This window comes from Urocampus carinirostris, chromosome 10 (assembly GCF_059441175.1).
Source record: "Urocampus carinirostris isolate Australia breed hairy pipefish chromosome 10, RoL_Ucar_1.0, whole genome shotgun sequence".
Classification (NCBI taxonomy): Eukaryota; Metazoa; Chordata; class Actinopteri; order Syngnathiformes; family Syngnathidae; genus Urocampus; species Urocampus carinirostris.
Window position 1 is genome coordinate 12,897,121 of NC_142358.1, and position 72,089 is coordinate 12,969,209.

The 72,089-nt window shown below is 39.0% G+C and overlaps 4 protein-coding genes across 8 annotated transcripts; all 4 read right to left on the minus strand.

Moving 5' to 3' along the window:
- Positions 1–11,787: 11,787 nt before the first annotated feature.
- Positions 11,788–15,689, minus strand: dynll2a (dynein, light chain, LC8-type 2a). The gene is made up of 3 exons (XM_088344914.1): positions 15,521–15,689; positions 14,973–15,149; positions 11,788–12,864 (listed from the first exon to the last, which is right to left on the minus strand). The coding sequence occupies exons 2-3, from the start codon at positions 15,102–15,104 to the stop codon at positions 12,727–12,729; spliced, it is 270 nt and encodes an 89-aa protein (XP_088201040.1). The 5' UTR covers positions 15,105–15,149; positions 15,521–15,689; the 3' UTR covers positions 11,788–12,726.
- Positions 15,690–16,016: 327 nt separating this feature from the next.
- srsf1a (serine and arginine rich splicing factor 1a) lies at positions 16,017–24,047 on the minus strand. Of its 4 annotated transcripts, XR_015851456.1 has the most exons (6): positions 23,633–24,047; positions 21,599–21,789; positions 18,271–18,443; positions 17,862–18,093; positions 16,690–16,781; positions 16,017–16,425 (listed from the first exon to the last, which is right to left on the minus strand). XR_015851456.1 is itself a non-coding variant. In XM_088344912.1 (5 exons), exons 1-4 carry the CDS (start codon positions 23,818–23,820, stop codon positions 17,872–17,874), a joined length of 774 nt encoding a protein of 257 aa, XP_088201038.1. In that variant the 5' UTR covers positions 23,821–24,047; the 3' UTR covers positions 16,017–16,781; positions 17,862–17,871. The 4 variants fall into 4 exon arrangements, 2 of the variants coding, with proteins under 2 accessions (XP_088201038.1, XP_088201037.1); XR_015851455.1 differs by having other exon boundaries at positions 16,690–18,093; XM_088344912.1 differs by having other exon boundaries at positions 16,017–16,781.
- Positions 24,048–26,370: 2,323 nt separating this feature from the next.
- Positions 26,371–40,830, minus strand: aldoca (aldolase, fructose-bisphosphate C, a). Its single transcript, XM_088346480.1, has 9 exons — positions 40,809–40,830; positions 38,975–39,104; positions 35,011–35,222; positions 33,437–33,491; positions 33,171–33,331; positions 32,842–32,925; positions 30,321–30,496; positions 27,712–27,910; positions 26,371–27,582 (listed from the first exon to the last, which is right to left on the minus strand). The coding sequence occupies exons 2-9, from the start codon at positions 39,084–39,086 to the stop codon at positions 27,490–27,492; spliced, it is 1,092 nt and encodes a 363-aa protein (XP_088202606.1). The 5' UTR covers positions 39,087–39,104; positions 40,809–40,830; the 3' UTR covers positions 26,371–27,489.
- A 15,486-nt stretch (positions 40,831–56,316) lies between these two features.
- bbc3 (BCL2 binding component 3) lies at positions 56,317–71,763 on the minus strand. Of its 2 annotated transcripts, none has more exons than XM_088345888.1 (4): positions 71,514–71,763; positions 69,732–69,948; positions 62,928–63,124; positions 56,317–57,848 (listed from the first exon to the last, which is right to left on the minus strand). In XM_088345888.1, exons 2-4 carry the CDS (start codon positions 69,934–69,936, stop codon positions 57,753–57,755), a joined length of 498 nt encoding a protein of 165 aa, XP_088202014.1. In that variant the 5' UTR covers positions 69,937–69,948; positions 71,514–71,763; the 3' UTR covers positions 56,317–57,752. The 2 variants fall into 2 exon arrangements, with proteins under 2 accessions (XP_088202014.1, XP_088202015.1); XM_088345889.1 differs by lacking the exon at positions 56,317–57,848 and adding an exon at positions 57,856–61,049.
- Between the last annotated feature and the right edge of the window lie 326 nt (positions 71,764–72,089).

Here is a 72,089-nt window from a genome sequence, read left to right on the forward strand (position 1 = left end):
GCGGGCCACAGCCTTTTTTTTATCCAGCTTGAATCCAAGTTTTATCTATTTTCATTCACTTTAGCCCTCCATTAAAAATGACCAAATGAAAGAAAATGCAAAATGTTAAGCGTACTGGCAAGATTGGAGACGCGACAGAAGGATTATGACGGTAATTAGCAGCTGCAATGCATAATAGCTCCAAATACGTTTTAAACCGTTTGGAACCTCCCCTTTGTGGGAATTGATTGCTTGTTTGTGGATGAAAGAAGTCCCTTTGCCTCATTTTTTGCAAGCACAAGCCTAATAATGACCTTGGTGCCACTCCTGTCCTTTTTGTGTACCCCCCCCCCCCCCCCCCCTTTCCTCCAAATGATCATATTATGTCAGTTTTGTTTAATTCCTACTGTTTCAAAACCTATTTCACAAGTTGCATCAGATCCAGACACTGAAATAGCAAATCAATTAGTCACTGTTTTCTTCCTGACCAGGCCCCACTGCAAAATTTCAGAATGCAATTCCTGCAAGTCAAAAAGTTTCCATTTATCTGGTCCACAATGAATTCCTCCTTATGTTATTTAGCATGGGATTGCTTGGATTAGCAATATGAATTAAGCAACTCGTCTTTTCAGTCCCATTGAAAGGTTTAAATTGAAAATGTTTGTCTTAATAGTCATTTATATTCGTTAAAATTGAAATACGTGGTCCTATGTAAACCCGTCGCCATACCATAGACCTGTTTCTGGATACAACGCATGTGTTTTCCCCGAACTCATTGAGTAGAGACATGTTTCGCTGAAATTCGACTGCGATTAGTTTCTTTTGTTTTGTTTTTTTCTTACTCGATCTTCATTTGCTCCCAAGTAAGTAAGCCTACCACCCTAGCGGAAATAAGAGGTTTCGAACATGCGGGGTCCAAAGGTACAAAACGACTTCTTTTCAAGAGGCCGCCATCTTTTTATGGTTTCGTCCGATAGCGCACTTGACACACAACTCTTCGAACACGTCAACATGTACAGTACATTCCATTGGATAACATAATTATCGATGATCAATGTGGGTTTTTTTTCGTAGTGTTTTGGAATTTGTGAAAATGTGCTGAAGTCTTCCTTCCCCTCCCCTAAAACAAAAGCTTTCTTATCTGGGCCAAACCCTTTATGGACCATCACCTCATCACCTCGTAATCGCATAAACTCGTAATGCCGCTGCTGTCAAGGATAAGATCCTACGTTTATCATAAGCACATGATTTATGCAAGCAATTGTAGCAGAACTACCCATACTCACGCTTGGTACTTAAGAGGATTAGATAGTTATGTGACTAAAATATTAAATAAAAGGAAACGGTAAGTACAAAAGTTGATTTTCTTTTTTTTCTTTACATCCGGACAAGGAGCTCGGTTTTCATTCTTCATTCATCAAAGCTGCTTTACTTCTGAAAACTTTTACCACAATTTTAAAACCAAAAAGATCCCACCGTATGTAGAAATAAATGAATAAATAGACAAATCCGTACAAATATTAGCCATATAAATCAATGAACACATTCATAAATCACGTAATACCGAAATACATGACACGAATGTTTTTTTATTTATTTATTTATGCATTTTACCATCTATTTTGCCATTTATTATTTTCACTATTTTGTCATTGTATTTTATCAGTTGTTTTGTTATGTATTAAGTCGTGTATTTGGCTATTTATTTCGTAATTGCCATGTATTTAGTCTCAACAGATTTTATTCAAATGAGGGGGGCGGGTCAAACTGGCTGAGCTGTTCACCCATTGGTTGTTTGGTGTAATAGTCAAGTCATGTAAAAAATAATAACAGATGTTGTCAATATAAAATATAGGTTAGTCATATGCTATAGAATAGAAGTGTGTTTTAGGCTTGGATTTAAATTTAATAGCCAACTCGTTCATTACTGATCAATCAATAGGTAAAAAGTACAGGAAGCTGAGCCAACTACTCATTTAAATAACATTTTGTTGTGACAAAATACACATAATTACATCACGGAATACATAACGAAATATACTGCAATGAATAAACAAGAAATTGAATGACAAAATGCATACATTTTTCATTAAGTTGCATTTGTGTCATATGTGTAAGTATCACATCATTTATTTATGAGTTTATTTACTTATATGGCATACTGTTTATTTGTTTCTATTTATACATTTAGTTGTACATATTGTATGAACGGTTCTCCATAGACAATAGCCACAAGAAGGCACCATAATACAAACCCGCATACATACATTAGTGATCGACAATTGCAATGCATTCTGTAAACGGAAATGATGATGACTTGTTCTTTGCAGAGGATAACGAACCCATTCTCTTTGCTTATGTGATGATACAAGTTTGTTTCTTTCATAAAATCAACTTTTTTATAAAAAATCATCAATTGGTTCCAATTTCACATTTTTGAGGGGCATTGTGCTTTTATCTCCCGCCATATCGCAGCATCGCAAGCAGACATGTGACGGTAGGTAACATAAAGCCATAAAGGTTTACGAGAGGCCCGCACAACATTGGCTTTTGTAAAAGACGCTTTCGGACTGCTTATGGGCCGCTCTGGTATTTGAGGGTAATTTTCCTGAAAATTCGATCTGTTGGCCTGATAATAAAGCAGTTTATTGCCGGTTTTGACCCGTGCACTATTTGGTCTCTCAATAACAACGAAAAGTCAACAACATATTGCAACAATGCAAAGTCTCTTAAGCTGAGGGCCTTTGGGGTCCTTCCTAATCTTTTGAACGGCTCCATTAATGAGCCTAATGGCATGTGGGCGATACCGCACTTGAGCGAAACCGCACAGGGTGACCGCCTCACAGTTTTGCTTCGTGGTGCAGCAAAGCAGACCGGGCAGGGAGGTGGGGAGGGTGATATTTATGAAGCATGTCTCGTCCCCCACCCTCACCGCCTCTGGGTGCCCTACAAACAAGGACAAAAACACACACACAGTCATTTGAATGCAGTAATCTAATATTAAAGCAGTGCTTCTCAATTACTTTTGTTACAATATTACAAAATATATTCACATTATTTTGCATCGTACATTGTTGAGAGCATATTCATTCATTCATTATCTGCACCGCTTATCCTCAGTAGGGTCCCAGGGGTGCTGGAGCCCATCCCAGCTGTCTTCGGGCAGTGGGCAGGGGGCACCCTGAACTGGTTGCCAGTCAGTTGCAGGGCACACAGGGACAGACAATTCACTCGCTCATTCACACCTAGGGACAACTTTGACCGGCTTGTTTTTGGAATGTGAAAGGAAACCGGAGTGCCCGGAGGAAACCCACGCAAGCACAGGGAGAACGTGCAAACTCCACACAGGAAGATTCAATCTCATTACCTCAGAACTGTGCCGCACACGCACTAACCACTGCCCCGCCATGCTGCCTGATAGCATATTATTTTTCAAAAAGAAATTTGAATATTGTTTATTTACTGCACAGCAATTTAATTTCTGTGAGGCTGAAGATTGTTATTTGAAGGGACACGTTGTACTAATGACCACTAGGGGTCGCTGGATTGTGTAGTGCAGGCATGTCAAACTCAGTTTGGCTTGGGGGCCGAATCCAGACTTCTCAGGTGGGCGGGAACAGTAAAAAAAAAAACGCCAAATATTTTGCTTTGTTTTTCAATACTCTGCTTGATCACTCTGTGTACATTTGTAACCTACCCTATAAATTACAATCACAAATGGAATGGCACATTTTCTAAGAACATCACATTCATTCACAAACAATGGAAAAAAATGATTTACAAATATTAGCAACTTTTTTTATTCTAATGGTTCAGTAGATGCAGCTTTACCAACTCCCCACATTAAAACAAACTCAAGTGGGGGCTAATAATAAAAATACGCTTGCCTTGATTGTCAAAGAGTTTTATAAATAAATAAATAAATAATAATAAAAATCTAAGAGCTTTAGCATTGAGCGGGCAATAACATCAGAACAAATTACAGAGAAAATACTGCACAATATTGTCTTTAGCATGACCTTTTTCTTTATTATTGTATTGTTCTCAGCAAAGGGATGCTGCTGGAAATGTGAATTTCACTGCAGGGATGAATAAAGTATCTATCTATCTATCTATCTATCTATCTATCTATCTATCTATCTATCTATCTATCTATCTATCTATCTATCTATCTATCTATCTATCTATCTATCTATCTATCTATCTATCTATCTATCTATCTATCTACACCAGACTGGACGTCAGCTCTTTTACACTTTCACTGCTCTGTTGTAGTGCAAAGGAGCATTTCATTCATTGTGATAGATAAACAGCTAGAGACTTGCTCTTTTTTCATACATACTCAGAAATTTAAGGCGCGTCGGATTGAGTGTTCCCTCTAAACTGCGCGCGTGCGCAATTGCGCACTGCTCGCACATTCTCAGCGCACAAGAAAATCTAGCCAGCGCACAAAAATGAGGGCTCAAAATTACTAATTAAGAAGCGACTCATGTCAAAGTTACAGTGCATGAAGGTAAAAATACACGGGTTCCCCTGACGTTGTGTCCTAAATGCGGTATTTTGGAGTCGAATGAGAACGAAGTTGAGTAAAGTTAGTAGAGTTTGTCGGGGAACCGGTTTCTTCGGCACGGCTCACAAGAGGAACCGGCTCTTTCGGGTCCTAAACGGCTCTTCGGGTTGTTTTTGCTTCTTTAATCCTAACGTGACCAAATATTATGTAAAATTATGCACAAAATGACTTAAAGGAAGGGGAGAAAAGAACAAAAAAGAAAAAAATACCAAAATGAAAAAGTAGTGAAAAACTGAGAAAAAAAAGGAGAAAAAGAAGGAAAAATTTAGAAAAAAAAGGCAGACAAAAAGAAAAGAAAGAAATGTAGGAAAAAAGTAAATAGAGAACAAAAAGAAAAAAGTAACAGCTCTGAAAAAATAAATACAATGAGATTTTTTTTAAGGAATTTTTTAAAAAGTTGAAAAAAAACACGGAAAAAAGAAGAAAAAGTTTGTGTTGCATTCAAATAATTTGAAATTATATCAAGTGAATCTTGTTGCCAACATTGTACTTCCACTAAAAAATGTGATTAAGTACAGTTCTGTTTACAACCGACTAAATAAGCCCCCAAAAATGATAATATTATGCGACAAAATATATCAGGAAATAAAAAGAAATGGATATCTTGTGAAAGAATTGTAAGAACAAACGACGTTTGTAGGCCGTACAACCTTTGCAATAGTAGATGAGTCAATTCATTCAAAATAGAAAAATAATTTAGCATTGCTGGAAACTCAGCAAAATGTAACTTGATGTCAAGTTTTGGACATGTTTGATAATTAATTATCTTGCCACACTTGGGATTATGGTTGCTCACTGTTGTTTCAAGCGCTGCTCACCGACTTTATGTGAACGCTCAGACCCGTGGAAAATTAGAGGGGACATTGGTCGGATTCAATTATCCAATGGGCCAGATAGGGCCTGCAGGCCGTATGTTCCCTGGTATGGTGCAACAGAAAAGGAGTGCTATAAAACACAAGGAAAGATACAAACTACAGACACCAAGGGCATAAGTTTGGTCTTGGCATTAGTGGGAACACAGCACATATTTTTAAATGATCACATAAAAATGGAGGGGACAAAACAATGTTTGCTCGATATTGGTGGGCACATGTCCCCTCCGTCCATGACAAAAATTCCACTAGGAAAAAAATCAAAGTGATAAAACATCACTATTGTTTTTTTTTTCTTTCTTTTTTTGCAAAGCCTTACACACTATTTTCGATTATTATGGTACCACAAGCAACAAGAAGGCAGACAATCATAACAGCTCAGAACAGGTTATATGATAGTTCGTTTTTTGTGTTTATTATTCAAATCAATCTATTTTTTTCCTGAATTAAGTTATTTATACCACTAGCAGGCGCTAAATAACACACAAGGTCCCTTTAGCAATGTGGATATGTGTTTTTAAACTGAACGTATCCAGTGCACTTGACAAAGGCCAAGACAAAGCTGCCCTCTTGTGGTCACAATTCGAAGTTGCAAAAAGAGACGGAAAAAGCGTCAAGTGAATGAATGGCTGTAGCTATTTGTAGACAACAAATTCTAATGGAACATATTAAGCGATGGCAATTGTCATCAAGCATGTATCGTCATTCAAATAGCATAAATGCAAGCATGTTGTAAACTCCTATTTCCATGATAAAGCTGACATTTTCATTATGTTCTTATGAATAAGCCCGACACAGAAATGAATCTGTGGAGCGTCTGATTCTCATTAATGCCCCCAGTAAATAAACAACATTCGCAGTAAAATGCCGAAATTGGCCGTTTTCGACCCACACACGGGTAGGCATTTGTTTTACTCGGCATTTTCGCTCCTTTGGCTTTTTTGGTCCCTTGTTGACCCTTTTTGAGTTTTGAGTCATTGACTGTACTCAAATACACCCACAGACATCCTTTATTCGCTTGTTGTGATATGTTTTTCTATAATAACCTACAGTAGCTCCTGAGCGGCATTGAAGGCTAGCTGTAGGCTGGCTAACTATATAGGCTTTATGAGACAAAATGAGTCAGCATCTTGGCTTGATAAATTAAGTGACATTAAAATATTCCGTGTGCTGTAGTTGTACAAAGTTCTTTTCACAACAAAAAATAAAATAAAAAATAAAATAAATATATTATATTGGTTAATCACAAATTATGAAAAATACGAACTTATTCGGTTGGGTGGGCGTCCAAATTTCGACTTTTCGGGCACTTTTTATACCGCCTATGATATACCGAGCGAATTTCAAAGAGATCCAGCATCCTTGTGGACAGCTATTCCTCCTAATAAACGACGACAACGGCACCGTAAGGACAGAAAACAGAATTGGGTTGCCGTGCAGGTAGATGTGTGAAGCGTGCGAAGTCTAAGGAGCAAGAAGGACGCGAGGATGTAACTAATTCCACCATTCATTCCTCGCCGGACTCAGCGCACACGAACAGCCACAACGGCGGCATCTTTTGAAGATCTCTACAAAGACTACAAAGACTTCAGCTAAGTCAAATGATTCAGCCAAGCTAAAATTTGGTCTTTTAAATATTAGATCGCTTGCTCCTAAAGCTTTACTTGTTGATAACATTATTCGTGATTATAAACTTAACTGTACGGGTCTTTGTGAAACTTGGTTACGCCCGGATGAGTATTTAGCGCTAAATTATGCTTCACCCCCTCACTACGCGAGTAGCCATGTAACACGCACGTTGAAAAAGGGTGGCGTGTCGCGCTCATTTCTGAAAAATCGCTCAAATTTAATCCTCGTACCTCTAATAATTACAAGGCGTTTGAGGCTCTTGTGATGCGGTCCTCTCTATTGTCAATTTATGTAATAATTATCTATCGCGCACCTGGGCCATACACAACTTTTGTCTGAACTAGTAACCTATGCAGACAAAATTATAATTATGGGGGACTTTAACATTCATATGAACTCCCCACTCAGTTCACTTACTATTGCGTTTAAGTCTCTAATTGATGCATTTGGTTTTAATCAACTGGTTGATTTGCCAACCCATAAAGATGGGAACACGCTAGACTTGATTCTGACTCGAGGAGTTTTAACCTCAAACATTATGGTGTTACCGTGTACTACCGTTATCGCGGATCATTATTTAGTTACATTTGAGGTGCAAGCTAAATGTAGTGTTAAAAAAGCTGAAGGATTTAGCGGACGCAATATAAGCACTGGCACAGTTTCTGAGCTCTTTGAACTCCTTCCTGGAGCAGTTGCGTCCTTTCCTTCATACAATGGCTCGATTGACTCACTCATGAATGAGTTCAATACCACCCTGACTAGTGTCCTGGATTCAATAGCTCCCATAAAGCTAAAATCACGTCCTAAAAGACGCACGCCTTTGTTTACTGACGAAACTAGAACCCTTAAACAAGAATGCAGGAAATTGGAAAGAAAATGGCGCGCTACAAAGCTTGAGGTTTTCCATCAAACCTGTTGTGACAGCTTGTTAAAGTATAAAGCAGCCCTTGCCTCTGCAAAATCGGCCTACCTTTCGAAGGTGATTGCGTCTCAAAAGAACAATCCCAAAGCACTTTTTGACACTGTAGCATCGCTTACAAGGCAACAGACTGTCGCAGATAGTTCGACGCACTCTGCTCATGACTTAATGGTCTTCTTTACTAGGAAGATTCAATGCATACAGGAAGAAATTGCTAAAGAAATTATTAATACCACACATATTAAAGGGCTGAAATCTACAGATGCACGACAGGGTGGCTGTCCTGGGAAATTGTCCGGTTTTAGTGAACTGTCACTTGATGATCTCAAACAGGTGGTGAATGCGGCCAAACCGACAACTTGCCAGTTCGACCCGCTCCCAGGTTCACTTATTAAAAGTCTTTTTGGCGTCCTTGGACCTTCAGTTCTAAATATTATAAACATATCACTCTCCTCAGGTGTAGTTCCAGCAGCTTTTAAGTCCGCCGTTATTAAACCCACACTGAAACGACCCAACCTTGATCCAGAAATCTTAAGTAATTATAGACCTGTGTCAAACCTACCTTTCCTCTCTAAAGTACTTGAAAAAGTAGTGGCACAGCAGCTGAATGTTTTCATATCCGAGAATAACCTTTTTGAATCCACGCAATCAGGATTCAGGGCTAACCACTCTACTGAGACAGCTCTGATCAAGGTAACAAATGATCTCCTACTGGCAATGGATTCTGGCGCTTCATCACTTTTGCTGCTGCTGGATCTTAGTGCTGCTTTTGACACAGTGCACCACAATTTCCTACTAGAACGGTTGGAAAAATGGATTGGTCTCTCAGGAACCGTCCTCTCGTGGTTCAGATCCTACCTCTCAGATAGGACGCACTGTGTTAAATATGGTGAAATGACGTCTGAGCCCTTTAATGTTACCTGCGGTGTTCCGCAGGGTTCAGTGCTTAGCCCCCTTCTTTTTAGCATTTACATGCTTCCATTAGGTGATATTATTCGCAAGTACAATATCAGCTTCCACTGCTACGCAGACGACACTCAACTATATCTTCCGTTGGAGGAATCTCCCACACTAAACTGTGGAAACTTGGAGGCCTGCCTCATTGAGATAAAAGAGTGTATGTCACTCAATTTCTTGCGTCTTAACTCTGAAAAGACCGAAATGTTAGTCATTGGTCCATCTAAATGCCGTGACTTATTCTCAAAAACTGCTGTGAACATTGACAAATGTCACATCACACAGAGTGACTCAGTTAAAAATTTAGGTGTCATATTTGACCCTGATCTATCCTTTGAAATGCATGTAAAGAAAATTACTAGAACCGCTTTCTTCCATCTTCGTAACATTGCTAAAATCCGTTCTATACTGTCCCAGTCTGATGCGGAAATTATAATTCATGCATTTGTTACCTCCCGTCTTGATTACTGTAATGCACTACTCTCTGGTGTCCCGAAGTCTAGAATCAAGTCTCTTCAGCTGGTACAAAATGCCGCAGCGAGGCTTTTAACTAGGACAAAAAAGTACGATCACATAACACCGATTTTGGCTAACCTGCATTGGCTCCCAGTTAGCCATAGATGTGATTTCAAGGTTCTCTTAGTATTATACAAAATCATACATGGACTTGCTCCCTCTTATCTTTCAGATCTGATTTGCCCCTATGTACCGGTCCGAAGCCTACGATCTGAGAGTGCCGGTCTTCTGGTGATCCCAAGAGCAAAGAAGTGTTCTGCTGGTTCGAGAGCGTTCTCCATCCGGGCACCGGTGCTGTGGAATGCTCTTCCCCCTGAGATCCGATCTGCAACCTCAGTGGAAATGTTTAAATCTAAACTTAAAACTCACTTCTACTCCATAGCATATGAATAACCTACTCTTCTCGTCGGCTGAAAAATAGTCTGTGTGATATAGTGTAATAATCTGTAAAGCCCCGTGAGACTCTTCGTGATTTCGGGCTATACAAATAAAAATGACTTGGCTTGACTTGACTATATAATCTCACTTTTGGGACACGTGAATGAAAATGGAACTCCAATAAAATTGTCCAGCGCATTGACAATTCGCTAAACACGTTTTACCTTTTAAACAAATTTACATTTTTTTTTTATTGTAACTGCTTTGGCCTTGGTGTTTGTTGACCAATTGAATAACTTTACTCGATCAAATATTTCATAAATACAGTTTTAGGGACAGTGTGTAGTATTTCGCCTCTAGATGTTGCTGAATTGTGTCATGAAACCAAAGATGAGTGCTAAAGGCACAAAGAAGACGAACTATGGAGACTCGGTGACCAAACAGCAGTTTTTTCTCTTTTTTGTTTGCCAAGCCGCCTTTCAAAATGTTTTTTTTGTTTTGCTTCAATACCGGTATCTTTAACCGTAATATGGCAGATAATTACATCTGCTTCTTCTAGGCGAGGCTCATTTTAGAAGATAAATACAACTTTTTTCTCGTACGAGTATTTGATAACATGAAGGTATATATAGATAAGTTTTAATGATTTTTTTTTCCACCACTAAGAAACCCTACAGAATACACTTTCCTTTATGGTGGTTTTAAGCCATTTGTCTATGTTGCCTAAAATATTTTGGCATTCCATTGGCTTACAAAAAAAAAAGATATTTCTACAATGTGTCCTTTTAAACACGATTCAGATATTATGGGATGTTTGCATACTACTAAAATGTAAAATTCAGTGTTTTTTAACAGACTTAGATTAACATAACCGGAGCATGCAATTACAATTACTCTTTTTCCTCTAAAGCGATTATCTCATCTCATTAACTGCACCGCTTATCCTCAGTAGGGTCGCGGGGGCGCTGGAGCCCATCCCAGCAATCATCGGGCAGTGGGCAGGGGACACCCTGAACTGGTTGCCAGCCCGTCGCAGGGCACACAGGGACAGACAATCCGCTCGCTCATTCACACCTAGGGACAATTTTGACAGGCCAATCTACCTGAAATGCATGTCTTTGGAGTGTGGGAGGAAACCGGAGTGCCCAGAGGAAACCCACGCAAGCACGGGGAGAACATACAAACTCCGCACAGGAAGCCCAGTAGCTGGATTTGAACCCACACAGGAGGTCCCCAAGACCTTAGAACTGTGCCTGCACACGCGCTAACCACTGCGCCGCCATGCTGCCCTAAAGCGATTTTTTCATGTGAAAACTGAAATACTAACATTTGCTTCTATAAAAAACCTTCAATGTAAGAATTTAGCCGTTTACCATATCGCTGAGCTCACCTTCTAAACCAGTGTTTTTCAACCAGTGTGCCGAGACCTTGTTTAATGTGCCACTGGAATTTGCCCAATTTTATCTTTCATAAAAAATCAGGCCATTATTCAGTATTTTTTCTATCTTCAGAGGAGGAACTGTAATAGGCATCCATATCAGTAGGTGGCAGTAGATTTTTATATACTTTTGATGTACTAATCTGCTCATGAGCTAGCACAGGACATTTAATAACTTAATTTGTTTAGCAAAGCGGTTTAAGAATGCACTCTAAAAAAATCAAAACATAAATGAAGCACATGATTCCTTTTTCTTTTAAATATTTTCTTTTTATATACTAATTATCTGCTTATGAGGTGGTACAGTGAAATATTTGACAACTTCATTTTCAAACATTCTCTACGGACGGTGTGCCTCAGAACTTTATTATAAATAAAAATGTACCTTAGTTCAAAAAGGGTTGAAAAACAGTACTAACCGACAAAAATGACTTTTCACTGCTGTTTATCAAGTTTTATTTACTTTACTATACATTTTCTCTTGGCGACAGCTAGCAGTAATTGGTAAAGTGACTGTTCTCAGGCGAGATGTGCTTAGTGCGAGTAGCAGCTTTAATATTTACAACAGAGATAACGACAACATGCCAGAGGCAAACTCCACTTAACAGGAAGACTTCTCTTTTGAAAGAAAAAAAAGGTCAAAGCCAATGTTTAGCATCACACCAGACATTTTGGAGTTTCAAAAAGACAGTTGAAATTCTAAGTCAAAATGCTTGGTCCTAGCCGACAACTGAAATACAATATCATTATAAACCACATGAGTGCCTGACAAACTAGCTGCAATTATACAAGCTGTATCCAATTATTCTGTTTGCAAATAGAAGGAAAATTAAAGTGTTGTTCAATTAGAAAACATGCAAAAACAAAAATTATTTAAAGGCTAATTCAACAATGCCATCCATGGTAAACTGAAGCGCTAAAGTGCATGCAAACAAGGTGGAAAACTGGTACGACCATTTTGTGAAAGCAATCCCAATCATTTTGTTTTTCTTTAACCAATTTGACAATACGACAACAGTTGTGTTAATGGAAAGAAGTCTTGGAAAGTTGAAATTTCTGACAGCAATACATGGAAAAAAATACAAGTTCGTTGCTTTGATTAGTAAAATGTTATAGAATAAGTTCCAGAACCCAACTTTTTTGGTCACATAAATAAGTGCCAATTGCTGTGACAATATACGGTCAGGACACCTCATCATATGAATAAACTGCAAAGTTGGGCAGCCTTCTTTTATTTTATAACGAACTTGCAAACACGTCGGAATTCAACAAATTAAACAAAAATATTGTGTTGCATTCAACTGGACACCAACGGGTCATCTCACATGGATCGAAGTATGAAATAAAGTTTTCAGCTATGCAGCACAGCATCCTCGTCATTCACGGCACAAGATGCCTTGGCCTTAAGATAGCATCCAGGCGTCAAAACCAAAACAGAGAACAAAAGGGCATAATGGGGTGAAAGGTCTCAGCCAGACTTAAAGAGCAAGATGGCGACCTGGCCCAAGTAGAAGTAGATGAAATGTTTGGTCTCGTGAGTCACGTAGCTGCCGAAGTTTCGACCCACAATGCAGTGCCAAGTAGGGTTGTACTTCTTGTCAAATTCCTGAAGAGGGAAAAAAGTGAATATTAGCACTTTTAAGTGGGGGAGATTATATATATATATATATATATATATATATATATATATATTATATATATAAAATCATTTGCCTATAAAATGCATTTTGAAGAAATTCCTGGGCTCTGATGTCATGTGAATCACACCAGCAAGCCAGTTACCCTATTGGTTTACTTGTAAACTGATCAAAAAAAGTTCAGTGACGTGACATAGGTTGGTGCAGCGATGGTACAATAAATGACGAGCATCCCAATAATAATAATAATAAATCACACAGAGAGCTAACATTGACTAAACCAGCCGGGACACGGCAGGCTAGCCGGCTACGATATAGGGACGAACCGGGACCAATCAGCGGAAAAAAAGGGAGACTGGCTGACCGAACACATGCAGTAAGCAACCAGGATAACCGTCACCCATGGAAGCAACAAACACGAAACCAGCTGGGAGAAAAAACAATGAGTAAGGCAGGCTGGCCAGCGAGTCTACTGCTAACGGGGCTAACCTAGACTAAACAGATCAAAGCGGCAACCTTTTCAGCAGCTCCCGTTATCTCGTACTTTTTGTGATTTATTGTTTACTTCTTCCTCTGTTTATCATCCCGTTTGACAACTATACTTTGGATTACTTTCTATCCTATGGACATGGGTGTTTTACGCACAAAAATGCGTTTATTCGAGGAATCAACTGCTTGCCCTGAAAAAATCTCATGCCGGCGTGATGAGGGGGCCTATCGTAGATGAAGAGCCGGAGCTAGCTAAGCAGCTAGCGGTGTTAGAAGTCTTCGGTACCGTCCGTAATCATGGTAAACGCGAACTCTATACCAAATAAGACCGACGAACTGGCTGTGCTGGTGAAAAACAAAGCGCACAGGGAGTGCAGTTGCTGTGTTTAACGGAAACGTGGCTCACATTTAGCATCCCGGACGCTTATGTGTGGCCACCCGGAGCTAACCGGCTTCAGCGCCGTTAGACAGAGACGCGGAAGCCTGCGGGAATCGGAGAGGATGTGGACTCGCTAACACGAGGTAGTGTATCCCTGGGCACAAAGATTTCCATCTACCGCAGGGACGTCGAACTTTTGGACTAGCGTGTGACGTCATCCACTATGCTAAACTACAACAAGCACCCAGAGGGCATCATGTTAATCTGTTTAATAAACAACAAGGGAGACTGGTGGAAGTGTGAATTTCCCTACGGGGATGAATAGAGTGTCTAACTATCTAACTGGAAGCCCTTCGGAGCACGCAGGCTAACAGGAAGCTATCTGGAAAATGTATTGATTGCAAGACAAGTGGCAAAAAACAGGAAAGTCACAATCACATACCTAAAATTGAGGCAAAGATCAAACAAATATACAAGTGTTACCAGATGATGTAGCATTTCATTATAAACATTCAATTTTTATGCATTTCTGGCTTTGGAAAAATGCACACCTTCACTAAGAAGCCTGTTGGGATTTTCTTTCATTAAAAATAGGCAAAAAGGAGACTATAAGGCGCATGAATATAAAATCACTGATAGTAGTGAAACAAGATTTTGCAATGCTAGAAATAAAAGATTCATTCATTCATTGCTGGCTGGCTACAATATGAAGTAGCATTTTATTGCAATTGTGCATTTCCAATTTTAGTTTTTGTAACTCACGTTTCAATATGGTGCAAAGGACTATAAGGAACACTGAATTTTTTTTTTTTTTTTTTGAGGATCTCCCAACCCCATTTCCTGTGGTGTGCCTTGGGTGAGTACTGCCTGGCAGGACATATCCCTCTGCAGGCTGTGTGCCTTATAGTCCAGAAAACACAAATTTAAGATCGGGGTGGGGGTGTATCTATTTTCTTAAACACTTTGATCGGGCAGTGTGCCTAAATATTTTTGGGGGAGAAGTGTGCTTTGGCTCAATACATTTTTAAGAAACACTGAAACAAAACATCCATCATCCGTATTCTGCGTGAAATCATCAGTGCAAGTTTAGTGGTCATATCAGTTTACAAATATGTGACTGATGCAGAATAGTGCATTTTTATAGACCGCCTTTACTAGCCATGTGCATAAGCAACCTCTTTTGACAGAAATGAGAAGTGACTAGGTCACCTTCTTGATATAGGCTGCAATATCCTTCTCGATGTTATACTTCTCCATGGCCTGCGTGGCGCAGTCCACGGCGTCCTGCTGCATGTCTTCGGACATGTCTGCATTCTTGATGACGGCTTTTCTGTCAGTCATGACGACGGCGAGGATGACAATAAGGGAAGTGCAGAACGACGGAGCCTGTGCAAGTGTGAATGGGAGAAGAAGCAAGCAAATTATGACGGAGTTTAATTCAGGCACATGAATGGCGTGCCAATCAAACACGAGACTATCACTGCAGTAGAGCTAAACATGTAGCATTGCTCATAAGATAATCTTGTGTCGTTATTGGCTTTTTAATTTTTTTCAAACGCGTGACATACATGACTTAAACGGCAAACTTGATACAGGTGGATTGACATTACATAGCTTAATCAATTCTGCACAGAAGCATATTTCGTATTCGCCATGACCGAATTTACAATTTCCACGTATATCCCAAAAACACGTTTTGTATCTAGTGTTGAATATACAAGACGTGTTCGCCCTTAGATATATAAATACAGCCTTACCTTTAATTGACACCAAAGGATATTAAATATCCCAAATAGCAACGTTGGTCGGCAAGTTTATCAAGATGCTGTGTTCTAATTGCTTTTAACTTTCTGATGTTTTTTATACGCAACGAGCTAGGTACGTTCGCTTTCCACGCTAGCTCTCTCCGCTGGCAAGCCCCGCCCCTACGTTACGATATGCGTCGTCCTATTGGCCAGAGTCACCGCCTCTCCGCACTGTGCGGGCGTCTTCCAGCAGCTCTTCTATGCCGGCATCTTATTTCCTCCCACAATGCATCATTAGCCTTCATTAGCCTGTGACGTATAAACAGTTTCTCCTGACAAGCTTTATTTGAATACATTTCAGTTGTTTTACAACCTTCTGTGCTCGATATTAAAAACAATCTATTGGTGTTCTAGCTTATTTCTTCAAACATATTGGTGTTCTAGCTCATTTCTTCAAACATTTGGTTATGGCAGAGAAGGGTGGGGGAAAAGATCACAAAACTTGGTGTTCTTTTGATGGTTTTTTATTGTAAATGCTAGAAGAAAAGGATGATTAAGCAAAGAAATTGACATTCAAACGAGCATCGAATATGAAACCCTCCCAAATATCCCCGCATACCAGGCATCTACGATTCCATCCTTTGATCCAACTTCCTGGTCCTCTGTTATTCTCTTGTCAATTTGTTTGCCATTATTACTGAAAAAACGTTATAAAAAGGATAGGCAGGTAGCAGGCTATTGTGAAAAATAATGGAAAAAGTTGCTCCGGTTGCCCCGCTAATTAAAATTTTGTAGGGAAATCCTGGAAAACTGATCCCGTTCCCGAGCATCCATCCTTGCCTATAACGCCTTTTCCTAAAAATCGATCCAGCTCCAAAGGATTGCGATCCACTGAGCCACTCCTCTCCAATCAAAACCTTGAAATACCAGGAAGAAAATCAGAGGCAGCACGTTAGAACAGAACATACTAAAACTGGGGGCAAAAGAAAAACAAAATGCGAGAAAGAACAGGAAACAAAATCCCTAACACAATGCATGAAACGTTTTTTGTTTTGTTTACAGTTGAGAGCAAAGATGTTACATCACAAGACATTTTTGTCAGTGTAGGCCAAACAGGCACGTTTTAATTCTATGACATGCACGACAAGAATAAAACAATATCGACGGAATGTGAAGCATACCATGGCCTCCATATGATGTCCTATCCTGACCATAAAAATGAAATGTGCTCCACCATTTATTCCAAATCACTTTAATCCTTCTCTTCTGAAGTCTAAAGGAAGACACAAGGTAAAATACAGTTAAAAAAAATCGTGGCTCTTTCCTATAACAACTTTTCCCCACGATAACGAGCAAAAATATTGTGTGGCCCAACATTTTTGTGTGAGAAGGGAAAAGGGGGAGGAGAATGGCGGTGCTTTGTCACTACACTCCAAGCTCATCCAAGGTACAAGGGTGAAAAATATAATGGGCTATATCTGGGGTTGCAAAATTTTTTTAATTTCCATGGGATTCAAAGAAGTTTGAAATACTGTCCTCACGTTTTGTTGTCTATGTTGAAACTCAAATGTAGGATTTGTCAAGTCTGAAAAACGCTCATCCTGATAAACACTTTCTGTATTAAATTTGAAACAGGTGTTGTTCAAATTGCCTCAAAATTGGATATCTTTCAAGACACTATTTTTTTTAATTTGGTCAATATACAAAATCTCTGCATATCTGCAAATTAGAGACTGATGGCATAATACAGGGATGTCAAACAAAGTTTAGCTCTGGGGCCGGCCGGACTTAATGTTTTGAGACGGCCCAGATCAGGAAAAGAATGTCAACTCCAAATGTTACGGTATGATGCTTTGATCAGTCAGCCTACATTAGAAATCAACACTACATATTATGATCAGGATGAACTATTTTCTACATAACACAAATTTTCACTAATCAAGGGGAAACAATATTTTCATGTTTGGCATTTGATATCTTAACTGGTTTATTTTAATAGTTGACAGAATGGAGTTTTACACGTGAAACAACTAACAACGCTATACAAACTCAACGCTGTGCCTTAGCTGCTGGAGAGGCAATTGGTTTCGTATTAGTTTAAAAACATAATCATCACTTCGCATAGAAATAACCTAGAGATTCACTTTTTTTAAATAATCAAATTTATGGCAGGCAGAATTAAATCAGGAAAATCTAAGCTGTATTTAACAACATCAACCGAAAATTAGAAAGCTTGATGTCCCATGGAAATATACTGGAAACATTACTGACCATGACAGGAATGTTCCACCCGTTTGCAACCCTAGTTACATCACAGGCCAGGAAGGTTGGGATCAAAAGGGTATAACGCCACCAGATTTTTTTTAGGAGCGAGATCGGGATCGTGAGACGCTGTGCCGCGGCGAGTAGTTTGGTGAGGCCCGTCCACGTCCTCTGGAACCACTGCGGCTTCGGCTCCACCTTTGACTGGGAGTGCGACTGCGGCTCTTGCTCCTGCTCCGACTGCCGCGGCTGCGGGAACGTGATCGTCCGTAACTTGGGCTGCGGGGACCGTCTAATTTCACGCGAACATACGCCGTCTCTCCCTGGCGACACACAAAAGAACTGAACAATGTAGATAAGGGGGCGTAGATATGCATCCAGGGGTAGGGGGCACATTGGAGTGAGGAGTGATGTTGGTGTGCCTACAAGGGTACTCACCTCACTTGGCACACACACACACAAATCCACAGTGCCAAGTGATAAAAATGCAAACAACATACCTCATGCGAGCGGAATTTGGTGTTGTCGAGCTTTCGGACGGCATATGTCATGTCTTCCTTGCGCACAAACTCTACAACACCGGTGCCGTCCCGGTACACGTCAGCGTAGCACACGTCGCCTGCCTCGCGCATGTGGTCTTTCAGGTCCTGCCAGCTGCCGGTCTGTGGGAGCCCTGAACACACAAAATAGACACAATCATTGTCAGGAATTTGATTTACACAGATGAAAACAGATGCTTTAAAAACTACATCACAGGTGAGAAGACGTTTTTAAATCTTAGATCAGGGGTGTCCAAACTTTTGAGAAAGCAGGACAGATTAGGTAAGCTAAAAATATGTGCGGGCTGACCGACTGTTAGAAGACAGCTTCTCATTCAGACTCACAAATGTTTCAAAGCAGTTTGTAATCTGAAATGTTGACTACGAGATAGAGACGACAATATATCCCAGCCATGTCACGTTAAACTATTAATCCCATAAAGGTGTGAAGTTTCAGCCGGCAATAATTTAGTTGCTGTATCATCGGCTACCATTTACCAACGAGAAACCTGCCTGCTTAGTAAGACGATGTGTGAGTTCAGGTAGGTGAAACTACTCTATATTGTGTTTGACCAACCAGGATCGTCACACTTCGGGTTTTAACAGCGCCGGCCAATCGGAGACCAGTGTGTGTTGGTTGGGTGTGGCTGTTTGCGCAATTGTGATGGGCAGGTGTATGCTCTCAGTCAAACAGCCGGGAAGGGCGCCACCAAAACAAACGCAACAGCTAGTAGATTTAGTGGCTCATTACATTGAAAAGTAATTCATCAATTAAATTGGACTGTGAGGAAAGTCATAAGAGGTCAAAGAAATGGTGATCACCAGCAGGTGCCCCATAGATTGCTTTTGCGTCCAGGAATCGACTGTCGGGGGAGAAAACAATAGTGAGGCTTCAAGTCCTTCCTACTTCTACGGCTGGGCTAACAACTCTCACAATCCACCCTTGACAAACTTTGCTTGACACCTACGCCAGATTGATTACCCATGAAACAAATTACCTGGAGCTACAATTTGAGGAAAGCTGCTACATTTGGGACGATCGAATTTTAATCATTAACCGAGACCCTATTGAAGTCGTGGTTACCCGATGCTGCGTGTGGCTACCCAGCCGCTCTCTAAATTGCTTTCTTACTCTAAAAGAAGCCCTCGGATGTTGTCGTACTTTTGTTTACTGACCATTTATTTAACTGCAATTCTGTTTTAAGTTTTTTATGTATATCTTTATAGTTTTTGTCAAAGTCATACTTTCAGTTGGAGACGACGTCATCTCTGAGTAAGTCTAAATCTAGTACCTTTTAGGTACTTGCATCGATTGATAAAAAAAAAAAAAAAAAGGTCAGCCGAGAACAACCCTAAAAAAAGCACCACGGAAGAGGGAGTGGTTTTCTTGAGGTTAAAGCATGTCATTACTCACAAATAAATACATAGTACAGACAATGCATTTTTCTTATAAAACCACTCATCACATCAAAACTGCAATACTGATTCGAAAAATCACAATGATTTTTTTTACAAAATCATGCAGTCCAATTAGTTACTTTAAGTTAGTTGAGTCTTTAAAAAATTGAAAGTGTGGGTTTGGAAAGTGATCTCACGCTCATTCCTGTTTTTGCACTCCGTTTTATGTATTTAGAAAAATGGGTGAGGTTTGAACACACTTCAGCTTTACTTTAATAACAAACACACACAAAAAAAGATTTTCACAAACTCAGGGAAACCTTTATCAGGGTTCTTAAAGCTTGAGGCGAGTAAATACATGAATTTTTAAATCCCTTTGAAATAACATTGGACACCAAGCAGACAAAAAACACACAAAATTGAAACAAAAAAGTAAATAAATTAAAAAAATATTTTTTGCACACAATACACCGTGCCCCGTACACATTACCGGACACAGCTTTTTAGCCTTGGCGAAAAACCTTCGTCCGATAGCCACTTCTCATTAAATGTACACTTTCAAATGGTCTAAAGTAAACGTCTCTGTCAAAAGTTACTATGTGTAGTGTGGGTAGACCTATGACATGCGGCTGCGCTGAAAGGCCCGACCGAAACCACATCACCGTTTTGATAGTTCCGTTATTGTGGTCATGCAATGTTGCCACGAAAGTAAATCGGGGAATTATTAAAATAGACAAATGATAAATGTTACATAATTTTTTATGAAATGAAATGATCTGCATTTATATAGCACTTTCAAGTCAAGACTTCCCAAAGCGCTTTACATTGTGCTTCACATTTCCCCAATAGCGGCCGTGCAGCCATGTAAGGCGCTAACCTGCTTATTGGGGGTATTAGGGGTTCTGTGTCTTACCCAAGACAAAGAAATCTTCAAAAGAAATCTAAATCTTGCTAATATATTTTTAAAACTTTGGAAAATTGCATTCAAGACATTTCAATGCCAATTAAGGCCATTTTTTTAAGAAAACAAAGTCTTAAAAGGCATTTAATTTATTAAGGAACCACAGAAACCCTGGTTTAAATGAAAATAAAAAGCAACAAAACCCAGTTGAAACATCAAAATAACACTATATATAATATATATATATATATAAATATTCTTCAAATATATTATATAGCACAACATTTTGCAGGATAACTACTTCCCTCCCCCCAAATTTTTTTTGAGTCGTTCCTACAAAAATCAGAGAATTGTGCAACTTATCTCAGGAGTCGAAAAAGTTCTGACGATGAAAGGTCACATATGGCGCGTGAGGCAAAAATTATTAAGTACTGTATCAATTTAGACTTATATTTGTTTAAGTGTGCTATTTTGTGAGTTTGCACTTTGCATAAACTGTATTTGAATGAAATTCAATATTAGACCTTGCTTTGTTACAAATGCACTCATTAAAAACTAATATTCTTCAAATCTAAATGGAGGGGGAAGCCTCAAAAATCTTAATAATTGAACCACCCGATTCATAAATTCATATTGCATATTGGAAGACAGTGAGACAAAGAGTTAAACCCCTGCAATGCACAGATTTTGTCTCTTGTTTCAAACGTTTCATGCTTCCCATTATGCTCACATCTTTATACTGAGAGAGCAAGAACACATACTGCACTTTTTATAGCATCAAAAGTCTTAAGCCTGGAATACTTCTGTTTCTTCCTTCTCTTGCTGTCTTTTGTCAAAGTTGCAAGCATGCACACCAATACACATTATGCTTGACAGCTCAAAAACCAAAAAGCCTTTCAAATATTTCCTTTTAGACTTCTTTCGAACAAAACTAAAATAAAACATGACAGCTAAAATCAGAACAATAGTGCGACAATGCGACAGCCTTACCAGAAACAACCACCCTGTAATCGGAGCGCCTGGACGGTGGTCCATATCGCCCCCTGGATCCTCCCCCGGCGCTTGCACCACCGAGGCCGCCGCCGCCTCTAGAAGCTCTGCCACCTCGCGGGAACTCGACACGCAGCCGATAGCCATCGTAGTCGTATCCATCTCGGCCATATACAGCATCTTCGGCGTCCCTGTTTACAAATCGAAGATTTAAGTTGCAAAGGATATGCAAGCATTGAAAGCATGTTATTTTGCCACTCTGGATTTTGGGGAGAAGCTAAGAACCAACAATTAAAAAAAATGTTTTTTTTTTTTACCATTAAGGACATTATCACAAAGAGAAACTGAAAATAAATAACGACAAAAATTCAGATGCTTTTTTTTAAAACAGGAAATTATTGGAGAGCGGAGAGAAAAATCAGAAGTTAAAAAAAAAACCTGACACTTTTACGGTTAATTCAAAAGTTTGTTCTGGAATTAAATTAAGTACAATATTCAGTTTAAACCTTTGAGTGTATTTAAAAAAAAAAACAATAATATTAAATAGGGTATCAAGGTTATATTTTAAGTTAAAAGCAAAATCAAATCAAGCATTGATACCTAGAACGCTATAAATGAAGACATTGAATTGCCATACAAACTCTATCTACCTCTATCTTTTAAGTCTTAATTTTCATAATTTCATTTTTTCGGGGATATTCAGATTTGGGACACAATCATGCCTAAACAGCCCAACTGCGCACATCAGGCTCCCTGTTTGCAGAATGTTGTGACGTTTTTACAAAATAATTTGTGTAGCATTTTCATATTTCTACTTTTGAAAGGAGATATATGAAGGAGAGCAAAATCTTTTGGGATATTTAAGTTTTTTCCAATATATACATTGACATAGGAGCAAAGGAATTGGAATGTTATTTTAATGTTAAGTTGTTTAAGTTAAGTTCTATGTTGTATAATTTAACAAGATATTTTTAATTACAGCAAAATAATAAATACTGTAAAAGTGATTTAAGGTTTAAATTTAATATTCTTGTCTGTTTTTATTCATATTTATGTTCCAAAAACATTCAGTTTAAGTGTGTTAAAACGTTTATCCTGGTTGGCCCACGACCTTAAGTGTGGTTTGAATTTTGGCCCCTTGTGCAATTGAGTTTGACATCCCTGCCCTAGAGTATGTTTATCCTGACATTCAGAATTTTCATATTTCTGTTACATAGTCTTTATTACATATTCATCCATGAATTGCGTGTCTAATCTCGTTTTAAAACAAAGTTCTTTGCGTAATAAAGACCTAATTGTTAATAGAAGAAACTTGCATTCACGCGAACATATTAAACTAAAATTTCGGACCACCTGACTTAAAAGCACAAACTTCATATTGTTAGAATATGATATAATGAAATTGGGAATATGTTTAATTGCTGTTAAAATGTCGACAAAAAATGTTCAAACCTCATATTGTTGGAAAATTATATAATGAAATAGGGAATGTTTAATTGCTGTTAAAAGTGTCGAGAAAAATTATTCAAACCAAAAAATACCTGAGCTTCTCAAATAAAAACATGTATAACTTCAAGTCAATGTGGCAAATGAAATATACTTAGTCGAATGATTTATTACGCCGTGGAAGGTGCCAAAATTCTGTCAATTCTATTTCTAGATGCAATGTGTCATAGGCCCAAAATTATACGCATAAATTAACCAGTTTAGGACTATGTAGGTCAAATGTCTACCTTAGCATAATAAGACAATCACTTTACCTTAAATCACGCTTTGCAGAAGACCATTACCTAGGAGACCGAGTATCGAAACAAAGAGAAACACGAGTTCTTCGCATGCATTATGGAATGGTGTACACGTGTCTTTAAAGGAAATAAAATGTTGTATTAAAAAAATAAAGCAACATTAGTGAGGCAACCAACAGCTTCGGTAAAAGTGCACTCCATTCAGAGGATCGTGTATACAAGTCTAATAATTATTAGCCGTTAGCCACAAAATGGCGGCTTAGGAGCTCAGCTATCAGTAAGGACTTACCGCGGGTCTTCGAACTCAATGAAAGCGAAAGGCGGCCCTCCTCTGCGGCTTTTAAGGTCAATGTCTCGGATGGCGCCGTACTTGTAGAAGACTTGCTCCACGCTTTTGGTTCGGACATCGGGAGGGAGATTGCCCACGTAGATTCGGCAGTCGTTGTTCCCCGCCGGGCCTCGCACAACACCAGACATCGTTACTGGGTACGGCTAGATTGCTGATGCATTGAATTGAAATTGAAATGGAAAAATACTGGATGCACAATCCAGAATGAAGAGAAAATTCGCCGGAAAGTGTTGAAAAATGTCGTAACGTTTAATCTTGATTATTAGTTTAAATCTAATTTGACCGCACAATGTAAAGCTTCTGCTTCTCCTCTGGCAACTAGCCTTCCCTTTACCCCTCCGCCATTGACTTAAGTTCCTACTTCAACTACTTCCGCGAAACGTAAAGTAGTCCCCCACGAAAAAAATGCCCTTGTTTTTTTTTTTTTTTTTTTTTTTAATAATTTTTAAAAGCACTGGTGTAAATAAATACTATTTCATTGTAATCTATTTTAGGAACACTTCTTGAATCTTATTCAACATTAATAATTATTTGGTAATCAAATATGTATTAATACACAATACATGCTCATGCTGACAGCTGTAATTATGATAAAGTAATATATACATACACATGAATGCACTTGCTTCTAAATAAGCATTTTCTGGTGTTGGCATTTTGATGTGTTGATTTAGTCCTAATTGTGTGAGTTTTTAGTTATATTCTTCTCATTTTTTAAATCAGAAACATCAATAATCTAATCAAGTTAACTTTTAGTGGTAATTAATGCACCTTATAATCATCATTATTTTGCAATATTTTATTTACTCATTGTTTCTTCACTTTTCGCCTTACTATATTCATTGATCTAGGTGTGGTTGGTTTGTTGGTGGGTTGTGCTTAGTGGGTTGGTTGGCTGGTTGGTTGGTAGGTTGACTGGCAGGTTGGCTGGCTGGCTGGCTGTCTGGCTGGCCGCCCGCCTGGATGGATGGTCACTTGGTTGGTTATGGTGTGGTGTGGAGTGGTGTGGTTGTATCCCTTAACCACTAGGGTTGTTGGGGCAACACTTCTCTTGGGTGTGTCTTGGGCAAGCACAGCCTGGTAGTGCCCATCGCTCTCCATTCCAATACAATCTCGATAATCTTATAATGGTGTTCTGATTAATTTTTTTTTTTGGGGGGGGGGTCTTACTTGAGTCTTATCAAACCACATACAAGATTCAGTTTGGGCAAGGGACTGGTGTGATGCTGGTGCCGTACAAATTTTCCACTCAGTTCTCTATTCCACCCCTTTGGTATATAAATAATTGTCAGCCATTTTGAAAGTGCACTTGTGAAACACTACAGCCTTGTTCTGTACTCAGAAACACGGAAGATTCAGTTTTATTTATCTTATTTTATTGTAGTAAAAACCTCAAACTACTCACTCCAGTGCTTGTTTTACCAGTCTCATCTTGCAACCAAGATTTTGATTCAAAGACACGGAGGAAGAAAAAACGATTTCCTCCTTCACTGGGTAGAAGGACACTTGAAAAAAAAAAGAACATGTTTAGTAAGTCATCTCTGTGATAATTTAGCTATTTTTTAATTTGATTTAGTCATTAATTTATTTGTTGTGTCACTCTGACCCGAGTGACATGGCTGCTTTCTTGTGTCCCATTTCATCTGGAGGGACGAAAGCATATCCAACTTGGGTGCCGAGGTGCTTAACATGTTTGGGTGTTTGAGCATTTGGGTTGGCCATGATCTCCTGTTTTGGTGTTTTTTGCTCCTTTATATTTTTTGTGTACGTGTTTGTCTTGCTGTCGGTCACCCCTCGCGAGGGATCTGACCAGGTTAGATAGATAGATCAAATTAATTTATTTGAATCATCAACCAAGATTGTAAAAAAAAATAAGTAATCAACATTATGATTTATTTTTATTGTTAAACGCCCTCCATATTTCTTTTGTCCTTGTCTGCTGTTTGTTCTTTTGTTTTATATGTATGTAAAAATTGAGACCCTTTTTTAACTTCCACATATCATTAGAGCCATTTTCTTCCATAGGGCCATCACCACCCTAAACAAGTGCACACAAATGTGCATCGTTTTTATATCTTGCCCATGCATAGGATAATGAATTTATATTTTTGGAAATATATTGCTGCTAACGTCATTGCACTAGTTTTCATTGCATTATTCACCTGACGCACTTACAACATAGGCCAGTCTCCAAGCCTACCTTGTAAATGTTTGCTTATTTATCTTAATATTTGTTTCTGTTTGTTTTCTCTTTTAAGTCTTTTATTCCATGTATATCTTGGAGTGCCACAATTAATCTAGTTGTAAACATTTTTCGCTTCATAGTTATCAAAGAAAATAAAGACAATTATGATTTATCAACTAATATTATGATACAAAAAATGATTGGCATTGTAATATGATAATCACATTATTTCTTATATTCAAATACACTGTAGTTCCATCAAGAGATTCTGTAACCAGACATCAGAAGGTGCTAACCTGTATAGCTATCCTGAAGATAAATTTACATTAAAATATTTGGACTTAAAAAGATAAAGAAAAATACTTTTTTATTAAATGTTGTAACATACAGACACTTTGTTGTTGATGGTTTAAGAATACATCTACGGAATACTCTTACTCATTCATTACAGTGATGTTGAAAGCAAGACAGTCAATAAATAAAAACTCCGGAGTAAGGATGAATTTAATATTTTTATTAGGAATGAAATCTCTCCAAAACAGCAGTAAGTTTTTTCTATCACGTACAGGATATGAAGAAACATCGCATTCATAACAAAAGATCAATCTACGGGTAGGGATTTAAGCCGTTGAATTTTATAATCTAAAAGTGTTAAAGAACTTTGGGTGTTATGACCTACTTTAGGGTTTTTAGCAACACTCAAGATATGATTTCAAACCTCTGTATGGATGTCAAAACAGGATTCAATAGAAACATGTCAAATTTAGATTATTCCCATTGATGTTTTGAATTAGACTTTTGTTTGTAAGAGAAGATGGGTTATTACAAGGTTGGTGGTTCAATTAGATTTTTAACATTTTCTAGGATTTCGAAGTTAAATTCAAAATGATACTGTAATATTTGACCACTAGATGTCACTGTAGTATGTAGTTCTATTGAAAATGAGTGCCAAAAAGCACAAGGAAGAATACAAATTACGCAGACTCATAAATGTGACCAAACTGACTATTTTGCACTCAACATAATGTCATCTCATATAATTTTTTTATTACTTCAAGTGATGAGTTAAGCCAATCACATTTGTTTTGCATTCAGTAGTCACTTATCCATGGAAAAAATGAGAATTGGACTGCAATTTTTCTTAACATCCAAACAGCACTGCAACTTTTACAAAGTTTGGTGTTTTGGGGTAACAATGGCAGCAAGATGGCAGACATTTATGTCAGCTCCATCTATGTGAAATGAACAAACTTTCTTGACCTATGACTATTCACATGATGGTTCATGTGTATTTTTGCTTATCATTCTCATCAATACTGCTTCTTTTCAATGAATCAAGTTTGTTTTACCACTATGCGGCACTAAAAAAAAAATACACAATGTCCATTTAAAGATCCTTTTAATGTTTCAACTAAGGGATTCCAATTATGCACAAGGGATTCAAGAAAGGAAAAGAGCTGACAGACTGTATGATAAAAGTTATCCACAAGACTTTTATTAAATGTGTTTATCTTAACCATTTAAGCGTGTTTCTATTTCCATTTGTAAGGTCACGGTTCACGGATCCATCAACCACCATGTAAATGTGCATAATTCAGCCTTATGAACGTGTTTAATATAAGTAACAGGATCCATAAACACCGTGCGCAGAGTTGGCGTAATTGTCGGCGCCCTTGTACTTTCCTTGACACGCCAGACTGTTGACCTGACACACAAACACACAACACCATCAATAACATGTTATTCGAGTCCTCTTTTTACTGTATCGTCACCCCTAAGTCATTTTTAGGGCTAACTGTAGCGTCTACTCTGGCTTTTCTAAAAACAGACTGACCTCGGCCCTCTTGACGAACTGTTCGGTGGCAGCCTTTTCGTTCTCTTTGTGTCCACGCCAGGCCCGGAGTGCCGAGGCCTGCAGGGCACGGCCGAAAGAGAAGGTGAGAACCCAAGGTTTGGCCAGAGGGCAGTTGTTGATTGCATTGAGGTGCACAGACGCCTCCTCTTCGCTTTGGCCCCCTGAGAGGAAGGCCACGCATGCACGGGAATGAAAACATGAAAAAAAAGAGTGGAGTTATTTTTCCCCCCCAGTGATTTAGGATCTGGTATCAGTATCATCACAAACACATGCAAGGCTTTGGGGGCAAAGTGTGTCGCGACGGGCTTTAGTAGACACACTCGCTGGGGCCACTGCCTATCAATGCAAAGGTCTTTAAAGATGTAATCCATTTACAAATCATATTATATGAAATTGTTAACTCATTTCATTATTTTATTTTAAATAATCAATGCATAACATTGACATTTTTTACTTCTTGACTATTAAATTTTGAAGGTCTCATCTCTGAAAAGTGGGAGGACGGTTTACATCGACAACAATTCCGACCACATGATGAAAGTACCGTATCTTAAGTCAGATGAGGAGGCTTCTCCTGCTATTGGTCACGTTGGAAAACAGTACTGTTTTATGGGGGGATCAAACCCCAAAACTGGCTTGGAGAGGTATGGGCACCGCCAGGCTGTACTTGCCCAAGACACGCCTCAGGAAATGGTGCCCTAATGACCCACGTGTTCCATTAACCGTGAACTTTAAAAATAAGGGATTATTTACCCTTTATAGATTTATCCCAGAGAAATGTATTTCAGCTGAGTATACAACAAAGCTACCGTGATTCAAAATAATGAAATATGTTTTAAATTAATTCATTAATTGAAAAGCACATGATAATTTTAAAACAATCAGACCTGATGGCAAAAAAATGAGAAAAAACAAATAATATAAAAAATATTTTAAAAAACGCAGATTTATAAATTACATCCAAAAATATTGATCATCATTAAATGTTCTCAATGATGCTAGATCTCTTATGACAGGTTGGGTGGTACGGTGCTGGAGGAGTTCCAGTTTTTAGGACTTTGAAATACAATAGTCTATTGAAATTAAAATGTGAAATTTATGAGTTGTTTTTTAAATAGTATAATATAAAAAGATGTTAGGACAGCTGAGTGGATAGCATGCATCCCCACGGTGCGAAGGTCCTGGGTTTGATTTCAGCTACCTCAGCCTTGTGGGTTTCCTCCGGGCACTCAGGTTTCCTCCCACATTCTAAAAACAGGTTAATTGGCCAGTCCAAATTGTCCCTAGGTGTAAATGAGCGAGCAAATTGTCAGTCCCTGAGTGCCCTGCGACTGGCTGTCAACCAGTTCAGGGTTTTCCCTGCCCACAGCCCGAAGATGGCTGGAATGGCTCCAGCACCCTTGCGACCCTGGTGAGGATGGATGGATATTTATATCTCATCTCATTTCATTAGCCGTACCGCTTATCCTCATTAGGGTCGCGGGGGGCTGGAGCCCATCCCAGCCATTTCTGGGCAGTGGGCAGGGGACACCCTGAACTGGTTGCCAGCCAATCGCTGGGCACACACGGACAGACAACTCATTCGCTCATTCACACCTATGGACAATTTGGACCAGCCAATTCACCTGAAATGCTTGTTTTTGGAACGTGGGAGGAAACCGGAGTGCCCGGAGGAAACCGACGCACGCACGGGGAGAACATACAAACTCCGCACAGGAAGTCTGGAGCTGGATTTGAACCCACGACAGGTTCCCATGACATGAACTGTGCCGCACAAGCGCTAACCACTGCGCCGCCGTGCTGCCTAGTAATTACCTATTAAATGATTTTTATAGATATAAAATTTTTTAAATTGGTTTCAAAATCTCACATACCCCTGGAGTGTCTTCACACAGGGTACCCCCATTTGAGATCCACTAATATAGGAGGTTTTGTGTTTGGTGATTTGGGGGATTTATTTAAAGAACACATATAGTGTGATTTTAAGCCCTTTAAACGATAAATTATGAACATTTATGTGAGCAAATCTTAGAGGATTATGCAAGAGTGTGGGTTTGGTCTTTGCATTAATGGAGAACAAATCCTAACCAAACAGGTCTCGCAGGAAACGCGGAGAAGGCACAGGCAATTTCATTGGTCATTGGTCAGTGCTTTAGCAGAGTATGTGATTTAACACTTCCTGCTGCTCGGTGAACAATGTATTGATCACTTTCTTGTTTGTTTTTTAAATATAAGTGATTATAAAACATCGGTGGGGAAAAAAGGCAATGATTGCTTGATGTTGGTGGGGCAAGTCTCCTTCGTCCTTGCCAAATCCAAAACTTTGGTTTTATGGACAAAATCTCCTAAAGAAATTTTCATGAGATTGGGAGGGGCACTGGTTAGAGCTGATGTCTGGACCAAAACAATACCTTGACTGTGTTTTAAATAAAGAATTTACATTTTAAAAGATAGATTCAGCTGACTGTGTCTCCTATAAGGATTTGTGACGGTGTCAAAACTGAAGGATACTCGGGAGTAGGAGTAACATCTTGGTGAAAAAGTCTACGCCGAGGTTAGGAATAGTGTCATTGGTTAGGTCCGACTTACCTGGCACCGCCGGAGGAACAGTGCGACGGAGGGCGGTCATTGTTGCCATGGCGACATCCTCCGGGCTGTACTTTTTGGTGCAGCCATGTCCCGGCGTGACCATGTTGGGTTTGAGCAGCGTACCCTCCAAGTAAACATGGTGGTCTGACATGGCTCGGTAAACCGCCATCAGCACCTGAAAGATGAGCAATATTTTCCTTTTTCATACCTTCTTAAGAGTACAGGCTGCTTCATCTAGTGGTAAACTAAACATATACCCTGTATTTTGAAAAAAAAAAAAAAAATCCCTTTGGGGACAATAAAAGTCTACAGAAGGGATCACCAACCTTTTTGAAGCTGAGAGTAACTTTTTGTACCAGGGCTACCAGTTTGATTTGCATTTTTCAAATGACAACTTATCATGTTATGAATATGTTGTTACTATTTTATTACCAGATTGTAATGATTAAAAGTTTAAATAGGCTCAGTCAACCATTAAAACATTACACTATTTAGAATTCAAATTTCCTGGAAAATCCCAATGACCTATTACAAGTGAGCTATTTTCAGAATATCTTACGGGCTACTCTGGTGTTCTTAAGAGGCAACATGGTGCCCATGGGGACCATGTTGGAGAGTTGAAGACACCTGTTCCAAAGGATATGTTGTCCCTTCGACTTACATTAGTAGTAAACCATTTTAATACTGTAGATGTACATAATCCTTGTGTCTATTTTTTTATCCATTGGCCATTACAACACTTTAAATGGGGAAGGTTAAATACAATAACAATAATATACATCCATATTTTTTTTAATGATTTGATTCATGAAAATGTGTATTTTTTTAACAGTTTAGAAAAAGAAAAAATACAAAAACAATTATATAAAAAAAGTTGTTAACCACATTCAGTCTCGTAAGAAAATTAAAGAGAAAATGTAATAAATTAAGTCGAAAAATCATCCCTCCAAGAAAATTGTGTTCACTTGGCAGATAATGTTCTTCTTTTAACGGTATTCGTCTTACTTTATGTTGATTTCAGGAAAATAATAGTTTGAAAAAAATGTGAAAACAATATATACCTAAAATGAGCTATCAAAAGAACAAGTTTTTGTTTTTTGTATCAGCATTACAAGTCCTCATCTGTGGTAATTTTTAATATCTGTTCTAAAGAAAAGAAATTACATACAATTATAGCATTCATGTACATTTGTTGCATTTTCCTGAAATTATGACATCACCTAATAATTACTCATTTCAATATAATTGTTAGTTTAATCAATCTATGATAAGTGCATAGTTTTAGCATGGGTGGAGAGGACGTCACCAATATGGAGAAGACATACCTGTTAACCTGTACGTTTTGCCATACAAAGTACGATTATTATGTTTAGGACGTGTGCGACGTACAAGAAAATCTGTACGGAAAAACGCAAATTTGTCAATGATGGGTACCATCCGGTATGCACCGACTATCACGAAACGGCAAATCAAGTCAAACGAGTTCGCCGCGGTAGCCTCTATCTCTGTATCATTTTCTTTTTCGTTGCAAACGAAGCGAGCGGTTTGATGCTACTGTGCGCATGCATCCATGTTATTTTCGATTGTTCTCGATTGTTCTCAGCTCAGGGATGCTGCTGGAAATGTGAATTTCCCTTCGGGGATGAACAAAGTATATCTATCTATCTATCTATCTATCTATCTATCTATCTATCTATGTGGTAGTTGTGTAGTGAAAGGAAATCCATCTCTTCTTAGAGAACCGGCTTTTTCGGCTCAACTCATTAAAGAGAGCCGGCTCTCAAACGGCTCACTTGCTTTAAATCATTATATTACGAATTATTATGTTGTATAAAGAAGTTAAGAAAAAAAGGAAGTATAAAAAGAGAAAATGAAAAAAGACAGGCTTGTGGTTATCCCTTTAATCAGTATAGTGCCAACAATAATTTAATGCAGGAAATGAATTAATAATTTGAATAAGAATATGAATTATTCTACTTAATTATATTTGCATGTGTTTTTTCCTTCTACAGTGAACGTCCAAGCTACTTAATTTTTTTTAACTTTTTTATAATAAACCTCATTCATGTCGAGCAACAAAATGTTAATTACCAATATATATGATATAGATAGATAGATAGATAGATAGATACTTTATTCATCCCCGAAGGGAAATTCACTTTTCCAGCAGCATCCCTAAGCTGAGAACAATCGAAAATAACTGAGAACAATTAACGAAACACATGTATAATATAACAAGTTAAACTACATAAATAAATAAGTTTGGAAAAAAATATGGTGTAAGATTATTTTGTAAGGGAAAATCCGACAGTTTGTAAGGGCATGGAGCCGTGGAGGTTGACAGGTATGAGAAGACATTGTTCTGTCCCCATCATTACTATGTGATCACTTAATGCGCCGCACTTGCTCCTTGGAGTGCCCACTGGAGTACATGTAGCCTAATTGATTCATCAATAGATAGTGCCAAATATTACATACTGTCCATTCGGTTCACAGTGAGAACTGAGATAAGTATCTAACCTTCTCTGTGATGTACTGGCAGCGCTTCAGGTCGTGATCACCATCAGGAAGAAGCTCAGGCTCAATGATGGGCACCATGCCTTGCTGGACAAGAGACCATCGCAGTGTCACAGTCGAAGTATTTTCTTTTGTTGATTTACCTCGATAATGTTCAGCTTTATCATTTGTACGTGTGAAACTCATTCAAGTTCAATCCATTCGAAAATTAAATAAAGATGAGCAACAACAACATTGGTACTGAAGCATCAAACCTTCATTTTCTTGTATTGGTATCAGCAAATATGTCTGCCCTCATTGAAAATGACTACTTAGCAGACGCGTAGATTCACCTGCTGGCATACGCTGGAGTATCGGGCCAGAACATTGGCGTTTTCATTTATGGCCAGCTGGGATGGGTTTGCGTCGTTGATCTTCATCACGCAACGCCATTTGGCAAAGGAGGCGCCGTCTTTTTTATACTGGGCGCAGCGTTCTGCCAAGCCATCCAGGCCTATCGACGAGTGTTTCATGCAAATATGAGGTATTTTCGTTACGAGACATTTTACAGAGAAGATGCAGTCTACAAGCGATAGTTCCGTCGATATTTGGTACTCACCCTGAGTGGTGGTTTCTCCACATGTTCCTGCCAGAGGAACGACACCTTTGTCAACCTGAGCGACCAAAGAAGAAAATATGTGTGAGCAGTAGGCATTTCTAAACTAGTCAAATTTTGGCGCAACATGTTGGGTCATATTCTTAATCCACTGGTTGAAATTAAGTGTTAGCTCTTCCCCTTTGATCCCAAAAGTGCACTCAGATTTTGTTCCCACCTTAGGTTATTTTTAGCTAGTTGTGTGCACAGATAAACAAAAGGAAGTGAAAAAGCTTCTGCCATTTGGCAAAGTTTTATTTTTACTTGTATCTGTATATTTTATTTTGTGTAGAATTAAAAAATATTCTGTGAGTAATTTGAGTCTGAGATCCCTGCTCTATGCTTTTCTTATTAAACCATTGCAAACGAGTTAATTACAGATTCAGATTCGGGCTGAACTAAATTCAGATTCAGATTCAGATTCAGATCTACTTTATTGTCATTCTAGTACACGTGTATACAGAACGAAATGTCGATGCATCTGACCCCCACAGTTTCCTTGAATGTACAGATATAAATAATGTTGTATTGTATTTTGGCTACGTATAGTATTTTACCATATTGCCGATAGTGCAAGAAGAGTAGCTAACCAGATGCGCAAAATGGGCAGTCAGGTTAACAAGTCAGGTACACAGTAACATTAACACTGTAACAATAACGCTGTAATTACAATAGTGCAGAGAGCAATGTGCAAGGAGTGGCAAGCTATAAAAAAAAACTGCCAGTAGTGCAAAAGTCAGATTAGCAGCCGTTTAGATTTAAGTTAACTATATGTTAGATTGACCATTTAACAGTCTAATGGCCAGGGGGACTAGACTATTGCGGAGCCTGGTGGTCCTGCACCGCACACTGCAGACACAAGGTAGGAAACTTCCATTTTTTAGCATGCACTCCTATTGCACATATTCTATCATGCTGTAAACCTCATTTATAAAATCATAAAAAACTTGTTTAGAGAATTTTATAAATAAGTCAAATTGCATTAAAAACATTTGCATATAAAAAGTGTTTATTTGCAAACGTTCATAAACATTTGTGTTATTTCATACAAATTTTAAATGGACATTGTCTATTGTTTAGTGCCGACTAGTGGTAAAAAAAACAACGTAATTCATTAAAAAAAACATGGATTTGAGCAATTAGTTAAAATACATGAACCTTTATGTAAACGTGCATTTTTTTAAATAGTGTCAGGTCAAGAAATGTGTATTTATTTTGCATAACATGAGGCTAACCTAGGGGGAGCTGACATAATTATCCGAGAACCTGCTTCTAAGGATACCCCCAAAACCTTGTAAAAGTCTGGCCACAAAAATGAAAAAAATAAATGGTGTGGTTTGGTCACTTTGAGTCCCTGTAGTTTGTATGCTTCTTTGTACTTAGTAGCACTCATCTTCGCTTGCACAACACAATACAGAAACATCTAGTAGTCAAATATTACACAATGTCCCTTTAACTTGTCAACTGAAATCCCTAAAAACGTGGATGAGAACGCTTGACTTAAGTTTGGACTCCCCCAAACCTGACTGAATCCTTACCTTGACTCCAACCGGGATGCCCCTGTCTCGGATCATCTTGACAAAGCCAACCCCAGCATCCGAGTGCTGGTAAAGCGTCTCGTGGAAGAAGATGACGCCGCCGATGCAGCCGTTTATGCGCTCGTCGGCACTGAAAAGTATTTGACGGAACTGCCGACGGTTTTCCTCCGTGTTCTCTACGCCCACCTGGGCCAGACGCTTGGCCATGCTGCCTGCCGTGAGCAAAAAACTCATGGGGTATTTAATCTTATACAGTGAAGGACAATTAATAATAAGTTTATAATAGGCATGCCAAACTCAGTTTGGTTCAGGGACTTTATGTTATCAGGTGGGCTGGATCAGTAGAAAAAGGTCAATGCCAAATATTTATCTTTTTATCTAGTAAGTTTTTTTCTACTGGGGGCGGCAGTAGCTCAGGAGGTAGAGCGCTCGTCTTGGGATCAAGGGATCCCAGTTCGAATCCCGGCTTGTCCGTGTTACATGTCGAAGTGTCCTTGGGTAAGACACTGAACCCCTAATACCCCTAATAAGCAGGTTAGCGTCTTACATGGCTGCAATACAAGGCCGCTATTGGGAAATGTGAAGCACACTGTAAAGCGCTTTGGGAAGTCATTGACTTGAAAAGCGTTATATAAATGCAGATCATTTCATTTCATTCAGTACTATGCTTTGTCATACAGCCTACATTTGTAGCCTACCCTAGAAATCATAATCACGGACGATAGAGGGATCTTTTCTAGCACAACACATTTATTCACAAACAGTTGAAAAGGGATTTTCATGTTTGGCATTGAATGTGTTAACATTTTGCTTATTTTAACAGTTGAGTCAATGACGCTTTACATCTGAACCAACTCACCACAAACATTAAAGGCGGGGTACGTTTTTTTAGGTGTCCTTGAAAAGTTAAATTTTAAATATTTTCTCCACTAAGTATGTGTTAACAATGCCTAAAAGAGTTCAAGAACCATTATTCTTTATCTTCCATTGCCCCTATCTGCTTTTATCTTACTTTTATCACAACTGTTCGAAGCAGAACACATTAGATTCGAGGAAAGAGGGCTTGGGGAGGTCTTGTCATGCTCGTTCCTGCAGTTTTTGTTTTCTATTTGTCAGTGGAGCATAAAAATTGTAAAAGTAAGAAGGGGCCTGTTTGTAGTAAAGTCCAAACAAAAACACAAACCCCTCAAAAAAAGATGAAAAAAGAAGAGTTCATTTGAGCACATGTAGCAAATGCATGAACAGTAATTGCACACAAATCATGAACAGGCGGCAATCATTACTTAAAGCCAGGAGATGGCGGCAGAGAGTAAAAATCCTTTTAAATCGTGCACCTCACCTTTAACAAACTCAAGTAAGAGCTATGAATAAAAAAATATGCTTGCCTCTCCTGTTATACTGTTTGAAATAAATTTAAAAAATACAAAATAAGAGTTTGAGCATGGGCAATAACGTCAGATGAAACTACTGGGCCTGGACAACTGAAGCTGAGAAAACACTGCACAACATTGTCTTTGACATGAAACCAGACTGGATGTGGACTCTTATACACCTTTACTCCCCTCGCGGCGGGAAGGAGCATTTGATATGTATTTATTAAAAAAAATTGGGGGATAGAAATGAGCTAGTGACTTGCTTTTCTTGACATACTATGGTGGGCCGGATTAAATCATCCAACTGGCCGGATGCCAGGTTCGACATGCCTCGTTTATCATTTAGTAAACACGGGAAACAATGGCAGAGGACATTCATGAATTTTGAAAAGGCAAGAACAGGAGAGGAATGTACAGAAAAAATCCTTGCGTTACAAAAATTCAAACTCTGTTCTAAAAGCTTTTTCCTGATGTCACGAGGCGTGGTGGCGTGGAAGAGGACCGGACCAGAACGGAGGCAGGAGGCATGAAGGGAGAACTCAAATGCGTTGACGATCAATAAGTTTTATTTTACAAAATAAAAGTCGCCCAATACTCCGGGGCAAAACAGAACAACACAGAGTTCCTCCGGCACGAACTCAACAGGACATGGCATAACAGACTAAAACATGACAAGGCATAACAGACTAAAACAGGACAAGCATAACAGACCGGGATTGTGTATAAGAGTAATGAACCCGCAACGGCAGAGCCCACAATGCAGCCTTAAATACAGACCCACAATTAGTGGAACTGCTTTCAGCTGTTGCCCAGAGGGCGGGGCAGACTGGTCACCAAGGCGACCGTGACAGAGCCCCCCTCTTAAGGGACAGCTCCCGAGGTCCCAAAAAAGAAAAAATTACAACCTCACGCCCCGGAATGTTGACGCTCGCGATTGGGGCAACCCCGCTCCCTCCTCCGAACACGCAGGAACGGGAAGAGGCAGGCGCCATCTGCGTCGGGCGGATCGGAATCGGCGCTCGGCAGGGAGGGGGTCTGGTGGGCAAACTGGCCAGGGGATAACAGACAGGCAGAACCGACGAGAACAGGACAGGCAAAATCAGGGCAGGTAAACAGGACAGGCAAAATCAGAACAGACAAGACATGAGAGAGTCAAAATCAAAACAGGCAAGACATGAGAGAGTCAAAATCAAAACAGACAAGACATGAGAGAGTCAAAATCAAAACAGACAAGACATGAGAGAGTCAAAATCAAAACAGACAAGACATGAGAGAGTCAAAATCAAAACAGACAAGACATGAGAGAGTCAAAATCAAAACAGACAAGACATGAGAGAGTCAAAATCAGAACCGGCAAAACAGGAGCAGCGGAGTCGGACTGGCACGCAGGCAGCGGAGTCGGACTGGCACGCAGGCAGCGGAGTCGGACTGGCACGCAGGCAGCGGAGTCGGACTGGCACGCAGGCAGCGGAGTCGGACTGGCACGCAGGCAGCGGAGTCGGACTGGCACGCAGGCAGCGGAGTCGGACTGGCACGCAGGGGAGACTGAATAGCAGGCAGTCGGCACGGGAGTCGGGCAGGCAGGCATCAGAGTCGGAGTCGGCCCGACGGGCAGCGGAGTCGGAGTCGGCCCGACGGGCAGCGGAGTCGGAGTCGGCCCGACGGGCAGCGGAGTCGGAGTCGGACTTGCACGCAGGGGAGAGGGAATAGCAGGCAATCGGCACGGGAGTCGGGCAGGCAGGCGTCAATTCTTCCTGGGACCCCATTCGAGGCACAGCAAGGGCCACGACGGGCGGGGCCGTGGTTCGAACGGGCAGGGAAGGCCAACTCAGTAGGCGCCTGCCGAACTGCGCTCTCCAGCTCTCCCCAAGTCGCGCTGGGATCGTTCGCTGAGTTCTATTTGTTGGCGGGTTCATTCTGTCACGAGGCGTGGTGGCGTGGAAGAGGACCGGACCAGAACGGAGGCAGGAGGCATGAAGGGAGAACTCAAATGCGTTGACGATCCATAAGTTTTATTTTACAAAATAAAAGTCGCCCAATACTCCGGGGCAAAACAGAACAACACAGAGTTCCTCCGGCACGAACTCAACAGGACATGGCATAACAGACTAAAACATGACAAGGCATAACAGACTAAAACAGGACAAGCATAACAGACCGGGATTGTGTATAAGAGTAATGAACCCGCAACGGCAGAGCCCACAATGCAGCCTCAAATACAGACCCACAATTAGTGGAACTGCTTTCAGCTGTTGCCCAGAGGGCGGGGCAGACTGGTCACCAAGGCGACCGTGACACCTGAGCCATTTCTTCTTACTAAATTTCCTAGGTTACAAAAAGCAAATTATCCTAAAAGACAAACAACAGTGAGTTACAAGAGTCAAAATAACAAACTGTCTTCCCGTCCTATCTCTTTTGCAAGTGTCCAATATTAAAAACAACAAGCAGAAAAAAATGATCATTTTTCAATTTTAATGTCTGCTCCTTGTTCCTTGTGAGTGCTTTAATCGACTTTTTGTACGATCGCTACCACAGTAACCATATATGCCATATGGCAGAAAAAAACATGATTCCAAGGTGGTGGTGCGTACCTACTGACTCGTCTGCAGCCAAGATGCCCTTCCCTGGCGAAACGATGCGCATGGCGATCTCATGGAGTTCCTTCTTCTGGGACTCAGACAAGGTGGCGAACTGGTGGGTCATCTTGGGGAACTGTTCTGCCTTAAATAGAGGGCATTATTGAATAATAACATTTCTTCCCCAGGGCCATCACCACCCTAGACAAGGGCAGAAGATTGTAAAAAATATATTCTTGCCAGTTATATTGAAAATTGGGTATTGTATCAAAATAGGTATGTTATTGCACTCCTTTCCATTGCACATTTTTACAATGCACGATTTCTTATTGCAGTATTATTACAACTTAGATCAGTCTCCAAACACTAAATTGTAAATATGTTTTCATATTCATCCCCACATTTACTTTTCTCTTTATTTCATGTTTATTGGGAAGTGCCATGTCCAATCTTGTTGCAAACAATGTTCACTTTGTTGTTTATTGTAATTACTGACAATAAATACAATTCCTATTCTAATGACAAATGTCTTTGTGAAACCAATATCAGTCCCCATCTGCAATTACAATAAGTTGATCATTTTGTTTTGCTGCTCAGATACAGAAACTTTTTATTCAATGCATAAAAATACTCGTTATCTGATGATTATGGAACTATTTTCACTGTGTATATTGACGAATGGGAAAACCATTCCTTCTTCCATCAATGGACAGAATATGGGTCTTAACACAAGAGGTATAGGAAAAATAACAATTGATCATTTTTTTTAACTAAAATAAATAGTTACCTTGTTAAAGTTTTATGTGTATTTTATCGAATGTAAAATTCACGAGAAAGCTAGTTACATTTTGAAATTGAAAGCAGGAACATGAAGTCAATGAACACATTATAAATGTTAATTTCCACCCCCCAAAAAGTTACATAAATAATGTGGGCTTCCACATACTTCCTGTGTAGCAATGTTATTCACGTTTTAATTGGTTTTAATTTTTAGAAGAGTTGTTTTTTTTTGTATATCAGGGGGATTTAAAAACCCTAATCATACTGTACTTTACACACTTTAAACTACTTCACTGCAAAATAAATAATAGATAGTTCACTGAAAAATGCATGTACTCAATTTAAAATGAATATTATATTTTTTAGATTTCACATATAGTTAAAATTCATTAAAAATAACTGATTGATGGGTTGAAAAGACTAACCATTTTTTCATAAAGTATAATTTACCTGACTTAAAATAAGAGTATTTCACAAAAAAATAGATTTTGATTTAAAATTAAAAGGAGATTTAAAGTGATTTGATTTTACAAAAGTCTGTTCGTTTATAAATACATCAAAGAGAAAGAAATGAGCATTATAAAAGCCTAACCATATATTATAAACTTTTATCTACTTCACTTTTAAAACGTTCAATGAATATTTCACATGAAAGGCTATTTCAATTTTAATTCAACTGGAGAATAGAATATTTTTTAAATATCCGCAAATTCTATGCGTTCAGAAATGCATCCAAAAGAAGTTTTTAACCAGTATTTTATAAAACATCTGCTTTACTTAAAAAAAGAATCAATGAATGAATCAAAATGAAAAAAAATAATTGTAATAGTGTAATTGTATTTTATATTGTGTTTGTATTGTATTGTAATCTTGTATCTATTGAATGTAATCAATACACTGTACCTACAGATGTTAGATTTTGGTTTTAAAAAATGAGGTTAATACGTGTATTTTAATGCAACGAGAACGTGAAATTGAATATGTATTTTTAATTAATATAGGTGCCAAAACAGATTTTTTATAATTTTTGTACTCTCGAAAGATAAAAAGAAAATCAAGTGTTTCCTACCTTAGGAATGAAACCTCGAGTCTTTCTGATGAGATGAGCGGAATGAAGGGAGAGGCCCTTTTTACTGAATCCAGCACTGTGGGCGGAGCCTATTCACCGTGTCACGTACACCCATTAGGGACATCACAATTAATTATCATTATTTAATTTAAGTCATGATAATAAAGTTAACTATGAAATAAAAGCAGTATTATAAACTGCAATTGTGAAACGTCAACTTTTAAAATACGTCAATCAAAAAATATTGAACAAAGCAACCCTATTTGAGCCATTAACCCCATTGCTATTTATACTCTAATTAGCTCAAATGTCCCCTGGGAGTCAATGGTCAACCCTCCTGCTATTTGGGTCCTCACCAAAGAATTCTCAGAGGTCTTTTGAGAAGTCGCAATGCAATTCATCAACTTCTCTGTTGAGACTTAAATTGTGAATGAGAAACTTAAAGTCAAGTAGACCTTTTCAAACTCTAATTCTGTGTCTCACCGCAAACTCTCCTATCGTTCAACCAATTGATGAGGGTGGGTGTTACTGGGAATTTTGATATTGGTCCAACCCAAGTAAATCCGATACAAATACTTTTTGCTTGGAAATGTCATGATCATTACATTTTTAACCCATCCCCCTTGATCTAGTTTATGATTACAATAAACACAGCACAAATGTTTTAGGCACTACAAATGCTCAATTTCTGATGAACTACTATGCAAACTTTAACAATATAAAAAACAAATATAGACATGTGTGCCACAACTGTTTCAGAGCAAAAGTCCATCCATCCATCCATTATCTGCGCTTCTTATCCTCAGCAGGGTCGCGGGGGTGCTGCAGCCCATCCATGGGCATCTATCCATCAGCTGTCTTCGGGCAGTGGGCAAGGGACACCCTGAACTGGTTGCCAGCCAGTCGCAGGGCACACAGGGACAGACTTGCTCGTTAACACTGTTAGGAATTAAACTATTAAAATGTATCGTTTATCAAATTGTTCGAATTAGTTATCCGACTCCATTAATCAAACACAACCTTCATTCACCTAACAATGCATGCTCCTTTCTTTTTGTGAAAAGACAGACAAGAGACCGGCATTTCCACAGGGAGGAGATTTAATTTCTTGAATAAATTAACTAAGTGAACTCCATCGAATTAGCCGAATTAGCCAAATTAGTGTTGCTCTTCATCGAGCCTCTCTCTCGTTCTCTCTCGATCTTCTGAAGTTCTTCCTCTGCCCACGCCTTTCTCCCAAGCTGGCGTGTCGACTCCTCCCATGGGCGGGCCAGAGAAAAGCCCTCACGTGGCGCCACCATCTCGGAGAAGAGCGTCAGAGTCCTGTTATCAACCGAACTAAACAAAACATTTGCATTCGGAATGGCGTGACCTGTAGCTCACTGAGTGAAAATCTTTATTGCCCTCGATAAATGTAACATGTATTTAATCGTATAAAATATAAAATCCTTCAACACCTAGGGACAATTTGAACTGGCCAATTACCCTCAAATGCATGTTTTTGGGAATGTGAGAGGAAAGCGGAGTGTCCAGAGGAAACCCACGCAAGCACGGGGAGAACATGCAAACTCCACACAGGAAGGTTTGATCCTATGACCTCAGAACTGTGCCGCAGACGCGCTAACCACTCATTCGCCGTGCTGCCAGAACAAAAGTCACAGAGTCAAACCAAAAAGAGCAGCTGGGTAACGAAAATATGAATACAACAAAATCCACATGCTAACTTAATGGGTTTTAAGGGTAGGCCCATATGGGGGGAAACAGAAACAGAGGCTGGGCTGCTCGAAATTAAGATAGTGTTAATTAACAAAACCAAGAACAAACACACAAACAGAACAAATTTCATGTCCAAACGGGAAACATAGACCGAAACCGGAAAGGGAAAATGCAAGGAATAAAGTAACAAACTAACAAGTGGGCACTAAACTACTTACAAAATATCCTAACAAGAAACCAGAAACAAAAGAAAACAAACCTGGCATGACAGGGGAAATTAGTGATGGCAAAATGAAACCCAATGAAGCAGTGAAGCCCTGCAGGAAAATGCTTCACATACACGCCAAGATGAATCATTTCCTCGCCGTGGAAAGAATAATGTATGATATGTTTGGTGCATGCAATAAAATAATGGGTGAAAATCATTCTCTGACAAAAGTGAAAATGTGAAATAATGAGGTAAAATCAAGTGCATATTCTTTATTTAATTCATTCAATGTCAGACTTTTTTTTACAAAGTTTTTGGAATCAGGCAAAGTTACTTTGCCGCTTTCATTTCGAACTACACTCAAACCGAGCAAATAATTGTCTTAATCAGTCACGTGGTACAACCACTTTCGCTTATGTCATTAAAACACATCTCAAGTCGCGGTTCATGAACCTCTTATCTAAAATACTTGGCACACGCTTCAGGGAGGAACAACATAACAAACAAAGTCTAACAAGTGGCTGCAAAATTGCGAACGGAATGTAAAAACAAAAAAAACTAATCAATTGTCACAATGGCAGTAGATACGAAAATGACCCGACAGCATGTACTGTCAGGAATGTCATTATAAAGTGACAGATGTGTGGTGATTGGACACACCTGTGCCCAGTTCCAAACTCGGTGAGCGCCATCTGGTGGACGGTGGCGTACCATATCCTATCATTACTATACCTTCCATTTTACCATATTTTGAAAATGCAGTCAAAGTTCAAATAGTGTAAACACTGTTGTGGTAAATACACTTGCATTTGTAGAATAGATTTGCATACATGTAGAAAGTTAGAAAGACTTGCTTACAGTTGTGGGAAAAGGTCGGGTAGACATCCTTGAAGATACTCTTGGCAGACATTAAGTTTCCTTGAAGATAGCGTGCAAGGGACGGGACGCTCTGTACTTGATACGTGATACAGGACCGCCTTTTGGGGTGTACTCAATCGAAGCCTAATCGTCACTACCAGCTTTAAATACATTGTCATGTTCCTAGCTCTGTGAGATCTCCATTGACGAATCAATAAAGTGACATCTCCCTCCAACCGGCTGGCTCCTGTTTTCCTTATCCACATATGAGAAGACTTTTCTCTCGATTATCGAACCTCCAATTTCTCCAACATTTCGACAACAACACTACAGCGTAAAAACTTTTTGCAGTATAAAAAATAAAAACTGTCTCACAAAAAAAGTAAAGAGAGTAAAACCAAAAAAACAGCAACATAAAAAAAAATACAAAGAGTGAATAAGAATGTCAACAACTTAAACAATATTTTAAAAATAAAGTCAGTAGCGAATAATAAATTCTAAAGACAATTGGATCGAATTTGAAAGTTATAATGTACGTATACTCTTATGACCCACTGGCAAGATTACTATAGAGCAGGGGTCGGTAACCCTTTGACACGCGTGCCAGAAGTGACACACGAAGAGTTAACCTGTGGCACGCAAGCAAACGGCAAAATAATAATGATTATTTTTTTTAAATGCGCATTTGTACCTGAAATTTAGACATTTTCAGTTGCGCGCCGTGTTGTTTAGAGGCTTTACAGTAGCGCCCCTCCTCTTTTTCTCCGTGTGAGAGTGTGTGTTTGCACAGCGACACGCAGAAGAGGAGAAATCCGAGGTTTGACCCAGCTCCAGAAACAACGGTGCGCGATAAATGAATGAATAATGACAGCTCCTTCAGCAAAAAAATCTCGTTTTTTTGACTGACGACTGGGGTCTTGTGCAAAGAATGAATGTGCTGTTTGTGCATTATGCCTCGAGAGTGTTGTACTTTGTGCATTAAGTGTTAAACGTCATGACGAGACGAAGCATGAACATGATTTTAAGGGTGAGTCTGACATGGCGTAGACATTAAAACGCGCTGTGTCCAGGTACGGCAAATAAACAGAGACCCTAAAAACCTTTGTCACTGCTAAAAACACCACCACTGAAGCAAGTTATCACATTGCTCACTGCATAGCAAAGCACGGAAAACCATTTATATCTGATACCAAATCAGCTGTTATTTCTGTTGCACTTATTTTCAAGTAGCCTTCTGCCTTGCTGCTGTTATTTCAAGTTTTGATATTTTCTGCAATAAGATTTAATTTATGAATGGTATGGTAGCTGTCTGTATCAATTGTTTTTGATTGTAGTTCAATGTTGATGAATAATGGTTGATTCAGGTTGATTCGTGTGGTAAAAAGTTGAAGTCATGGATGTCTACAGGCCTCTCCACATGTTGCTCACATTATTTTTTTAGTTTATTGATGAATAAATATAGCGGGAGATAAATTGGTCAGTTATACTATTGCAATATATTTCCATGTTGTATATTCGGACTGGTGTAATATTACAGCTCTTTCGGATATAGAAAAAAAAAATCTTGGTGTGGCACACTGATTTGCAAGGAAATTTGGCACTCCACACCGAAAAGGTTGCTGACCCCTGCTATAGAGTATCGGTCCAAAGACAAAAGTATGAATCCAGTCCAAGTACTCACTCATTATCGATTATATTGATATTTGGATTGATCTGCACATCTTACAAAGAAAACAAATCATTTTAACGCTAACTTTAACCTAGTTGTGATTTATTAGGTCTTGAGCAGAAAACACTATCTTAGGTAATGGACATTTTGCTACCTACTTGACCAATAAAGGCTCAATTTAAATAAGGAGGTATGATTAATAATTTGCTAACCCATCAAGAACGTTGATGTATAGTCAACAGCAATTGAGAAAACCGACGATGGGGTTTGAAAAAAAATCATAAATAAACGGGGCTGTGTTCAGAGCACTAAGTGTTGAGTATTATAAAAACGAATACAAAAGCCTGATCAAATTTGCATCCACGTATTAAAATAGATCAAGAACATCAATTACATGTGGCTTCCTCCAGTGGGACGCCATCACTGTCAGCCAATTAAAAACATGTAATGACTCCACTTTATCTAGTGCTCTTATTGAGGACGCCCTCATTGGCTGGCTGACTCAGGGCTCCATAAAATGGGTCATTATCCATTTATTTTGGACAATCATATCGTAATAGTTTGGTGTGTTTCATTCAACATGATTTGAAATCTCAAAGAAAACAATTGGAAATTATTTTCTACCTCAGGCTTCTCCGTTAAGTTTTGATGTATTTTTTTACAGATTTCGGCAGTTTCGCTTTTTTTTCTATCTGAATGTTATTTTCATTCAAATAATTTGCAATATCAGACATGGTCATTTAAAATGGATTATTTTTGTAACTATATTTAGAGCCACAATTTTCCTCACTTTAAGGATTACCGATATGTTTCATGAATGACAAAAAATTTCGTATCACAAAATAAAATAAATAAATAAATACGTTTTATGTACATTATATGCAGAGCTGAAAATATAAAAAAAGGTATTTCCTAATGGATAGAAAATTTCAGATTTTGATAACAATTTCTAGTTTCACAGTTCTTACATTAAAAGTGGTTCTTAAACAGTGTTATCACTTAAAAACTGCAAATAAAAGGTAGTGATCTTGGACATAACCAGCCCGTTTTGGGGGGTGCTCAAGCACCCTTAAATCCAACCCAAGCACCCTGCAAAATGATACCATTTTTGAAAGTCTTTGGTCCTTAATAAAGGCTGGAGAGGTGTAAATATGATGAAAACTGCAAGATAATAAAAGTAAAACAAAATAAAAATGTGAACAACGCAGGCTCGGAAATACTCCACTGCTTTGAAATGGTTTTGTCCCTTGATTTCAAGCACCGCTCTTGCTCCCTGTTCCTCTTTCTCTCAACGACTGTCACGTGCAGCATAGCAGCATAGCTCCATAGTATGTACTACGTTGAGAGTATTTTATACAGTGGTTATGTTGAACTATTTTACCGCTAATAATGACTTTTTTTATCATCAACATACATTCGCCCGGGCAGCAAGGCAGCGCAGCGGTTAGTGCGTGTGCGTCATAGTTCTAAGGTCATGGGATCAAACCTTCCTGTTGTGTAGTTTGCATGTTCTCCCCGTGCTTGTGTGGGTTTCCTCCGGGCACTCCGGTTTCCTCCCACATTCCCAAAAACATGCATGTCAGGTTAGATAGCCGGTCCAAATTGTCCCTAGGTGTGAATGAGCGAGTGAGTTGTCGGCCCCTGTGTGCCCTGCGACTGCCTGGCAACCAGTTCAGGGTGTCCCCTGCCCACAGGCCAAAGAGACCTGGGATGGGCTCCAGCATCCCCGCCACCCTACTGAGGAAAAGCGGTGCAGATAATAGATGGATGGATGGATATATTACCCCTCATTTTAGCTGCATTTAAACCAATGCAAAAACGATCAGCCGAGCTTAATTGTTGCGTGTGTGTCAGCTATGTGTGTGGTCATCCTCCCAGCACCAGCATAGACATTTTGTTTTTTTCTGTACAAAATCATCATGATTAGATGAGAGTCTATTACCCACACACTCACAGAGAAGGAAAATATAAACAGTTGCTGAAGTTAAAAAAGTTCCATCCAGAATGACATATAAGATTTAAATTGATAAGTATCTATTTCGCAATGGCTGTTTAATGTGTACATGGATGGTGTGGTGAGAGAGGTAAATAAATGCAAGAGTATTTGGCAGAAGTGTAGAGATGATGGATAACAGTGGAATGGTGTGGCAGGTAAGTCAGTTGTTGTTTGCAGACACAGCGCTTGTGGCTGATTCTGAGGAAAAATTAAGAAGGTTGGTTTGAGTTTGGAAGAGCATGTGATGAATGCAAGTTATGTGTCAATGTTGGGAAGAGTAAGGTGATGAAGTGTTCACGTGATGGAGTGCGCATGGCGTTAGAAATAAGGTTGAATGGACAGGTGCTGGAAGAAGTCGAAAGCTTTAAGAACTTGGGTTGTGATGTGGCTGCAGTTGATGGAATGGAGTGCGAGGTATAGCACAGAGTGAATCAAGGAAGTAAGGTTTTGGGTGCTCTGAGGAGAGTGATGAGCAACAAGAGTCTCAGTATGGATGTTAAGAGGGGACTGTATGAGAGTGTGATTGTGCCGACTGTGTTGTATGGTGCAAAGACTTAGAGCCTGAACGCAGATTTGAGAAGGAAATTAAATGTTTTTTGAGATGAAGTGTTTGAGGAGTATGTTAGCAGTGACAACATTGGATAGATTGAGAAATGAAATTGTGAGAGGCAGAACTGGAGTAGTCGTGGAACTGAGCAAGCGTGTGGATAAGAGAGTACTCGGTTGGTTTGGAGACATGGAGAGGATGGATGAGGAGCGAATGTTGAAGAGGATCTACAGAGCAGATGTAAAAAGAAGAAGAACAAGAGGAAGGCCGTGATTGACGTGGATGGATGGTGTTATGAGTGCACTGCAGGAAAGAGGTCTAAATATAGTGGACGCTGGAGCTCTTGTTGGTGATAGGAATGAGTGGATAGGTGTTGTAAAAGGATAGTCAGATGTTTAGACGTGTCATAAGGGATGGGCAGGGCACCCGTATGGTGCGGCAGGGGTAAACCAGTGAAAGCTGTCAGGACCTGCTCTTGAACAGAAGAGTGTGTTGTGTCACCCTGACCCGAGTGACATGACTGCTTTCCTGTGTCCCGTTTTATCTGGAGGGACGGAAGCGTGACCAACTTGGGTGCTGAGATGCTTAACTTGTTTGGGTGTTTGGGCATTTGGGTTGGCCATGGTCACATTTTTTTGTGTTTTTTACTTCTTTTTCCTTTTTTCTTTTTTTTCTATTTTGTGTGTATGTTTTTGTCTTGCTGTCCGTCACCCATCGCGAAGGATATGACCAGGGTTGATAGATAGTATTTTCTCCTCATCAATTTACCACATTATCAGTACATTTTGACGGGTTTTAGTTTGTGTTTTCTGTTCATTATACCACTAAATTTCTCTAATTTGGGGGGCTTTGGCGCTCGGAGGTATTCCCGCCCAGGGAGTAATTTAATGTAGAAACGCCAATGTATAAAACATTTATTATTTAAAAAAACGTTATGAATTTATAAGATTATTATTATTGCATTATATCATTAATAATTATATAATTACAATTTTGAATTATTACCAAGTTGGTAATAAAACAGTATGTGTTTGAGAAAACATAGGTGGTTTACTGGTGTGAATCGGGACGGGCTTAATGGGATTCATGTATGCAGTCCTGCTTCTGACAATTTTTTTGTCCGTGCCTCAGTTGCCAACACTGTGTTGGAGAAAATGCAAGTTCGAGTCGTAAGTCTTCTCTTACGTGATTCAATCAAGTACACGGAGGCTTGCCATGAGGGGGAGTTCTTTATTGCGTCATCCCAAAGAACTCAGAGAACTCCAGACATAACAACGCTTTTATAGCTTCAATTTGAGTACAACCCAAGAGGCGGCTCCGTCCTCACGTAACAACAAGGAAGATGCTGTCGTACCCTTATTAGGACATGTTGTTCGCCTCAGTTTGCTCAGAGAGTCCTTGAAGGTCCCATGCCCTTTTAAGGCTGCCAAGGACCTTCCCGAAATGATGTCAACATTCTCTCACAACTGCAAGCAAGTCTTTCTACATTCCTTTTTAAATGTATGCAACTCTATTCTACAAATGCAAGTCTATTTTCCACAACATATCCCCCCTTTGGGAGTTTATCTCCCACTTTGAATGGAAATTAAAATTGAAAAATCAATACAGGGTAGTGGTAAAATATCTTAAATCATAGCTACACGGACAGAATTACCCGAATCGAAAATAAAAATAAAATCCTGGCGGTCAGCCTGCTGTGATTATTCCAACTCTTGTTATTCATGTTTTGATTACAAAAACCTCCAACACTCCAAACACCTGACCCATGCACTAACCCCCCCTTCATTAATCTTTATCCGTACATACTGGATTATACACGTAGACCGTCGACGGTTGATCGGTACGTGATAAAGGTAAATGAATAAACGAACTGATAAGTGATAACAAATTTTGGTAATAGTCGTTGATACATTTCAATACGAGTGCATTGATTGGATAGTGATACAGTATACGCGTCGGCCTTTGGCCTGACCCCCGTGAACATCTTGAAGACCATGCTTCGCCGTATTCGTCATCGGGTGTCGTGAAGTCAGATGTTGGAGCGAGAGATCATCCCAGCAGGCATCACGCACAGTTTCCATGCAGCCCAAAACCCGGAAGCGACGATGTATCCTGACCATCCTAGACAGCAGCTTACTCCCCGGCAGTGTGACATACCAACAAGAGAATCACAATTAGAAAACATCATATTTGTAGCTATTATTCCTAGCGCTAAAGTGTGTTGGTTGTCAACCGAAAGTACTATTAGATATTTCATTTAGTCCAGATCATCGTATGTGTCTATTCTTGCAGATGCTCCATTATCTAGTTTAGGTTTTCCCGACTGTTGATGCTGCCAGATAAAAATCATGATGTTCTCCTATTAAACTAAAGGCCTCGTTAGTGTAAGTAATAAAACGTCGTTGGTTGTAATAAATCAATAAATGTAATCAATCCATTCTGCGGTCTCATTCGGAGTTATCCAGATAAATATTGAATATTAACACTTGCTTTTTAGCCCACCAGTTCAAATGGGAAATCGACATATAACCATCTCACTTAATTTTATCTTATTTTCATTCTATTTCTTTTCCATACCAACTAAATCCACCATTTTAGCTTCGCCTACTTAATGTAAAAATGACGTGCATTGATCTACAACGGGTTATCTTACTCACTCACTACTTTCGTATAACAATGCTTTCATCTCACATTAATCTATCCCAATTCACTCAATTGGATTTTTTTCCTCGTCTTTACATTCCTTAATTTTCCTATTTTGAACTGTAAACTGAAATATTTTCATTTATTTTCTGTTACTATTTTATCTTTCCTTGGTGTCATCCTGGCATTAACTTAAATTAATGCATCTAAAATAACTCAAACATAATTTTTCTAAACTTTTCACCCCTAAATTTATCATTTTCCAGTTGAAAAAACAAAAAACATTTTGGACCGGAACAAATATTTTCTGGGAACTCCATAGGCCCTCGAACGCTATGTTGCACACCCTTAGCGCCAAACGCCGATTTCCCAAAAAACGAACGTTTTCGATTCCTAACGGGATGTGCTATCGGTTCCATCTAAACCAATACATTTTAAACGGTCTTACTCTTTAAAAACCATTTTTCTCGTTTCAATGAGCACTTCCGTTTGCGACGGTTTATTTCCATCTTTTTCTATTTTCTCTTTCAGTTACGTGGGCCGATTAAACGCCAGCGCTGGACAAACATATAAGACAAGAAAGATAAGAATACAGGAAAGAATACAACATTTACAACATTGAACAAACATAAAACATTTGACAAGACAGAGGGCCCACAAAACTAGTTTAATTAGGTTAATTAAGTCAGTGCACATTGAAACCATGCGTCTACACAATCACCGAGTTTTGGTTATTTTTCCTTTTCTACACAATTTTCCTGAATTTTACGTACTGGCAGTGTACTCATTATTGGCCGTTGGCGTGTTGTAATCTCACTCTTCAGTGTCGTTGCCGTGGGTGTAGGTTTCTCTGATCTTTGGTGTGTCGTTACCACTCTCGTCTGTATCGTCACTCTAGGTGCTGGAGTGACCCATCAATTGGTCAACTAGCTGTTAGCGTTTTGCTTATTATCCGTTACTTTAGTCTGTACTGTCGTTAACATATTTGGTTTCTGGTATTCAGTCGGCACTCCGACTGGTTGCACGTCTCTCTTTTGTCTGACTCATCCCATAATACTCGGAATTTCAGTAGTTCAAATTTGTCTTCTATTGCGAATTGCACTATTCATACACGTCTTTCTACTTAATCAAGGAAGCAAGGTTTTGGGAGCTCTGAGGAGAGTGAAAGTTGAAACTGGCAGTGCAATATTGCATTGAATTTGAGTCAGCAGAAGTAGTGGCTGCAAAAAAACCTTCTGAAGAGAAAGAAGCAGTCTGGTGCCATTGAAGACACATTATCAGTGTATATTTTCCTCGATATTCCAATGTTTCCAACTCTGAAGGCAGTTATTCTGATTTGCTCAACAATTCCAATAAGCATCTGTTAGCTGCAAGAGGTCTTTCTGCTCATTACTCCATCTCCATACCTGGCTTTGAAGGACCACTGGTCAAAACAGACTCCAGAACCTGGCTGTGATGGCAATTGAAAAAGATGTGCTTGACCAAGTGCAACACTAAAGTTATTGACAGGTTTGCAACCCTCAAGGTCAGGCCGGACAGCTTATTCTGTAAAGTGTAGGGTGGAATTATAAAGTTCATATAATCCACTATTTTCTAATAAGTTCAATGTTTTTCTTTTGTATGTGTATCTTTGTGTGTACTCTGTTAGAAATATATCGTTAAAAACTGGGCCTAGTGTAGTCATAATGTTTCTGCTAACCATAAAATCTAATGTGATCTTCACAAATTGAAAGTGACAGTCCTGAACAGTGTCAAATGATCCTCAATCCCTTTAGGTGAAATGAAAAATAATAATTAACTAGACAATTCCCACGGCAATTGTAAGAGTTGTGATTGATCTGGCAGATGTTGGTAGAGAACCCGTAGCGTTGAGTTGTTAGCATAATGAGTTAGCATAAAGTTATTAGCCCAGAAAGATGTATTTGTCATTTTTTACTTGGTTCTGTGGGGGGACTCCGCCCCCCACAAACCCCCGGTACTGGCAAGTGCATTTGAGATGGGCCCATAACAGTTAGCGACAAGGATATGCCTTGTGGTCTAAAAATCACATTCAAGGTAATAACATAGTAATATCACTGTTATTACACTTTCATAACATTTAAAATACACATGTTCAAAAGGAATGAACCATTCTATTTGAATTGGCCCATCCGAAATGCATCGAGCCCATAAAATTTGCTCAGTCGTTAGCATATTAGCAAAACATTTTAGCATAAAGAAGCTAGCATTTAGCCGTTAGCATCACTTTTTAGCATGTAACCGTTAGCATAACTCATCAACATGTACCCATTATCATAATTTGTAAATATGAAGTCGTTAAAATATTGGCATTACCAACATTTTTTAGCATAAAGAAGTTAGCATTTAGCCATTAGCATCACTTTTTAGTATGTAACCATTAACATAACTCATTAACATTTATCAATTAGCATAATTTGTAAATATGAAGTTGTTACAATATAGCCATTACCAAAAAATGTTTGCATGAAGAAGTTAGCATTTAGCCGTTAGCATCACTTTTTAGCATGTATCCATTAGCATAACTCATCAACATGAGGCCATTAGCATAATTTGTAAATATGAAGTCGTTAAAATATTGGCATTACCAACATTTTTTCACATAAAGAAGTTAGAATTTAGTCGTTAGCATCACATGTTAGCATGTACCTGTTAGCATAACTCATCAACATGTACCCATTAGGATAATTTGTAAATATGAAGTCGTTATAATATAGCCAATATAATTTTTTTTTAACTTGAAGAAATTAGCATTTAACTGTTAGCATAACATTTTAGTATGTATCCATTAGCATAACTCATTAACCGGAACCCATTAGCATAATTGGTAAATATGAAGTCGTTAAACTATTGGCATCACCAACATTTTTTACAATGAAGAAGTTAGCATTGCCGACAGTGTTTACAGCTAGCCCAACTCATCACCAACAGTTTTTACAGCTAGCATGAGTAAGCATAGCTTCAACCTCTCATCGCTAATTCTTGGGCTGTCTATGTCAGCCCAACTAATCACCGACAGTGTTTACAGCTAGCTTGCGCTGATACTTGGGCTGGCTTGCGCCAGCCCAACCCATTGCCAACAGTGTTTACAGCTAGCTTGCGCTGATACTTGGGCTGGCTTGCGCCAGCCCAACCCATTGCCAACAGTGTTTACAGCTAGCTTGCGCTAATACTTGGCATAGCCAGCCCAACACTTTGCTAGCGGCGCACATAGCTGTTAGCATCCTGTCACTAGCATCCACTCTTTGGAATTCACCATTTACCCATGGTTAAAGGTAATGTGGGTCGGGCCCCCTCAAGCCACCCTGGAAAGTCCCTGCTTTGTCCCTTCTTTCCTCTGGAAAAGCCCTCGTTACCATGACTACCCATAGAAATGAATGGGCCCATGTATTCCGGATGGGAGACTCTCAAAATACATTAGTGCGGATGGGGACTTTTTTTGGTCTCGTATCGCTTATCCGTGTCGTCGCAGGGAAGTCCTGATCGGGACGGAATTTTTTGGTATATGAATCGTTGGGCTACTCCAAAAGCTCTGGGAGGAGAGGCCCGTCAAAATTCGGCGGAAGAAGATAGATATAATAATAATATTATTGAATAAGATCTCGGGGAATTATAATAGTTGTGCCTGCTTTGCACTTGGCAATGTAGTTGTGCCTTGCTGCAGCAATCACAACTAATCAGCCAGAATCTCTGTGTCATGATTACTCATTACACTCACCTGTGCCCGCCCGTTTGGCGCCAGCTGCTGCTGGTTACCTGATTGGTTCCCCGTCCTTTTTAAGCTCAGTCCTTTCACTCACCTGTTGCCAGTCAGTCAGCGAACCTCTGTTTTCACAAGGCAAGCATTTTTGACTCTGAGTCTCGTCGGTCCCCTTTTGTAACTGTTTTCCACTTGTTCGTTCCTGATTTCCCTGTTTGTCTCCTTCTACGACCTGTTTTTTTTGACCCGACTACGTTTTGATCTCCCGTCTCGGCTAACGATCCGTTTTTTGATCCCGACCATGTTCTGATCTCCCGTCCTGGCTAACGACCCGTCTAACTACACTACTATCGCCCGCTCCGGAAGATCCACTTCCGCATTCGGAACACACTTTGATCCCGTGAGCGGCTTGCTTCCCGCGTCCAGCGAGCACCGGATCGCTGGCGTTGACTTTTCTCTATACTTCAATAAACTTGTGAGTAACATTACGCATCTGGGTCCTCCTTCTGTTCTGGTCGTGACACAAAGTTCTGAAGCTAAAATCACCCCTAGTATCAATTATTAATAATTGAATTGTACAAATTTGATAAGAATATAAATATTTTAAAATTTGTACCAATCAACAGATTTCGTGATAGAAATGTAAATAGTTACACAGAAGTTGTATCGGAGGCAGTTTGGACACCAAACAGCTACATGACCTGGGCAAATTATTGCCCCTCATCAATCAATGTGCTCCATACTGTGCTCCCCATTTCGATGGCTCAGGGAGCGGACGGTTTTGAGTCTGCAACATGACTAACAGTGTTAATCCCTTTATTTATTGTTATGTATTTATAACTGTTTCATCTTTTGAATACTTGTCTTATTCATCAATCTGCACTAAATATTTTCTCATGCAACACATTTTCATCAAAGAGTTTACTGTGTTGCCTTACATACTGGATTTATTTGTGTATTATGCGCACCCATGCATAATGTGCACCCCTAATTTCTGATTAAAAATCCTTATTAAATTCGGTTTCAAGCCTTGTAACTGACAAGCATTGTTGAATATGTGCCGCACTGACTGCAATGATGTATTGACAACTCAAACTATTAACACAATTCGATCTGCAACCTCAGTGGAACTGTTTACCTCTAGGCTTAAAACACACTTAAATTCTATCGCTCATGAATGACCTACACTTCATGTTGACAATATCTATGTATTATGTATTGCAACTTTTGTTGCAGCCTGGTCATCCCGGAAGGGGAATGACCTCATGTGCGGTCCCTTGACAAGATTTCTTCATTATTCTCATGTTAAGGTTTTTGAGTTTTTCCTTGCCCTCTTGTAGGTTTTAGATCGGGGGCTGGTGAATCAATAGTCCGTAGTTAATAATGTGTGGTCTGTGCAGCCCTTTGAGACTCTTTATGATTAAGGGCTATACAAATAAACATGACCTGACAACTTAGGTTTCATTAAGCACTTGTGATATTGAGATTCCTCCAGATGGCACTCTTTGTTTTAAAATGCACTGGAAAAGTAAAGTAACTAGTGCAACATCTAGAGGAGTAAAAATGAACATTGCTCGTTTTACTTTAAATTTGTTTTCAAAATGCGTATGATGTAATTTGGAGTAATTTACAGAGGAGTAATAGTATTTGGTAGCACTGTGAAAACCAGCGGTCACCCACTTTTTTGAAGCAGAGTCCATTTTTGTTAACAATTGGCGCCAGAGGCGACCATTTCTAAAATAACGATTGTTATTACTGTGCGTTTTTGTTGTGTGTGTGTGTGTAATATAATGTCAGTAGTTTTCCCCCCGGTACAGTCGGTGGGAGAGAATTTCCTTGAGGGGACCAATAAATTCAATCTAATCCAATACCAGGTTGGAATTATTAAAAGTTAAGTCGACCACTAAAACATTGTGTCAGTTAGAAATCAAATTTACTAGAAAATCGCAATCACCCATCACTTGTGACCTATAGTAGCACGGGCTATTTAGGTGTTCTTAGGGAACTACACTAATTCAGAAAAATTTATAGGAAAACATTTACATTTCTAGAGATGTATGTAACAAGAAAATCAAGAATACACACAGGTCAAATGAAATAATTTTGGAATGCAGTCCAAAATCTAAATAAATAAATACAACAGAAATGAAATCTTTATTCAATTGACTTTATTGTATAAAAGAACAAAGTAGAAAATTCCAGTAGAAACTTTACAACAGTAAAAAACAAAACAACTGGAAAAGTTCAGTTAACTGGCCGCAAACAAGAGGGCCCAAGGGGAACTGACCACATCATTAACATGCAGTTACAAAAGGAAACAAAGCAAAGCAGTTGCGTAAACATATTGAACATCAACAAAGGCCAAAAAGAAAACAGAAAGTAAAAAGTGCACTTCGAGCCAAAGTACATCGAGATTTCGTTGAGTGGCAAAACCTGCAGGTTTCGTTCCGCCAAGCTAACATTGTTACACTCAGCAGGAATGTTCAGAACACAAAATAAATTAAAAAATGTCATAGAACACAAGACAAACAACAAAAAAGCTACAAGTATGCTGCTACCACAAAAATAAATTACCTATCAGACAATCATTATAAAGTGTTGTGAAATACTTTTCGGGACTCATATCAAATCATGTTTTGCTTGTCAATACATCTCAAATCCACTGGATTTATTTTCTAACCATCGTCTCAACACAATTTTTGTTAATGATTGGTAACAAAATATGTACACTCTTGAAAGTCACAACATGGAGGACCAGCAGTGTATGTGAAAATGTGTGTGTGTGTGTTTGTGTAGCTTGTGCTTTAGAGGACCAAACCTGTCATATGAAGAAATAAATGTACAAATATAAGGACATAAATAACTATAGATATGACATAAAAATAAATGTACACATAAATAACTCACTTAATCCCTAAATATATGAAATAAATGCAGTTTATTCATATATAAATGTATTTACTTCTTTATGTAATTATTTTGTTGTGTATTTTGCCATTTATTTCACCACAACAAATTGTTATTCAAATGAGGGTGCGCGTCAATCTAGCTCAGCTTTTCACCTATTGGTTGATCCATGAGTCATTCATCACTGATTAACTTATAAGTGAAAATGTATGCAACTGGGCCAACTCCTCTTTTGAATAACGTTTTGTTACAACAATGTACATGACAACATACTGAAATAATACTTAGGGATTACGTGATTTATTTATGTGTTCATTGATTTATATGGTATGTATTTGTAGGTATTTATTTATTTACACATTTATTTCTACATAAAGCAGCATTTGTGCTCCATATTGGATATTTCTGTGTGTGTGAATTTAGATTTGATGCTTCAATACAAAGGCACTGGATGTGTCACACGATGAAACAACTCATTTCATGTGGGGGAGAAACAAAAAAGCTCATTGAACGTAACTGGATAGCCATTTAACTTTAGCATCGCATGTGGGTTAAAGTCAAAAGTTTTGGATCCACTTTCACAGTTGACAAAAAACGTAATGGTCGGCAAGTATTGCCTGTGGTCAGTACCAGCAGACTAACTGATGCTTCACGCAGCTAGTGGTTGTCGTGGTAACCCAGCCTATGCCAGCCTGTAGAGGGCGCTGAGGGTGCGCGCCGCCAGGTTGAGGAAGCCGCGGCCGGCGTCTATTAAGTCTTCCCATTGGAGGGCATTGTGCTGAGATGAAACACAGAGAAACAACGTCAGGATAAGGTCTAGTCCAGCAAACGTTTCAACTACTGCAAATTCTGGACTACAAGCCGCTACGTTTTTCCTACATTATAAAATCTGCGGCTTAAATACAGTGCTCTTCCCTCCAAAACTCCCAACCTGCGGTGCTAGTCAGTCCCCCGCGTTGACGCGTACCTGGTGGGTCGCCTCAGCTTGCGCCTAACAGCTGGCTTAAAACTGGTGCGGACCAGAAAAGAAAATCCGCTCTGTGTAAATTCAATGAGCATATAAAATACGCATAAAAAACACTGCAATGACATCTGGAAACATTTATTTGTGAGAAATCAGTCCATATTTTTGCCAACATTATTCACATAATAGAGCAGTCACCAAACTATGGTTCGAGGGCTGGGTTAGGTCTCTGGAGTTTCCTTTATTCTACAGAGAACAAGTGTATAAAGATGCAGCTGAAAATGTCCCTCTGCAGTCCCCCATCCCCATTCATCTTTCCTAATGAGTTTGCCCTAAATGACTGCCCAAAAGGTAAGTTTTGGCGTGGTGGCAGAAAAAAGCAAGAGTTTTTTTTTTAACTCAGTAGGGCATTATCAACACATCTAAACTACTTACTAAATCCTGATTCAAGTATATGTTCATGTGTGATTTATAGGCTCCAAAACGGCTGATCCAATGTTCATGAAAATGTACAAAGATGTACTTTAGGCCTCCGTAAGTGTCTTTAGCTAAGTTTTGTGCCAAGACACCCCCAATAAATACCTATACCATCTGCTTTTGTTTGGTCTACTTTAGTGGGGTCTCCAGCACCCTCTGATGGCCAAATTGGATATTGCAGGTCTTGGCCACTCTAAGCAGCCAAATAAAATCTTGCATTGGCTTAAAAATGCCAGGCCATCTGTTTGTACTTAATACAAAATTTAACTTTCAAATATTTTACAGACACCTCAAACAATGCACACAACCATTAAGCCTGCAGCTTTAAATCCAGTGTGGCTCCTATGAAGACAAATTGAGATTTGTTTTTAAATTTGTGCATGCGGCTTTTAATTAGATGCAATTTGTAGTCCAGAATTCACGGTACATTGGACACCATATATATGAATATTACAATATGTTATTGTTTTCAGGTTAAGAATATTCCGCATGCAAATAATTTGGTGCAGAAAACACGCACATTCATGCTAGAACAACAACAACAACAAAAAAAACAGACTTTGACACACACCAGTCCAAAATGTCTACACCCCAGTGAAAATAACTATACAACAAACACAAAAGCCATTTCAAGACACAAACACACACAGCCTTGAGCACGTAAACAAGGATGATGTCATCCCCTGCCTCACTCAGACATGCAGCCTGTGTGCATGTGTGAGGAGGGGAAGGGGGAGGTGTGAAGGAGTCTGTTGACAAGTCCTCACGCGAACCAGTGTGAAGCGGGAAGAAGAGAGGGGGAGAGAATAGGAGATGGGGGTGTCTTAAGATTAGACAGCACAGTCGTTCGACATTTGTTCAGAGCAAAGTGAGCCCATTCATAATAAAGTCAATAGTGTGTGATGTTTAGTTAGATATCGCAACAACAACAACAAAGTCCATGTGTCAGGCTTAGTCACATGGATGTCAAAAGAAAGGAGTGGGGGGTTAACACCCATCAGTCACGTGGATCCTATCCTGACCTTTGGCCTGTCAGTCCCTTTATCAGGGAACCGCACCAGAACTCTGCTCACTGAGTGGCGAAAGAATAAAGGCTGAACATCAGATTTTTTTTCTGTTAAGATGTAATTTAAGGTTGAACTGTGACGTCAAGCTTTCAGTCAGAGATGAAATTGACTTGCCCAAGACACACTGCATGAAATCGTGCCCTGACGACTCAGATGGTTCCTGGATCCGTGAACAGTCAATGCTGAAGTCCAGCTCATCTCTGAAGGGCGAGATGAAGCTTTACACCAAAAACAAGAGCGACCAGATGATGAAGGTGCTGTATCGGAGTCAGATCAGGAGGTTTCTCCTGCTACTGGTAACCATGGGAACTAGTACCGTCTGTTTCATGTGGGGGAGCGAACTCCTACCCCAAAAAACGGCCTGGAGAGGGATGGGCTCCACCAGGCTGTACTTGCCCGAGACGCACCACAGGAAGTGGTGTCCCTTCAACCTTAGCGATTGAGGGGTATGTAAAGTGTGAACCGTGAATGTATTGGTAAAGCAGCAATTCCATTGAATTATGTATTTATGTACCTTATTTTAAATATTTTAGAAGGAACCATTTCATTTTGTATCCATCAAGTTACTTATGTTTTCAAAATCCTAAATAATTTGAATATACTGTATATACAAAAATTAAGAAACGGACAAAGAGCCTTTGAGCCTTCAATATGTCACAAAAGAAAAGGACGTAATGTCATTGCGACAATGCTTGTTTTTCAAGAAAAATATGAAAGCTGCAAGTGATTCAATGCATATTGCGTGTCGTGGAATGTAAACAAAACAGGCATACACTATATTTTGTAACAAAAGAGTTTTTCCCCAGTGATTTGGAATCTGGTATCAGTAATGTCATACACATACAGCTGTCTGGCCGCTGCCCATCAATGCTAAGCTCCAGCTCATCTCTAAAGAGCTGGATGCGCTTTACACCGAACAACAGCAACCAGATGATGACGGTGCTGTATCTGAGTCAGATCAAGATTTTTTCCTGATACTGGTAACCATGGAAATGAGGAATACAGGTGTCATGTGTAGGAGCATACCCCAAAAAAAACAGCCTGGAGAAGGGCAGGCACTGCCAAGCTGTACTTGCCAAAGACACACCACAGGAAGTGGTTCCCCGACGAGCTTGTGGATTTATGAACCGTGATGAAAGCCATACGATGCCATGATATCACGTCATAATGTCGTGTGATCATGTCACATCGTACGATGCAAAATTTCATGCTAGTATTCTATGAAATCAAGTTGCAATGTCGGTCACTGTACGTCATGCAAGGATATCACAAGATATCATGGAACGTGTGTTCCATGTCGAAGTCTTTTCTTACTTGATAAACTTTTCATCTCCACTCATTTCAACCATGTGTCTACAAATCAGCTTCCTTCTGCCACTTTTGTCTTGTCCAGATGTGATTTGTGGTCTTGTCACTTTGCTTGCGTTTGTTCACAGAATGTTGCTTCAATGGTCACACACACTGAAGTACTCTTTTGGTGGCAAATGTGGGAAAGTAGGGCCCAAGTGCATACGTACAAGAAGAGAAAAAACAATGTGTAGAAAGAAAAGAAAGCAAAAGACCAATTAAGCAATAAACCAACAAGGAAACAGAAACTAGACCATTTAGGGACACAAAAACACCTGACACGAGCATGAAATGTTGTAAAACATAGGGAAAGTTTCCAATGATAAGAAAAAAATAGCAGAATCACTGTATTGAAATTAGTTAAAAATGCCCCCTTTTGGATCTATTTTGGGAAATGTATTAATTCATATATACATTTATTTATTACCATGGGACTTCAATGTTTCAAAGAATAGAGGTCTTGATAACAACGTGGTGAACATTGTTTGCAACAATATTCGACACCCCAGGATGAAAAAGACGAGTAATAAAGACTCAAAAGAGAAAAGTTAGATAAAAGCATGTCAGAATAGATAGGCAAAAAAAATGTTCAAAGGTAGAGGTGGAGACTGGCCGAAGTTGTAAGTGCAGTTTTCTTTCATAATAATCATGCACTGAGAAATGTGTACAGTATATTTTGTGTTTGAGTAAATAATAACATTCCTCTTCTGTTTAAAAATATTTATATAGAAAGTCAGAACGTCCAATTTTTGATAAGCCATTTTTAAAACTGAGCTGTGGGCCACTCTGGTTGTCCTCAGAGCTAACTAATACCCACTGACGCAGAAAATAGAATTAAAAAAGGCAACCATGTGCCTTTCGTATAGTTTTCTTCGACTACTTTTCCCGTGAGTCCATCCCAGCCATCTCCGGGCAGTGGGCAGGGGACACCCTGAACTGGTTGCCAGCCAATCGCAGGGCACACAGGGACAGACAACTCATTCGCTCATTCACACCTAGGGAAAATTTGGACCGGCCAATTCACCTGAAATGCATGTTTTGGAACGTGAGAGGAAACCGGAGTGCCCGGAGGAAACCCACGCAAGCACGGGGAGAAAATACAAACTCCGCACAGGAAGCCTGGAGCTGGATTTGAACCCACGACAGGTTCCCATGACATGAACTGTGCCGCACAAGCGCTAACCACTGCGCCGCCGTGCTTCTGGAGACTGATGTATTAGCTCTTATTAGAACATCAGTTTGTCAAAAAATCCTGTGTGTTTGTGATTGAGAAAGAGCATAAAAAGAACCCTAAGGTGGAAAGCTGATTGGCTGTTACCATAACACTAGTTTGTCAATCCGGCTCTAAAACAGGAGTGCCCACACTTTTCGATTTGCAAGCCCCGTTGAAATTTCAATGCACTATTGTTTTAAGTTAATTAAAATCATGTTGCTTTTAATTAAGTTTTTATTTATTTATTGCAAAAAATAATGAGGGAGCTATTTGAGTTTTTATCTACTTTAATACAAGTTGCAGCAAAACCTTATTTTATTTCCTGCACTGTTAGTGTTTGGATTAAGCGAAAGCTTAGTTGTTTTGAAATTGTAATTTACTGTAAAAAAAACAGGGAGCCAATTAAGTTTTTAAGAACCTTTATAAGAGTTGCTGCTAATTTTATTCAATGTACTGTTAGTATGTAACTGTAAGTAAAAGATTAGACCACTTGACTAGTCGTGTTGAAATTCTAATTACTTTTTACTACTGTAAAATACTACAGAGATCTATTAAAATAGTATTTGAATTCATAGCAAATATTCTTTGTTTCTTTTAACATTATTGAAAACCTTCTTACGCCAATCTTTGAGCTTTTACAGCAGATTAATATCGGCTACAAAGACCAGTTATCGGCCCTGAAAAAAAAAATATTGGTCGATCCTTACAACTATCGTTTTTTGCTGATGTCACAGCAGGATGGCAGTGTCTCTGACATCACGCAATGACAAGAAGACATTTGCATCTCACCTCTCTTAATACAGAAGCGTTAAATTGGTCCCCGATGATCCGGAGTTGCTGTGCGACGTACGTGGTGTCTACGTGACGCTCCTCCAGCGTGGCTTCCCTTCTGGGATGTGACCCGCCCCCAAACGGGCGCTGTGACCTAGGCAGCAAATCTGGTAGGGGACCACCCTGGTTGCCCAACTCCTGACGTTGTTGCCGGTCTAAGAAGAAACAGAAACAGCAAGGTTAACATTTTTTGGGGGGAAAAGGCCTTATGACATTTCCTTGATGCTTCTAGTTTCCATGGAAACAATTGCCCCAATTAACCGTCGTCAAAGTTGAAGTGATAAATGAAGAGATCAGAGGAAAACATAAGGGGAGTGGGATGTGCATTGTTGGTATGGTGACTGGACGAGTGTGCCATTTACACAGTGAAAATGAATGTTGGGATCTGAGTGGGCAATTTTTTAATTACCTTTACTCACCTATAGCGAGGTGACAAAGTCAAACAGACTTAAAAAAAATACATATGGTCTCGTGAACGTAACCGACCCTTAGAAAAGCAAACAAATGTATTCCAACATGATCAGAAAAATAAATATTAACGTATGGCGCTGACAGTAATTTTCAATTTTCTTTCTTGATTTTTAATCAACTGGGATAGAACACAAAACTATTTCAGCTTGTACAAAAATATTACAGCACCGAAACGCACGGCCCGAGGTACAATTATATCCGGCCTGTGAAATCATTTTATCTACTATAATGGCCCGGCTGATGACTCTCAAACTACAGACCTCATAGTGCAGCACTTCAGCTGCCTTGCTCCTGCAAGGCTTCCCAAAACCTTTCTGCAACTATCTAGTTAACCGTGGCCCGACTAGCGCAGCCACTTTTGACCCTATCGACTGACAAACACATTGGCCAATGAAAAATAGGACTGACAAGGTGTCAACAGTGAGTCTTAAGTGTCATGAAGCGGAGACATGTCTCACGGGGATGAGTTTCTATCACAAAGGAACGAAAAGCTACACAGAGAAAATCAGGGTGACATTTCTGTTGCTATGAATTACGCTGAATGTAAACAATCACAATGGCCAAGAGAAAAGTTGATTCTGAAAACAGAGCCTTTAAAAAACGATGGGAGGCCAACTATGCGTTTACTGACATTGCCGGAAAATCTGTGTGTCTTCTTTGTGGAGCTAATGTGGCCGTAATTAAGAAATACAATGTAAAACAGAACTACAAGACATCAAAGTAACCTGAAAAACCTGAATGCAGAGCAGAAGATATATAAAGTTGAAGAGTTAAAGAAGAATTTGAAGATCCAGCACATGTTTTTTACCAAAGCAAAATCACAAAATGAAAAGCACAATTTTTATTTGAATTTCCATTATTTTCTATATGGTTAGCACATTTGCCTAACACACGAAAAGTCCCGGTTCGAAACCGGGTGGAAACATTGTTGGCCTGGAGAGGGATGGGTGGCACCTGGCTGTACTTGCCGAATACACACCACAGGAAATGGTGCCCCTATGCAGAGTTGGGTAGGGTTACTTTAGAATAGAATAGAATAGAATAGAATATACCTTTATTGTCATTGTTACAAAATGGGTTAACATATTGTGACAACGAAATTGGGCATGACACTCCAGTTTTACACATTCACAGTGAGGTATGAGCCAAGAAGATAAAGGAACAGAGAAGATAAGGTTATAAAACAAGGGGGATAAGGCTATAGTTATCATTGACATGGTATTTACACAAGAAATGTCGGCATGTGGGATGTTACATACAGTGTTGTCGTGATACCGTTGGTATCGTAAGGGTTGTGCAATATTGCATTTGGTGCAAAGTCATCATAGTGCAAAAAATAGTCAGCATATGCATTGGTGCAAACATAGACAACATAGTGCAGAAAAAAGGAAATGGTCAGACATTGTGCAAGGTGAGCAGTAAACGTAGTGCAGTCGACATGTGCAAGAACATAGACATTAGTACCATTATATTCGTATGAGGTAGTGTTGGCACAAGTTTTCAGGTTTTTTGTGCTGTGTCTGTTTTGAGCAGTGAACAAACATAGTGCAGACAGCATGTACGTGAGTACCATTTTACATTCGTGTGAGGTAGTTTTTTGCAACAGTTTTCAGTTTTTTTGTGCGGTGTCTGTTTAGGGTGGTAATGGCTGTGGGGAAGAAGCTGTCTCTGAGTCTGTTTGTTTTTGCTTTGTGTGACCTGTAGCGCTTGCCGGAAGGCAGCAGGTCGAAGAGGTGGTGGCCGGGGTGAGAAAAGTCCATGATGATGTTTTCTGCTCTGCTGAGGTAGCGAGAGCAGGCAATGTCCTCCAGACTGGGCAGAGAGCAGCCGACGATTCTCTGGGCTGTTTTGATGATCCTCTGGAGCTTTTTCCTGTCTGCTGCTGTGCACCCAGCATACCACACCGTGATGCAGTATGTTAGGATGCTCTCCACTGTGGCTTTGTAGAAGGACACCTGCAGCTGCTGTTTTAGGTTATTTTTCCTGAGCAATCTCAGGAAGTGCAGTCGCTGCTGGGCCTTCCCTACCACCGCTCTGGTGTTTGCAGACCAGGAGAGGTCGTCGGATATGTGCACACCCAGAAATTTGAAAGAGTGGACTCTCTCTACACAGTCTCCTTTTATGGTGAGTGGTGCTGGATTCCTGCCATTCCTTCTGAAATCCAGAATCAGTTCTTTTGTTTTTGTGGTGTTCAATATGAGGTGGTTTTCCGAACACCACGTTGAAAGTGACTCCACCTCATCCCTGTATGCCGCCTCGTCCCCTTCAGAGATGAGGCCGATCAAGGTGGTATCGTCAGCGAACTTGATTACTTTCAATTACTTTTGAATTACTCCAATACCAAATATGCTAATAAAGACAAAAGAAACTAAATATGAATACAATTATGACTCACAACACGTGGTAAGCTTTCTCCCCTGGCTTTGATCTCTTTTATCTCCGGCAAAACTAACATAAAATGCGACAGAAACAAAATTAAAATAAATCCAAACAGCTTGACAACATCATTTTTGCCGTTCCATGTGCTACATTTATTCATTATTTAGAAAAAGACTGGTAAAAATACGGTCCAAATGCCAACCCAAAGATGAAAAAGGTTTATCTGAGCAAGTCTAGGAATTTTGTGCAACAAAAAAGCTGCAATAGTGCTTTCAGCCAGAAGATGGCATCAGCTAGTACAATATTATGAATTTACAAACACCGCTTTTACATACAATAGACATTCCTAATATACAAGTGATAATAAGGGGGGGGTTTTAAGGGTTATTGATCTATTTTCGTTATTCATTATCCATTATCCGTTATCGGTCAGTTCATAATACGCTACAAAGCCTAGGAGCCGGGACACTTACTCTCAGCCAAAAGGCCAAGCTAAGGTCCTAGCCCTAAAGCCTTGCTGCGATCATTGCGAATGCACCGTTCCCGGAGGTACAAGTGATAATAAATATATATATATATATATATATATATATATATATATATATATATATATATATATATATATAATGTGTGTGCAATAAACTTAAGGATCTCTTGTGTTGAGTTAACAAGCATACCAAATATGATTTCTTTTTAACTTATATTTTATTTTCTGTGTACTTCTGTAACTCATATTGTTACATTGAAAATGTTTAACTTTGTAGTTTGACACTGTCAGGCAAATTTTTTTTGTACTCATCCATTGTTTGGTAAATATAGTTTTTTTAAAACCTGTTAACTTCTTTTTGCTTTTTCAGCAGTCATTTTTTGGTTGCCGTACACAATAAAGCCACATCTATGAGTCAACTGTTACAAAATCTTAACAGAAGGCTCATTTTCTTAATACTCTTTGGGAAGGGTTTTTATTGATTCAATGCGAAAGTTTTACCCCAAAAAAGTAACGATCGTACTAACTGTTTCTGGGATTTCATTGTGTGTGTGCAGAACAGCAGGAACTGCAGCCTGCAAGTGCGAGTGCATGTGCAGGACAAGTCTTGACATGCCCAACAGCAAAGACAGATAGACAGGAAGGGGGAAGAGCTGCAGGACGAGCATGGGGGGATTGTCCCACACAACCAGCTGAGCCACAAAGAGTCATTTTTTTTCAAGATGCAAAAACAAAACAAAAACTCCCTAAATTTCTTTCATGCATTACCTAAACAGGACAGCATTTGTCATATCAGTTGTGTCATATTGTTAGGGGCTAAAAATCCCCGGCATTCAGAATTATCCAACAGTATAGAAATATAAAATGATCAAATGTTTAAAAATGGTTCCGACAGTTGTTTTTATAATCATTATTCCTGTAAGCGTCATAGCACCAAAACATTTTGTTTTATTCATTAAATATTATATATATATATATATATATATATATATATATATATATATATATATATATATATATATATTAATCCATTATATTGGTATCATTCAGCCCAAAAATCAGTTGGTATAATTTTATGAAAGGAACAGTGTATATAATCTAGTGTCACTCATTGTTTTCAAATATCAAATTATCTAAATTCAGCATAAGTACGAGGTGAAATGAACCAATGCGCTCACACACATGTAAAAATCTGCAGCTTTTACGAGGGTTTGTAAACAATGGCCGAAGAAAATTGCAATAAATAAAATTATTTGTACTTAAAGTGACATTGCATATTATTTAGCACCTCCAATTGGTAAAATAAACTTTATTTAAAAAAAACAATATTGATTTAAATAATCAGCAAAAATACATAAACCATCATATAGACATGACTTTTTTAAATACTGGATTGTCAAAAATTATCGTAGATTTAAAGTAACATGAGACCACCTAAAGGGAGCTGACATGATGGTTGGTCATCTTGCTGCTACAGGTAACCAAAATCTGAAAAAAACTATGAATGCTTTATTTTGAAAATTACATTGAAAATGAATCTACCAGGCAAACAATATACCTAATTAAGTAGTTTAAAAAAAATTCATTGTGTTTTGATTTTTACAAAGATAATGTACCATATTTAAAGTCTTATGCTAAACACGTGCAGACTAGTAACAGCCTGAAAAGATGAATAATTAATTAAACTTAATGATTTAAAAAAGATCTATCTATCTACCTACCTACCTACCTTGGTCATATCCCTCAAGAGGAGTGACCGACAGCAAGACAAACACAAACAATAACAAAGAAAATAAAAAGGGAAAGAAAATAGCAAAAAACAAACATTTTTGGACCATGGCCAACCCAAATGCCCAAACAAGTTAAGCACCTCGGCACCCAAGTTGGTCATGCTTTCGTCCCTTCAGATGAAACAGGACACAAGAAAGCGGCCATGTCACTGGGGTCAGGGTGACACAACACACTTTGTTGTTCAACAGCAGGGCCCGACAGCTTTCACTGGTTTACCCCTTCCGCATCATACAGGTGCCTTGCCCATCCCTTAGAACGCGTCCAAACATCCCACTATCCTTTTACAACACCTCTCCACTAATTCCTATCACCAACAAATTATATATATATATATATATATATATATATATGTATATATATAAATTCACATCACAAGACTACTAAATCAGGATATGCAGTTTGGCTTAATGTTTTGCAATTTATATTACTAAATATAAATATAAAAATGTTCTCCTTAAAGCAGAGATAAGTTCCCATATATGAGTTTGGTACTGAATCACCATGAGTCATCTATTGTTTTTTTATCCATCAACAATATCAGCAGCTCCACAAACTGGTCGGTCAACTTCCACCTGCGTCAACTTCACATGCCAATGTACGTCAATGTAGATGGAAACACCCCTAAGTATGCATTTTATTCAAGTTTACCACGTCGGAAGGATGAGGTGTGGAAGAGGACATGCATACAAAAATGAATTAGCCCCTGGGCTTCCAAGCGTGGCTTGCAGACCACAGGCGGACCCTAGAGAATCACAGACAGTTGCCCAGTTGGGATTTAACGCCTTAAACAGGAAACAGTTTAAAGTCACGGCTATTGTGACCTTTGGGTTTGATCCTCTAATTATTGCCCGCTGAGTGCTATTCAGTGAAAAAACTGAACATGAACTATTTGTGTTTACAACAGAGAAAAAACAGCAGAACTCAGCAAGAATCAGCCAATTTGGGCAGGTTTCGAGTAGAGCTACGAACATCTAATTCAGCATTTTGAAGTCAAAAAGGGTGACCTGCATGAATTGTATAGATCCGAGGAGAAGGGTTTTGTGATATTTCCCAGAGTAAATCGGGCGTTTGAGGAGGTGCGTTTGAATTAAAATCAGTCTAGTTCACCCAGGCAGGAGTACTGTATTTATTCATGTTTAACGCACATTGATTTTATTTCATTATCACACGGTACCAGAGACTAATGTTAGAGAATTTAAAAAAAAGTCGTTCTGAAAGATATAAATGCAAAAAAGCATGATGAGCGAAACAACTCTTTGGTGTATTTAGAGATGTATTGAATTTTGAATGACATTAAATAAAAACATTACAAATGTAAGGTTGGCATTGTGTTCATAATTGTCAACTAATGATTTGAATTATGGCCGCATGTATTCAATATCATTTTTCACTCTCAATGCTAAAAAGTCAAAACAAAATTTTAGACCAATTTATAATCAAAAAGTAGGCATGCGCGTTATACACAAATGAATATGGTATTTCTTCCAAACCCTTCTCACCTTTTTAACCTCATTATTTATATTTAATGTGTAAAACACGAATTAATAACCTTAAAACTGTTAGGTTCGAGTAATTTGACTCCGATCATTACTTATCAAATAAATTTGAGTCCCCTCAGAATTTCATGTTTCTACCTGATTGTTCTCGGATGATGTTCGGCTGACCAGCCGGTGAAGGCGGTGGCGTGGGTAGATTGGGTTGTTCCTGGTTGTTCTGCTGCTGATTGCTTAGAAGATTGTGCAAGAAGGAGTGACAGGCAACGAGATGTTGGTGGGGAAGAGGGCCACTCGCCCCATAAGCAGCCTCTCCCACGCTTTCCACAGTCTCAGCACGTGCCATGTCACTGGTAGTCTGGAGGGGAGAAAAAAAATTGAAATAACTTTTGCATGGCTAGTGTGACACTAGATGCATTTTAGAATTCAGTGCACACAGCTATTTTTGTTTTTCTTCATTTTAAAAGGCACATGTATATTATTTGACAACTAGATGTCGCTGTAGGGTGTAGTGCAGCCAAAAAAATAGTGCTAAAAAGCACAAGTAAGAATACAAACTATGGAGACTCAAAGGGACTAAGATGCACAATTTTAATTCTCATTTTTTTGCCCAGCCTTTTTAAAGATTTTTGGGACCCATAGCAGCGGGATGGCGGACGATTATGTCAGTTTCCTTCAGGTGAAGCTCATGTTTTGTTTTAAAAAAAAAAAAGAAGAAAAAAAAGGCTAATTTCCCGACATGAGTATTTTAAAAATGCATGATAGTTTGTGTATTTTTTTCTTATTATTCAAGTCAATATTGGTTTTATCGAATGAATTAAGGCTTTTTTTTCACCACCAAGAGGTGCTAAATAATCCACAATGTCCCTTTATCACTAAAATATTTTCTTACGGATTTTAGCACACTGGTTATTCAGATTTGAATGCTGTAATTAAACACAGTAAATGTCTAAAATAATAACATATGGTTAGCTAAACACAACAATTGAACTTTAAACTAAAAAATAACAACAAAAAATGTACTTCTACTTCCAAAATAATAAACCAAATACATTGTCTATGTGAATTTTAATTGAAAATAATAAAAATAAATCCGAAGACGTGCTCAAAATATTGCTTAAAATCAACTCGGTCTTAGGACATTCTTAATGGAGATAAAAAATTAAACATAAAAATCTATAATAACTATAAAAAGGTGCATATTTCAAACAATGAAAACACATAGACTTAGCAAACCAAAGTACTTAAATGACACCATATAAAATTCCATAATCGATATTAATATTCAATTATACATCAAATGTTTAATATGAGGGTAAAAGCTTTAGATAAAGAACAAAAAATGCTGCCAGCCTTCAAAAATAAGTCAAGATGGCCAAAATTGGCTGGCACGGGCACTTACCATGTGAGAGAAACGTCTGGCATTGAATGAGGTAATGTGGGTTCTTGTTGTAAAACGTTTGAACATGAAAAAAATAACCTAACCGTGTCAATATAACCAGATGTTAATGTTTTTTTAAAAAGCAGAAAAAGTACAAACCTGCGGAATATTCTTGCAGAAAGCAGTTGATATGGAAGCTTGACCTACATTCACCCACGATTCGCCAGGGGGCAGCAGAGATCCAATTCGTATTTCGGTGTTAGTAAACAAAACGCACGCGCACTAAAATAACGCTTCTTTTTTTATTTCCTATTATTAAGTTCGTGTACTATACCCTAAACGTTTACATGTAAATGATTTGCCAAATAATTTTCAATAGGGAAGGGAGGAGGGAGCTGTTAAGCAAATGGCGGTAACAACTAAATGCGATAACTGTAAAATACTTTTTAGAAACCTAGTCAGAATGTACAAATACCCACGCAGTACTCAGTTCAGTACTACAATAAATAATGTTAAGTTATATAAGGATAATTTTGTCATACCGGTGATTGTTGATTCTCCGTGTCGAGTTGCTCTTCGGGCCGGTAAGAAGATAGGCCAAACCCGGGCACATCAGAGGCGGGATGCTGGTGGTAAAAAGTGTCTTTTAGTCGGTCCACGGGTGTCACTTCATATCAGAAGACTTCACACGACAATTTCAGATTTCTATCGGAAGGTTGTTACAGTTCCATTCGAGCGGTCGCTACCGAAGAGTAGTTGACATGTTTACTTGTCTTCGCTTTTTTTCCGTCTTTGCCGCCCTGCAGAGTTGGGTCGGTTTTATACTTGGCGCAACATCCGCTGTAGATTTTCAAAACAAAAGATCTGCACGTTTTTTGATGTTGTGAATTGGAACAGTAAAAGTATGAGTTGAAATGCATTTTCAGTTCAGTTCTTGAAAATTCGATGCATTATTTTAAGTGACAGTATGACGACAGAACTCTGCCGGCCACCACCTCTTTGACATGCGACAGATCCCTCAAAACAAAAACTAACCGATTCAGAGACAGTTTCTTCCCCTCGGTCATCATCATCACTTTAAACTAGCGTGCAATATACCCTGCCAATTGTATTGAAGA

Bases quoted from the DNA above. Each gene is read 5' to 3' on its own strand.
- aldoca (XM_088346480.1), bottom strand. From the start codon at position 39,086: ATGACCCACCAGTTCGCCACCTTGTCTGAGTCCCAGAAGAAGGAACTC. The intron at 33,492-35,010 runs GTAAGGATTCAG...TTGGTCGCTCAG, and splicing joins GCATCCCGGTTGGAGTCAAG to GTTGACAAAGGTGTCGTTCC. The intron at 27,911-30,320 runs TAAGTCGGACCT...TTCCCGTGCATG, and splicing joins GTTCCTCCGGCGGTGCCAGG to CGTGGCCTTCCTCTCAGGGG.
- bbc3 (XM_088345888.1), bottom strand. From the start codon at position 69,936: ATGGCACGTGCTGAGACTGTGGAAAGCGTGGGAGAGGCTGCTTATGGG. The intron at 63,125-69,731 runs GTAGAAACATGA...GTTTCTTCTTAG, and splicing joins CATCATCCGAGAACAATCAG to ACCGGCAACAACGTCAGGAG. The intron at 57,849-62,927 runs GTGAGATGCAAA...GTTTCATCTCAG, and splicing joins ACGCTTCTGTATTAAGAGAG to CACAATGCCCTCCAATGGGA.
- dynll2a (XM_088344914.1), bottom strand. From the start codon at position 15,104: ATGACTGACAGAAAAGCCGTCATCAAGAATGCAGACATGTCCGAAGAC. The intron at 12,865-14,972 runs GTGACCTAGTCA...TTCCCTCTTCAG, and splicing joins TTGCAGCCTATATCAAGAAG to GAATTTGACAAGAAGTACAA.
- srsf1a (XM_088344912.1), bottom strand. From the start codon at position 23,820: ATGTCTGGTGTTGTGCGAGGCCCGGCGGGGAACAACGACTGCCGAATC. The intron at 18,444-21,598 runs GTAAGGCTGTCG...TTGTGTGTTCAG, and splicing joins TTACAGGGTGGTTGTTTCTG to GGCTCCCACAGACCGGCAGC. The intron at 18,094-18,270 runs GTATGTTGTTTG...GTGTGTCGCCAG, and splicing joins CCAAATTCCGCTCGCATGAG to GGAGAGACGGCGTATGTTCG.